The sequence below is a fragment of the Folsomia candida genome, unplaced genomic scaffold, assembly GCF_002217175.1.
Source record: "Folsomia candida strain VU population unplaced genomic scaffold, ASM221717v1 Fcan01_Sc036, whole genome shotgun sequence".
In the NCBI taxonomy this organism is placed as follows: Eukaryota; Metazoa; Arthropoda; class Collembola; order Entomobryomorpha; family Isotomidae; genus Folsomia; species Folsomia candida.
Genome location: NW_019091228.1, coordinates 1,000,331 through 1,072,419, shown reverse-complemented (window position 1 = coordinate 1,072,419; position 72,089 = coordinate 1,000,331). Strand labels below are relative to the sequence as shown.

Below are 72,089 nucleotides of genomic sequence, written 5' to 3'. Positions count from 1 at the left end.
AGTTACGTGAAAACTTTCTCATCACAATTTCCATATCTAGACGCCCCTGGATCCCCGATTCGAATAGACGTTGAAAATATTCCGGCACCTTTGAATTACCCTCACCTTCAAATGTCCACCCGCCTAAGACAAAATTAAGTATATCCTTCCCCTTGTAAAATCATTATTTCAGATTATAATTTTAATCATGTAATCGAAAATAGTGATAACATAACTAACCTGCTTTTTGCAGCGACTTTTCAGATTTTCCCAGCCTTTTTTCAACTGAGCCCCTGTACGTTTCACTACCGAAATGTGGGAACAAAATTCCGTGCTCACACTGTCCCAAGCGTCCTTTTTCTGAGCTGTCCACACAGCGTTGGTTCGCTTGTTCTCTACCACGGCTTTAACAGACGGCTTATTCACTATTTCCAACAAAATTTCCTTCTCCTCAGAAGTAAACGGGGGTAATTTTGCAGTCTTTTTTTCAGATTCATCTTGCGAATTAGACATGATCACACTCTTCTTTCCAACCAATGAATAATAGCTTTGATAATTTACGGTGATACTAGCGTAGAGAAATGCACCAAGTTTCGTAGATGTTAAATCGTTAACACGAATTCTATTAGTAACTTTATTACTATTATTTACTTGAGAACAAGTAGGCAAATTTTATTTTGCAAGTCAAGTTGAAAGTCCCACTCAAAAATCTCGACTCAGCTCACAAATTGGAGACTCAGCTCACAAATTCTGACTGGAGGTTAATTTTCATTAAGAATACCAACTGAGTTGAGTGAAGAATCGAGACTCGCACTCACACTCAGCAAAGTGTGAGTGTAAGTGGAGATTTTTATGTCATTAGGAATGTGACCGTAAGTCTTCTTTCATATTATGTTCCATATCCAGATATCGAAATGACTCCAGTCCCCAAATCGTGGGAACCGAATGCAAATGTCTGAACAATTGCACAATATTTCCATTACTTTCTGTTTCTGTGCACTGCATTGTTGAAATATTCTTTGACACAAGACCGATAGGTTGCACGCAAAGACGTTCTTGCTTTCGACCAAGTAATAAGATCCCAAAGTTGTCTGACATGCGTTCACTTTGTAATGAGGTTTCGCGAGGATGCTTAAAGATTCTTTGCAACTCTGATTTTTGTATTGCACATATCAAAATTTTGTAGACATTTTTATGCAAAGGGGGAAAAACGTTACTGCTCTTGTACTGATAGTCGGACGCATCCATCCAAAACTTACTGTATGGTTGTCTTAAATCGAAATTTCCTGGATAATAATACTCATACACAATAAAACTGATTTTGCATTTTGAATTTCGTTTTCTAAATAAATGTGTTACAGTATTTCTTGGACTCCTAAAGATATCCAGACGAACTAGAATGAGTGGGTGAAAATCAGAGGCACTGACTGGCTGAAGCACGTAGTCGCTGATTTTGTCGTACACAATCTGTACTTGGCAGTATTCTGATCTAGCAAGAAGCTCAGGTATGTTAAGATGCTTTGAATTTTTGCATTGGATGATTTTAAATAGTTGAAGTGAAACTAGTACAGTGATGGCTTTCAAAATTCTACAACGTGAAGGGCTCATTTTGGTTAAATAACGATTTTAAATATATTTCTTATTTACATCTTTGTAAGTGTATTTTACTGTAGTAGCTGCCTTTTCAGGTTTAGTTGTCTAGGCGACAACAGTGATACATGATAACATAACTTGATAACTTACCTATTTGAATAAGTTGACTTTAACTCTTTCACGTATGCTTACGTGTGTTTCGCGTTCATTTTTGATTTGCTTGATGAAATTTGATGTATTCATAATTTATATGTGGACATTTATTCATAAGGTTTCACGATTTACCGGTCGCACTAAAATTAATAAGATATAACTTACCTGACAGAGGAGGGAGAGGTTTATGTACATAACATGAGGATATCGATTAATCCTGCGTACTTGTCTTCACGCTTCCCAGGTGAAAAATTTAATGGATTTTATGCATAAATTTGTCTGGTTTTTATGCAGAAAAATTTATACCGAAACACTTTGTGCACAAAATGTGCGTCAGTCAAAAACCTTAGTGGATGCTCTTTACAACCGAAGCTTACTGAAACACTTGAATTCACACAACTGCAAATATTGCACAAAATTTTGAAATAATTTATGCTGAAATTAGCAAAGATGCCGTATAGTATAACAGCGATGAGTAAAAATCTGCCCGAAATTTCCTCGTGATCGGGCCAAACGGTCCGATATAGATTTCCAGTCTTCTCAAACTCTCCAACTGTTTGACCCTCATTTTCGGCAGGTGCATTTCTCTCCAAAACTTTATAAAATCAGCCGACACCACGGCAAAATTTGCCATCAAGGGAGGCATTTCATGGGTCATTTCGATAGTCGCAATTAGCATGAAGATAGCTTGAAAAGTTAGCGAAATTGGCATGGACACCTTGACCAATAAATAGCACAGTGTAACGCCACACAGAAAAAATAGCAACATTCCGACCGGCATTTGAAAACAAATTTTACAACAACAATAAATTTCGCAACACCCAGGTAAACCCACTGGGTACGGGTTTTCGATTGCAAAACCCCGGTTTTTCTTACCCGGCATATAACGACAATTCTTGGCAATATGATGGTAAAAAAATTCAACACGTTCACAACTTTGTAATCCAAGTGTGTTTTTCATGTCAAATTGAACCCATTAATTATAATTTATTGTACATATTTCCAACATTAAGCTGGGTCATGCAGAGCCAAAAAAATTTAACGAGGTCAATCGACCTCCCGCCGCGACCCGAGGATAAGAAATTTGGTTGGAGGCCAATAAACATCCGCCCTCATCACCTCACATATAATGGTTTTGTTCAAATAAAAAAGTAACTGGGACCACACCCACTTGGGGGGTGGTTTTGCAATTTTAGCTAGATAGCCGTATTCCCCTTCTCGATCTGAGGAAAATAATATGTCACAACCCATACTTTCGAAGAAAATTCGAAAAATTGTCGAGGGCCACACCCACTGGGGATGGGGCATGGGACCACCTAAACATGGGTTAGGGTGTCCTGGAGGGTGAGGTATTTTTTCGACATGTAATACGATATTTAGTGCTTTTAAATTCCGCTGTAATTATTGTATGCAGTTTTTGAACTTGTGACCTTAATTTCGGGGGGGGGGTGTGGTCGAATTTCAAAAATCCGGGAATACATATTTCGCCAATTGACCGGAGGTTTTCAAAACAGCTCAAATTTTTAAAATCGGTCAAGAATTGGTACGGTAATATGAATTTAAGCATTACAGGATCGGGCAATAAGCCTCCCAGCCAAAAAATGTCCTTAATTTTAAGTCCTCGACCTTAATTATATAGTCATAGTTATTTTTTTCATTCCTGATGGTAGGGAACTATGCGGTGATACCATTTTATCACTCTAGTCGTGCATGCCGAATAAATTAGCGTGCTAACAGACAGAAAAATATGAATTTTCGATAGAGGTCAAAGTTTAGGTCAAAGAGGTCACGCATCGACTTCTTATTCAAATTGTTGTTAGACAATTTCATATGGATAATAAATATCGAAACCCCATGTCAACACGACCTTTGGTTCGCTCACAGTGCAGGGATATGTATAAACGTCCCAAAAGGCCCTTTTTGGTCCTTCAGACGTACCCTTGATATCTGGATTTTTTTAAAACGCATTTTTTGCATTGAAATACCCTAGTACACTTGTGGAAATCAAAAATTGTCGATTTAAAAATACAAATGTTTGGAGAGGCGATAGCAGAAAAAGATACTCATCAGTTCTTATTCTTTTAATTCACAAAACTTTCTAGTATAAATATGTGATCAATTTTACCCATTCAACAAATATTTTTCCATTCAAAATACATTCAATTTAAGAATTCGAAAATATTATTCTCTTATTAATTATTTATTTAAAACTTGCAAACAAGTATTGTCTGTTTCTTATCCACTTTTTCTATACGAATTCGCATTACTAGGTGGATTTCTCAATATACATATGTATTATATGTAATTCTGTATATCGTGAAAATAAATAATGACTATAATTCTTCATTCATTCGTCATGAAGTTAAAATGAATCGATATTTCTTCAATCTACCTTATTTGCTAAGAGTTTAGCAAAAATTATTCATTTATTCAAAGACTTTAACAAAGCTATTCTCTCGTCGCACACAAATTTATAATTATATTGAACACTGAATGAAGAATTTATTCATTCTGTATTGAATAAATTAATTTGATCAATAACAGATCAAACCAATCCATTCAAGTTATGTGACTACTCTTACCATTCTGCGACAGCGAGTTTTTCACTTCCCCTAAATTTTTGAGGACAAAGCAAAATTCCTCCGTTTTCAAGACGAGTGTGAAAATCGTAGTGGACACGACGGTTCCCATCGTTACACCAATGATGCACAAGGCACCGGATTGTATCGTCATCTCGCTGTCTCTTTGCGACGACAAAATTTCTCTCAAGATCTTCACAGCTACGAAAAACGTGCCTAAAATGACCACAAGTGAGAGAAAGTACCACGTGGCGAGGGGTCGCCTTTTAAGGGTGGGGAAAGGCACGCAGGTCTCCGGCTGCCACGAAACGCACTGCGGATAAACGGCTTGTGAGAGTCTGACGAATCATTGCAGGGCATCGTGCGGCGTGTGGGACGGGAAATTATCAAGTTTCAGGAAATTTTTCGTCATTGTTTTTTCAAATTTAAAAATTAGTTCTTCACCGACATTCTGAACAAAATTTATCGCCTTACTAACAGTATTTAATGTACAATAAATTCAAAAATTACGTTCATAGATATATTTTCTTGAAGAGCGAATGCATAGTATGCAACGCAGGAGTTCTAGATTTTTTTAATTTATATAAATTTGTGCTGTACACTTAGTTTAATAGCAGGACAACCTAAAGTCCGAATACTGTAACGGTGCATGCTCAGTCAGTATTTATAATTAAATACGCCAATAAGTATAATTCTGAAAATATTCATTAATCAGGATAGGAATTTGGTTTCAGCATTGTTCACAAATAATAACGCAAATTTCAGGTTTATCAATTTTGCAGTCTAAGGATAATTATCGGACAAATTATTGTGGATACTAATTTCCATTCAAATTTTTAAGTATACTATGTATGTAGCTTAAATGTATTTATGTACATATCTGCATTTAAAGTTCCAGTAAATACATGATTTGTAAAGAAATAAATCCTTGTACGGTAATTTCCCACTTGTTCTGTCTGTTTTTTTCTGCAAAACTAATTTATTTAAATCAAACCTAAAATACATAAAACTCGTTATAGATCTTTGACTTTCATATTCATTCTTTGCATTCTTACTAGACCTAATAATTAGTAATCCTGTTATTATAAGGAATATCTAAAAATCAACGAAGTTTTTAACATAAACGACAGATTATATGTTTTTATTGTACTTGGATTAATCTTTTTTTAATGGCAGGACACTTACAAAGTTAATTCAACCGAAATTTAGGACTAGTTCAAAAATATTCTGTGTCATACATTGGTATTAAATTATCGGTATTTTCATGCATATCTACATCTAACGAGTTATATAAGAATGCACAAATTTAACAATTTAAGGAAACCTTACTCTATATGTGGCAACGCCTCATGGGAATTACAACCACAAGGTAATGGAAATGCTTGGACTATTATTGTAAATAGAATCAAAATTAACATTTAACGTCATTAGATTTCAGATTATAAACCTGGTTTACATTCGAGCGCCTCTGTACATAACACTAAACATTGCGGAGTACAAATGTGGCTTACCCAGAGATACAAGACATATTCCATATCAGACATATTTAAGGATAAACATCTATTTCGTTACGTAATTCTTCCGCCTAGGTCTACGCCTCCGTTTCTTGGTTCTAAAACGTTTGCACAACTTGGAAAATACAACGCGAACAGAGATTTGTACAATTGCAGCAGAATACACAACCTTCACTCTCAAACGTTCCCTAAGTTGCTCATTGGACAGAATTTCTCCCAGAAAACCAACTCCAACCAGGATCATAATTATTCCCATGGCGTTGAAGAAGGGCGAGAGCGTGTTCCAAGAAATATAGGGCGATGCCACTTTCAGGGGTGGCCACTTGATGGCTCTTACCTTATTCAAATGTTTTTCATGCCGCCGCCACAAATTTTGAAACCCTCCCATCTCCAGACCCTTAATACTTTGTCCAATCTCAACTCTCAGCATGGTGTCCGCTATGGCAAAGTAGCCTTCGTTTAAGGCAATATCATAAATCACAAAACACTCATACTTCCCTTGCAAGATTCGATTTTGTAGGGGAAAGAAAAACTCAAGTGCCTGGAGGGTAGAACACAGGATTACATTTCTTGGTGTATGCCTGGTAATGTGGGCAGTCAAGTTATCCCAGTCGTACCTGGTAATTAAATAAATCCTAGACATTATTAAGTGTAGTTCCACGGTAAATAAAATTTAAATTGGTTGCGAAGTAAATTTATGATGATGATAATCTAAATGCAAAGCCAAATTTCGAACTTACAATGCAGTTCTACCAATGTATGCTCATATATAAATTTCGACCAAACTAGCGTCAATCAATCAGATATAATTAGTACGAAATTTTCAAATGGCATCTTCTGCCAATGGTCAACTTTAGCGGAGATATGTATTTGCGTAAAATTAGGCAAAAACGCACCCCGAAGACTATCAAAATTTTCATTTTCAAAATTTGCTGTGCAGTTTTCCCTTGATACAAATATCTCCGCTAAACCTTCGAATTGGAAGATAGTACAAGTTAAAAATCGCACACTCATTATATTTGTAATCGATTGACTCTAGTTTGGTCAAATCTATGTATGAGCATACGTTGGGAGACCTCCATTGTTAGTGAAAGATAACTAGAATACTTATACAAACACAATTTTACTATAAAATGCGTCGTAATTAGGGATGTGCCGTCATGACATGTCATTGACATATTGACATGTCATACATGTCCAATTTGTCAGGCATTTAAAATTTGTGACAAATATGACAAATATGACAAATATGACAAATTCAAAATGTCATAAATGTCCAATTTGTCCGACATTTAAATCTTTGACAAATTGGACATTTATGACCAATTGAATTTCTCAAATGAAGATGTCAGCGCAAGTGACATTTACTTTAAGCAAAATATAAAAATCTCATTTCCTTTCTCGACTCCAGCAATGTGAGATTCTAATACTGGGCAGAAGCATTTTGTAGGACTCGATTTACACAAAATTCCCCCTCAAAATGATGGAAATCACCAACAATCCAATTTTGCTTGGATTTTGATAAAATTTACATTTTTGTGATCCAAGCTACTTGTGTGATAATATCCAGTAGATATTTCAACTTTTTGAAATTTTCGAAATTTTGGGGCATTCCAGTGGAATGATTCCACAGCCGATGAATTATTTTAAAACATTCAAAATTTCATAAAAAGAAGACATCTACAGGATATGATTCAACAAATCTCTGGGATAACAACTTACAAAAATGTAAATTTTATTAACATGCGAGCAAAATTGGATTTTTTGGTAGGTTTTTGAAGTTGGTAGCTTCTAAATCTTTAGATTTCAATGCTAATTTCTAATTTCTAATTTCTAATGCTTTCATCACTATGAAGGGGAGTGGCCATCCTGCATTCAATTAGGGCTATCAAATAGTCCACATGGGAAATATTAATGCAAACATTTGGTTGCTGATGTAAACAGTTAGTTATATTCAGCATCCATACCATTGATAATATGGTAATTGGTAAAGTTAGAAAAAATTGATAAGTAATAGCATAGGTAAATTAATTGAATCAGTTAATTAAGTACACTTGTCTCGATTACTTTTGTTGCTGTATCCATATTTTGAAGATTACAACTCTTGCCTTAAAACATCTTACTCTATGAACTCCACGGATTAATTTTTTTTAATTTCCTAGCTTAATTAATCAAATTAAATCAATTTATGTACGAACATTTAGTTTCTTGACAATCAGGCATTCCAAAAGACTCAATTCCACATTCTTACATAAATGGGGAATATTGAGACAAAATGTCATATTTGTCCAATTTGTCTCATATTTGTCCAATTTGTCCAATTTGTCCGTCATATTTGTCATAAATGTCCGACATATTGAAATCGTGACAAATTGGACGGTCAAATTGACAAATATGACATATATTCGCTTGACACGGACAAGCTCCATCCTTAGTCGTAATACTACTGTTTAGTTACATATCAATTCTTACCCTGCAACAATTGTTTTATGTTCCGGAAAAGCAGGTAACGACTTCTGCAAAAATTCGTCTTTCAATCGACGCAGGATTGAAACCGTATTAGTGACATTCTCCGACTCGTATACAAGTATATAATCCTTGGCAAAAAGCTCACTCAGTGTGCGTAATGGCTCATAACGTGGTGGTATAACCAGATTTGCCGTCAAGTACAATTCATACTGTGCAAGTAGCATAAAACTTGTGAAGAGCAAGGACACAAATATCCACATTGAGAGATACCTACTGTTTGACGCTTGTCTCACGAACATCGTAGAAATTGCTAATAACACCTCTTCCACGTTCTTTATTAACTCAAATTTCACCGAACTTTTACTCAAATCTTTAAAAAATTGTACGACTAATAGAACCACGACGAGTACGAAGTTGCTTATCCACATCTCTCGGGTAAACGGTGATACCCAGACGGCCAAATCTGAATTTTTTGACCAAACATTAAAATTACAGTATATCGCGTGACGCCCTATATAGCGAAACAAATACAACGCATTCATGACATAATAATGATATTGTCCACTTGACTTTGCACTTAGGCTTAAATAACCCCACGGATGTCTTTGCCATTCCCGGACACTAGCAAACGTGACATTTAAAATGGAGCTAATTGTTGGATACATAATCTCTTCATTGGTACAGTTTTTCCCACTTTGCGCAATGTAGTATTGCCCTTTGCCACAAATCCTACCTGGCTCAAATTCTCTCTCAGCTATTGCCAGAATTTTAAGGTCTTTTCTCCACCTGTGCAGCTGGAATGTCATTAATGTTATCATTCTAATCTGGGGAGTGTACCTCACCCGAACAATAGGGTCATAGCAGATCAAGCAAAGAAAGGACCATTCCATTTCTAGCGGAAGAAAAGAATGTGACTCCTCCAGATTTATTTTTAATTGAACGACGAAAGTTCTGAAGGGCACGATTAACATGAACCAATGTCTAGACTCGGTAATGTCTTGCGGGGGAAGTTGAGAGATCAAAATAAATGTGGAATGTGCCAAACCTCTGTGGGTTTCGCGGGTTAGATATAAATACTGCATGCGAAATAGGATATCTTCCCTGCCGAATTTGACGAACACTGTGATCGTGCAAGTCTCATAGAATTTAAAGTCAAGTACCATTTTCTCGTCGTGGATGGAAAAGTTGGAAAACTTGGGTCGCTCACTGACCGTGTAGAGTAGATTGGTAGGATTGTTGACGTGGATGAGATGCTCGGTTAGATCGATGTATGCTAAAGAATTGCTCAATCGTACGAGTTTGATGACACAGTTGCCAAAGTGTCCAAAATTACCGGAAGGTAGGATATCAGTGCCGAGCACTGATAACACAGTCGTTAGCAGGGGTAATACGAGACAGTGTTTCAAAAACATTTTAGAATTTAAGGTATTTTATCGCTTACTATATCGGATTTCGTTATGTATCTATTTACTAGGCTGTTTATTAAAGTGTTAAGCTTATATTCTATCGTCCTTACAATATTTCCATTATTATATTACGGAAATGTTCTCCAAGAACCCGAATACTTTTGTACTTAATGGTTTTAAACATCTTGCTCAAAAACTTATTTTGCTCCGAATTTGTTAGTATAATTAAAAATAAGTATATAATTCCTCGACCGATCTGCTGGCAAGGATGATCAAACTTTTTCTGCAAAATTAATCTTGACAAATATGATTTATAGCGTATGAACTCTTATTTGCTGTCAGTAACCTGTGCTGTAATGCCGAATACTTAACTTATATAAATATCACGATACGTGAGTGACAAGCTGGCTATTAATTTGCAGCAGGAAATGGGTCTTACAGCCTGGTGGAAAATTTATCATATTTGAATTATTCACGTGCATACATACATACATATTTCGCTGAGTAATCATTGCTTATGTATTGAAATTTTGTGTTCGTATGAAACATATATGTACTTATTAGCTCCGAAGGAATTGTAATTATCTGTATTTATTTCCATAAAATGATACCATGTAGTCAAGCATAGGTCCTCGTATTTTAAGAAAAATGATTACGCAAATGTAATAAATTTAGGTGGAAATAATTGAGCTTGATACGAAACCTAAGAAGCAATTCATAACTTTATTTAGTGTGCAGCATTACGTATCGAAATATTCACATATATATTTTGTCAAAGCAATTTTTCAAACAAAATGGTGACACGTGGATACTTATAGCACTGCGAAAATTAGTTTTTACTTATGTATTAGCCATTGCTTGACTAGCACGAATAATAATTCCATACATACTTATATACTTCTAGCTGCTTACACGATTAACAATTTACATTTGTGGTGCTTATCACAAGACTACACGTTATTCTACCCTGAGTTTCCTAACGAGACGACCATACGAGCTACATCTCATAAGACGTTAGCAGGATGCTAAATTCCCGCTTCATCCCACATTATCAAGCCAGAGGCTGAGGCAGAAGGATACTTCAATATGAACCACTCTATGCAGAAATGCAGCTTGATGTCCTAATTACGACTCAACAAATTTAGTATTAAAATTGGACAATACTACATCCAACTCAACTTAAATTGCCCACTATGCAGCGAAGCCTGTTTGGTCGAGCACCTTATGTCTTCCTGTACCTCTTTAAAATCTGAACGTGGTGCATTAATCTATCCATTTTATATCCTAATTATAACCAAATTGCATTCACCGATATGCAACTTTATGCTGCTTCTTTTCTATGACTTACTGTGATAAAGTATTGAATAACTTATTTCTTTTTTGGCACAAAGTGGCCAAATATTTTGACCTATGTTCTGACCAATGACTAACTTTATTTATTTTTACGATTATGACTAGCTTCAGAGAAACCGGTACATGTTGTTGACGGTACTGTCGCAAAACCAAAAACGCTGTTACACGTGTCTAATGGAATCAAAAATTAGACTACACGTGTTCGAGGGTTTTATCTCAAGGTGCCCCAAAATTTTCATTTCGCCCCAAATGCTTGGAACGGTGATTGTGACGCTGCTAGTATAGTGAATTCCTTCAAACATGGCATACAATCCTCATTTGTGATTCGCATCAGCGTTCCAGAGAATTAGTCGCCTAGGTTGAAATTGATAATGCCAATTACCGGACATTTTTGACATATTTTTTGATTTTTTTGAAGTATTTTCGAAATTTATGTAATGGTAACTTTCTACCTTCGTTTCTCTACAGAAACCGTATTTTCCGCTTCGAATGCCGTTTCAATGAACCTCCTAGCTCAAATATTAAGGGTACTTTGTACGTAGGTCGATATTGATAGAATTTTCCACGAAGTACACATAATTCTGATTTTCTCCATTAATGATTGTTCGATTTACCCAAATTTTTGATATGTACTACCTATTTAGTAGGGTTGCCGCGGGTAACGGGTCGGGTACCCGTTACCCGCATACCCGCACGATTCTTGCGGGTACCCGTTATCTGCGGGTAGCTAGAGCTACCCGCACGGGTAACGGGTAGTTCAGTTTTTATTTAATTTTCGTCATAACTCAGTTCACAAAGTGTGAAGAGGTGATCTTTGCCAAATCCTTATTGAAAAACTGGTTCTTTAGATCTGCAACTCTCACTATCTCCTTTTCGTAGTTGTGTTAGTGATCAATGATCACTATGTCAAAAAGGCAACTCTTATAATTCTTACAACTCTTACCACCCAATAACCGGTTAGACATATAAGTAGACTAAATAGGTATACGTATGGTATATAAGTAAGAACAAGAGTGACCATCGACAGCGAGTCGACTGCCTGTATCTTGATACGTGCAATAAAACCTGTCCTGACTTTGTCTCACCAAATCTCACCTTGCCTCCAAGACGCAATTTATTTCCATGTACAACAACGACGACGATCGTCTCATCTGCCTCACCACCACCATCAATGCAGTGAACCCCCCCCCCACATAAACGGAACTTCACAAAAGAAAGTTAGCAGCAAGTTGGTCCATTTGCCAGCAAAAGCGTCAATTTATTATTTTTCCATTTCAAAATTTGTCATTTGCCAGTAACAAGCGTTTACAGCGAACGTCTCTTTTCGGACGCCATAGAAGCTTATGCCAGCCTCAAATACATTTCATGTCCAGAAAATGCGGAGAAATTATTGTTTCGCAAGTATAATTTGCCTAAAATATCAATAATAATTTGACTTGTATTTGTGTGTATTTACGTAAGATTGACGAGCTTTTAATTTGTGCGTTGAAGATGAAAAACCTGAATCTGATTTAAAGCAAAAAATTTATTTGTAGGCAATATTTTTTAATGAAAACTTAATTTAAATCAAAAATTTGAAAAAATCAAACTAAGGAGTGGAGCTTCACCACCTGCCCTTCACAGATCTTGATGCCCTTTGGAGATCTGGTAGGGTCCCATGAGTGTACTAAAACCCTGAAGTGGTTTGACTCCATGGCCACATTTGCGCCTGCCACACCCACTCAAATGTGTAAAAAACACGAAAAAAACCCTGTTTTCATATACTTTAAATGTCACCAAAAATCCAATTTGGGTCGGATTTTGATAAAATTTACATTTTTGTGATGCCAGATACTTGTGTGATCATATCCAGTAGATATCTCAACTTTTTTGAAATTTTGAATTTTTTCGAATAATTCATCAGCTCGAAAATTTTGAAAATTTCAAAAAAGTTGAGATTGCAATTGGATATTATCAGACAAGAATCTGGGATCACAAAAATGCGAATTTTATCAAAATCCGAGCAAAATTGTATTTTTGGTGGATTTTTGAAGTTGGTAACTTTTGTGGTTTTCATCACTTTGAGTGGGTGTGGCGGGCTCAAATGTGGCCATGGATTCAAACCACTTCAGGGTTTTAGTACACTCATAGGACCCTACCACACATCCATAGGACATCGAGATCTGTGAAGGGCAGGTGGTGAAGCTCTCCTCCTAAGAACTGGACCTTTTTCAAGCTATACCAAGATTGCCCAGCGAGTATATCAAAATGTCAGGCCAAAAATTAGGAGTCGTCTGATACTTATCTTTCGGTTGAATGATCCCTTCAAAGAAAAATATGGCGGCAACGTTTAATTTTTAAGTAAATGTTCCGTATCTTTTCCTCGACTGGAAGAAAACCATGGTGGACTTTGAACTCTGTCCACCAATAGTTTCCTTTAAACGAGTCATTCAACGTAGAAATTAGTGTCGTATAACTCCTATTTCTTGGCTTAATTTTTTGATATACATAAATCCGTATAGCCTGAAAAACCATCTAATGTAAGCCAAAAATTTTGGTTTCAAACATAACGAGTGATATCTATGTACGGCCAAATTATGGCATCATAGCATCATCTTATAGTAGATATCAACCTAATTTGGGTTACCCAAATGAACAAATAATTGATCAAATCAAATTTATTCTGAAGTTTGGTTAGTTTTTAACCTAATTCTCATAACGGGTAGCGGGTAACGGGTACCCGCACGGGTACCCGTGCGGGTACGGGTAGTAGTGCTGCGGGTAGCGGGTCGGGTAACGGGTAGCATTTTCGCTACCCGCGGCAACCCTACTATTTAGTAGCCGAATAATCGTTAATTGCAAAAACGGTCGAAATTGACGTGTTTTAACTTATTTTCAAGGGGTGGGGGGAGTTGTCGGGAGGTCAAGTCTCACGTACCCCCATAAGTGGGGTATCGTTGGAAAGGTCTCGATGACAGGATTCAGAATATATATACTTTGTGGGGTCTGGGACCACCCCCTGACGGTTTAGAGACGGAGGTATATTATTGAGTTTTCTTCCGTCTATTGCTGTGTTAGCTTTCAATCTGCTCCTGTGTTAACGTCTGCATCCGTGGAAAACCAAAATTCAATAATCGTATGAATACGATTATTAAGATTATGTAACCATTCCTAAATGTGCAAAGGCTGTTGGCTATGATGCGATAAATCAATTCCTATTGCTCTTATTACCTGGTAAAATATTATTACCAAATTTGTTACCGAGAAATCATTAGCTGCGTGACTTTATCGGATTATTAAGAGTGTAGAGGTAGCTTAAAGGATAATGGCTTAATGTTGAGCAGTTTAGAGGTGGTTACTAACACTAATACTAATTTTAAATTGTTCTCACTAAAAAAATACGTGGACCGGTATTTTTGCGTTTTCCTGAATGGGAATGTTTACACACGTGGCGGAATTAAAAAAAAAAAATCGGCCAAAATCTGAATTTTTAAAAACCCTGCAACTTTTCTAATGTTGACCCGATTTCAAAAATTAAATACAATACTTTTAAATTGTCGGTGACAATTGTAACGACTTGATGACAAATTTTAAATTTGTCATCAAGTTGTTACAATTGTCGTGGTTGTAAATTTGAAATTTATAACCACGGCGGTAGAGTCACATACGTTTACTTTTTCGTTATAATCGTAACCCCATTTCTAAGAGCGTATTAAAGGTTTAACATATCGTAAGCCAATTTTTACGATGGTCGGGTATAATGTGGTGGTGACTATGGTCCATTTGGAAAAGGTAGAACATCGGCCATTGTCGCTGGGGGGTCAACGATAACATCCTGTCGTTCGGATGGGGTGCATCATAAAAATTATGTGTAATGGCGATCTTGAATTTCGAAAATCACGGCGCTAGGAAATGTTTTTCTACTTTAATTGGTTGCCCTTGTCGTTTGACCACTCCCACTTTGAGGTTGTAATGAGGGGGTGCGGCCAGATAATCGCTGGATATGATGACCTGACTATCCGCCAAGAATTGTACCCAGATCTTTCGAAACCCGGCGTAGAATTTCGAAATTCGATACAAAAGCGGCACTTCATTTTTTTGACCTGGTGACCTGGATAACCGGTGGGTGGGGTCAAATTTCAAAAATTTGAAAATATATATTTCGCGCAAGGGTCCATCAACAACTGACCGAGCAATTAATTTCGAAACTTCACATGTTATTACTTATGGAGAGGTCGGCCATTTAGCCTCCCGAGAATTCCCTTGCTCTACCTTTTCCAAATGAACGATAATCTTCGTGCTGGTTGAAAGCACGCGGTCAGTGCCGTGATACATACAAAAGGTCTGATTTTTTATAGGAGACAATTAATTAACATTAAAGGCTCTCTATTTAATGTCCACACCATAGATATATTTTTTGTACAGTAACTTAAATTCTTGCATTAATTTTAGAGGGCAAGGACAATTACATGAGCGAATTACTACATACTAGTGTAGATGCCCGTCAATCGACGGACAAAAAAGGCTTGTCCATTGGCCCTTGACCCCAAGCAGAGGATTAAAACATTAGTGAAGTGAAGTTAGCCTCCTTTTCCCCTAGCTTTGGAGCAGAGGGGGAAAAGGAGGCTAACTTTTCAACTATGTTACCCCCACAGTCGCCTTTTTAACCCTGAAGATGAGTGTCACGATAGGAGAAGTTTGGAGTTTGGAGTATAATCCTAGTCGGATCCTTCCCACTCGTTTTGCGTAATGCTTTGACCTATCTCGAAACCTCACATCGACCATGTTTGTGTCGGAGGGGAGGAGTCGATATCAGGATTACGCATTCTCCGATGTTTCACATATTGTTGTCTTCGGCGGATAGTATTTTTTAATTAAAGCGATATACTTGTTGTGCTCTATGGGCCAGAGGCCTAAAAGAGTGGTGGAATAAATCAATCAAATCAATTAAAGCGATAAACATGATATTTAATCAGATACAATAATTAATTCAAATTTTACGAAATGTATTACATTGTAAGACCATAACAATTCTAGAACTATGTATTATGTGACATTACTTAATCTTTCCCACATAATTAATTCATATCATTCTGCATAGAATTATACCGCTAAACACTTTGGATAAATATTCTAACAACATTCCCAATTTTCAAAGCTGCCGATAAAAATCAAAAATACAAAATTTTACGCAACTCAAAGACAACGATCAACACGGAGGAACTAATTAAGACGCCACATAATATAAACAGGGTTAAAATTGCACCATCCAACCGAACTGGGTCGTCTTCACGTTTCGGAATTGTATACTCTGAATTACGCGAATATTTTCTCATTGATATTTCCAAATCCAGACGCTCCTGAATCCCAGATTCAAATAGATACTGAAAATACTGAGGAACTTTCGAGTTACCTTCACCTTCGAATGTCCATCCGACTAAGGCAAAATTTAGGATATCCTTTCCCTTGTAAAACTTTCTCCAAAAATATTGCTTTGTCATATCATGAAACCTAAATCCCATGTCAAAAGCTTCAACAACAAGGACAGATTTTTCACACTTGGCAACCTCATTTATAATTGCTGCATTTGTTTGTGGCATATTGTTATGCCTTTTGTTCCCCGGAAATGAGGAATTAAAGTTTGCTGGGGAAAACGTATTATACCCTTGACTCAAGAGAAGGATCACAATATCATCAATCGAAATGCTTTCCGTCAATGGCTCTGGAGGTAAGCGTAATTGAGAAGAAGATGCAAATATCTCGAAGTGCAAAAGTTTTATTTTCATGAATGTAACCATAATTAACTGTAGGAACTGAAAGGGTGGGTCGAGATTTGGTGCGGATAATATTTTGTAACACATTGGGGAATCAGAAAGGTCAAGGGATTGGATACGAGATAAGTTTGCTGTGTTCATAATCCAATCCGTTAAATCAGCCTGTTGCTTGTATAAGTTAAGTATTTTTTTATCTTTGCATATCAAATCTTGAAACGTTTCAGGGATATTTGTCCTTGGAAGCGGGGAATTTAAATTGGAGATCATTAATCCATTGTAGCAATTCGTTAGTACTACTGACATCAGAATCCAACCCCCAGCCACCATGCGGAAAAATTCTTGTTTTTCTAAGCGCATAGGGACAAATCCAGCTTCTTCGAAAATAATTGCCAAAACAAATGACCAAGAACAACAAGGTCCGGGGGAATTAATATTTTTGTACTTTTCATACAAACTGAGGACAATTATAACAATAACAGCGGAACCAACAAACATTCCCCAAAGTAAAGGTTGGAAAGGAGCTAGATAAAATTCAAACGATATGAATGCCTCAGAGTGACAAGTAATAAATTGATAGCCGTGAAATTTAAATATGACATGTCGCGGGATTGTGTCCCACTCTGTCAACGCATCATCCATTCGGGAAAACCCCAATCTTGCCCCGTAACTGAAATGCAAAAAATTGAAATGATAATGCAGACTTGCGTTGGCTTGATGAAACACTGACTGAAAAAGATGTTGATAAACAGATAAGTTCTTAATTCGATTAAAAGGGTTAGAATAGAAGGTTAGTTTATTTATATCTAACAAGGGACACTCACGACCTGTCGTTTGAGTCCAGGGTACCCACTATCACAACCAAGAATTGTGCAGTGGGTCGTGTCCACAATTGAATTTGGCGCTTGAATATTCGCAGGAGTCTCACATTGCCCCATATTTATTTTAGTTACCGGCCAACGCCACCTAGCGGAACTTTGAGCAACCATTTTGCATTTTTCGGCGCTAGGGGGCGTTCTTCGCCGAAAGTACAAAAACGTTCTCAAAACGTTGCCTACACCAGAACAACCAGTGGCGCCCCGAATTGGACGAGACTTGAAATTCTCACCCGTGGAGTATTTACGTGACCTCTAAGCTCGGCACATTCCTTAAAATTGTTACTCAACCTGGGACCTACACATTAGAGTTGTAACTTAACCTTTGACCTACGCCCTTAGAGTTGTAACTTGACGGTGACATGGAAGGCGCTTCTACCTTATGAAATAAAGCCTCATGTTTGCCTAGAGCCCGCAAAGCGGGCTACGGAGACTAGTGTTTTTTAGAATCTACTAGGACCCCAGATGAAGGATTCATTCATATTTCCGTGTAAAACTCATATTTGGCGCCAAGGCGTGGCGCCAAACTTAAAAATTTGCATTTTCGACCAATTTCAAACCCCCATAACTTTTGCAGCTTATGTCGGATTTTCAAAATTTTATGCTTAAAATGATCACAAAAGTCGACATTTTTGAGAAAAAAATAAAAATAAAAAATTTCTAATTTTTGAGATATTTTTAGCATTTTTTCGACGAACCTCCATTTGTAAGAAAATTACGAAATTTTGCGAAAAGTTAAAAACTATAATTTTGGGAAAAATTGCATGGAATACGAAAGTTGAACTCCTTGTCAGGATTTTTGCCAAAAATTTTTAAAATCCGTCCAGGATTTCAAAAGTTATGGCGGCTTCAAAAATAAAAACACTCAAATTCAGCGAATTTGGCGCCACGGCACGACGCCAAATATGAGTTTTACACGGAAATATGAATGAATCCTTCATCTTGGGTCCCAGTAGATTCTAAAAAACATAGTGGGTACCCTGGACTCAAACGAGAGGTCGTGAGTGTCCCTTGTAAGTCCAAATCGTTTCTTTGTTCAAAATCCATGTGTCTAAATGAATCCAATCTCCAAAGGATGGGAACGGCGTGCAAATCTCTGAACAATTGTACAATATTTCCGTTCTCTGTTTGCTTGCACTGCATCGTCGAAATATTTTTTGACGTGTTACCGATAGGTTGCACGCAAAGACTGGAGGTTTTCTTTCTAGTAAGGAACAAGATCCCAAAGTTGTCCAACATCGGGTTACCTTGTGATAAGATTTGGTGAGGATCTTTCAAGATCTTTTGCAATTTAGATTTTTGCACTGCAGATACCAGAATTTTGTAGACATTTTTATGCAACTGAGGAAGATTACTTGTCTTGTAATGATAGTCTGAAGCCTCCATGCAGAATTTACTGTATGGCTGTCTCAAAGTTAAATTTCCAGGATAATAATATTCAAACAAGTTAAAACTGATTTTACATTCGGCATCTCGAATCCTACGTAAATCTTTGCATTTTGAATTTTGGATTCTAAGTAATTCTTTTACAGTTTTTCTTGGACGGCTAAATAAATTATTCACACAAATTAGAGTTATTGGGTAGAAATTTGAGGCACTGATAGGTTGAAGCATTTCGTCGTCGATTTTATCAAACACAATTTGTACTTGGCAATATTCTGATGTCGAAAGTATCTCAAATAAACTAATACCCTGAAAACTTTTGGATCCGATGATTTTAAATAGGTGAAGCGAAATGAGTACTGTGATGGTTTTGAAACTTCTACCACGTGCAGGGCTCATTTTGGCCAAATATCGTTTTCGATATATTTTCCTAAAGTTCCTCTCTTCTTAAATTTGTGTAGTTTCTGGGTGACACCAGTAACAAAATGGAGTATCGCTTGGTGAATTATGTGTATATTTGTATCAGTAGAATTATAAGGGATATTCATACGTATGTATGTATATAGACTTTCATTTCGTGTTTATTGTTCGTTAGCTTGATGAACTTTTTTGTGATTTAGATTCCCCTGTTCATTTGCTCAAGCTTTCACGATCCTTCTCTTGCACTTAGAATAATTAGGTACAACCCGTGGCCATAGGATTCGTGGAACACGTGCGGTACTCAACATGGGTAGATGATACATTACATATAACCCGGGGAAGAGTGTCCCTCTGTCCCCGCAGCTATAACCTTAGCAATTTGGTACAACATACAGGGCGGTTTAAATGTCAGGTTACAATGTAAAAATTTTCAATGGGAAAAATTCGAAATTTTTCCGAAATTTTTCCTCTGAAATTCAATATTTAAAAAATTTTGTCATCAGTGTTCGATTCGTTTTGATATAAATTAATAGAAAATCTCAATCCCAAATCCGTAAGTAATGGAAATTCACTTGCAGAAAAGTGGGAAACTTTGTTTCTCAGTATCTCGTCGAAAAATCTTTGATTGCTAATTTGTTAGTGTTTTTAAGAAAAAGTAACTCCTTGGGTGTTCAGCTTCAAAGGGTGATTCTGTTTTTCTTCTAAGTAAATTCAGCTTTACAAATGTAATTTACAGCCTACTTTTATTTCCTGTCTATACATACATAACCTGTCCTGCAATGTCGAACAATTTACTTATATAAATACAACACTTATACATATGGCAAGCTATCCAATTGTGACAGGAAATAAGCTTTCGAGATTGATAGAAAAATTAATTATTCAAGGTTGAATTATTTAGGTACATAAATATTTACGGGGTACTAACGCTTATATAAATTCTGTTTTCGTGCCAAGCAAACTTATTGGCTTCGCAGAAATGGTAGTTATAAAGTAATGCCATATGTACATATTGTCAAACAGCATAACGCAAAAGTCTGCGTGTGTCCAGAATTCGATATTTAATTAAACAAGACAATTTGCATATTTATACATACATTTTTACGAACATATATATGTAGGAACCTATATATCTCGATTTAATAAGGATGTTTATATGGATAGCTTCAGCTACTTTATGTGAAGGCTTTGTCATTACGTCTGTATGTCCTCAACTCGATCTATGTAGTACTAATCCAACGTTAAATTATTTATTTATCTACGTATGTTGAGCTACACCTGCTTAGTAACTGGATAACAACGTCTCATAAACTGCCGCATGCAGGTTTAAACTCTGAATTCACTAAACTCGTTTTTCTCTCCTGCTCCTGCTTTTTGCAGACGACATCGTTCTGATCGCGAATACAGCGGACCAACTACAGCTAAAAATCAACATCCTTTCAAAATCATTTAAAGAAATGGGGCTAACGGTCAACATCGGCAAAACAAAAGTAGTAGCTTTCTCAAAGAGGAAAATGAAAACGAACCCAAAAATCCTATGGAATGGAGAAGAGTTGGAAGTAGTCGATACATACACTTACCTGGGTGTTATATTCCACAGAAATGGTCACTTTTCTACAGCTAAATCACATTTTACTTCCAAAGCCGCAGCAGCGTCAGCCATAGTGATTGGAATTTGTCAACGCGGAAAAATCCCCCCCAATTGCAACACATAAAAAACTCCAACAATCACTCATCAACTCAGTTTTTCTCTACTGCTCCCCGATTTGGGGACTATCATTAGAAGAAGACCAGCTTGAGCAACCGCAATGTCAATTTTGGAAGCGTCTCCTGCGCCTACCAAAGTCCACCCCAGGATATGTTGTCAGATTGGAGATCGGAAGTCAACATACATCCCTCCTAATGGTGAAAGCAACTCTGCGCCTTATTTGCAAAATACTCCAAGAAGACGACAACACACTACTTGCACAATGTTTAAAGTGGCAGTTGAGATGGGAACCCAGAATCTCATCAGCAAAACGAAGCTGGGCAAAACAACTAAAAAAATGGCTTAACCTAACCGAAGACGGTTACCTACTCTCGCAACCCTACGATCAACTCAAAAATGTGTTTCCGGAACAGACGCAACTCATAATCGGCAAACTGACTACATTCCTTCTCAACAAGGACACACTTCTAATGACCGACTCGGCCTGGACACCAGACTACTCAAAAATCAAAACCCACGCCACCACAGAAAAATATTTGCTACAAGACCCTGCCCTTCCAGCGGCCCAGACTTTAGCACAAACTAGAGTCAATCTTCACCGAATAGTATACAAAGATAAGGTAGCCCCCCTCCAAGATAGGGCGGCTTGCCCTTGGTGCTCTCTCGGAAAATCAAGCCTTAACCACTATCTATTCGAATGCAACTCACTCATCGACCCCAGAAAATCTCTACAAAGCAACTTGTCCCCAAACTCACACTCCCAAGATTTCACCCACTTGTACAACAATAACAATAATAACTCAAATTTTTGTAACGCAATTTTCGCCTTCTGGTCAACAGCTTTCAGCAAACTCCCAAAACAAAGTCCTCAACTACCACAAAGCATATAAAAATTCGCAATATGTAATTATTAATGTATGACTATGCAATCTGACGATAATATTTTATTAAGAAGTAAATCTTCCAATTCAACCCGTGCCAAATGGTGCCACGCTTCTCGAGGCAGGCCAGGTTTTATCCCACGGGTTTCCCTGTGCCCACGGGATATTTGTTCTCGTTTTGTCTTATGAAGCAATATTGTATTGATGAGGGCTCATGGCCATATCAAATGCTAATAAATTGAATTGAATATAAAAATTGAAAAAAATTGAATGTGAAGGCTTTGTCCTTACGTCTGTATGTCCTCAACTCGATCTATGTAGTACTAATCCAACGTTAAATTATTTATTTATCTACGTATGTTAGTACTAAAATTGTTGACGTATCACAACATGAAACTAATCCTAAGTTTAGTAGAAATTAAACACATTTCAATAAGTAGATACCTATTTATGTATCTCCCTCAAGACTATTGCGTTGGTTGATTTGCTACTTTAGTCAACTAGAACAATTAACAATCATTTCCGTGTTAAACACGGTTCTGCGCCCAACTTCCATGCACAGGGTTGCCATCCTAAAATTTTTTGTGTAACAAATCGACAGGTTGTTTTTGTTTTATTTTGGTGGAGTGTTTTTTTTACTTTTGTTAGAAATAATTTCTGCAGAAATTAGTAAACTAGTGAAAATGAGTATCATATAAATTGCAGTGTAAATAACACATTTTTCTGTTTTTCTTGATCATTTATTTACATTTTTGAAATAAGCCACGCTACCATTTAATATAATTTTTGAATTTAAAAAAATCTTTACATGATTAAAAATAAATTGACTGGTCCGGGATAGAGATTTTTATTCTATAAATACATAGAAGTTGAATGTGCAAAACAAATAAAAAAAACACTACATAAAATTTATTAAGTAGCTTCAGCTACTTTATGTGAAGACTTTGTCTGTCTGTCTGTCTGTCTGTCTGTCTGTCTGTCTGTCTGTCTGTCCGTCTGTCTGTCAGCAGGATAACGGGAGAACGGATAAAGATAATCGAAATCGGTTTTCGCCATCATACATAATACCCCAGGGGGAGGATATTATCAACTTTTGGGTGCAACCGGACCACACCCACGGTCGCCAGGGGGTGTGGTCGGGGCAAAATGAGATTTTTAGTGCAATTGAATCTATGGATGAAATGGAGTGAAATTTTGAGTTCCCCCGTTGTGCCACACCCCCCGGGCGCCAGGGGGTGTGGTCGGGGCAAAATGAGATTTTTGAAAAAATTGAATGCATAGATGAAATACAGTAGAATAAAGTGCTCCCGAGTTGTGCCACACCCCCTTATCACTAGGGGGTGTGGTCGGGGCAAAATGAGATTTTTGAAAAAATTGAATGTATAGATGAAATACAGTAAAATCAAGTGTTCCCGCGATGTCGTGGGAGTGCTTGGAGTGAAGTAGTCTGAAGCTACTTCCGTATGCGCGTTTGCGACGGTTTATTTATAAAAAAACAAACAATTGCGGAACCCTAAACTTACCCTTAATTTGTTTGAACTCTCATTTTAACAATGTGACCTCAATTTATCCATTGTTCTAGACTTGGTCGATCCATTGTTTTCTCGTTTTGCTTGCCAGACGCTTCCTCCTTCTGGTCAAACTCTTACCCAAAATTATTTTTCATCTCATTTTTCCCCAATAAAAGAATAAAAATGCGACCCCTGCTTTTCACCTGTCTTCTCCTCCTCGTCGCCGACGTATTCGCCCAATTCGACATGCCCGTCATGGACGCCGATGGCATTCCACCCGAACAAATGCAGGAGGCGAATGAAGACGCGCAGAAAAATTTGGATAAATTGGGTATCAAGTCGGCCGACGCACCCTGCATGTGTAAAGGCAATGGAAAGGCGGCTTACGTAAGTGGGGTCAATTTAAGGGTGACGGGAGGAGAAATATTGTTTGAAATTCCTGCGAAGATTTGGGGGAGAGAATGAGAATAAAGAAGTGAACTAACTCCACTAACTTTCGTGTGGGCGTGAATTCAAATGTAAGCCATATTACATATTTGCTTAAATTGCAAATTATAGATTTGTACTTTAATAACTAACCTCCCAGAAGAAAATTTAAAATTCCTGGGGACATTATTGTTCAAAAATGAATGTCAATAACCTCCTAATTTAATTTGGAACGCGGTTAATCAGGAAAATTAGGGCGCGCCTCAATTTAACTTGGACCCGACAGCGCGGCCAAGCAGTTAAGAGAGTCTAAATTCTGCCATATTCTACCCAGGTTTTACTTATTTGCAGTAGTGCGGACATCTCTTGAACCAGCAGTACGGAACCCCCAACTGTTTCGACGACTATGTCTACGTCTGCCTAGGCGAAGCAGGGACTGACTCCATCGCACGACCGAAAGCTCCCTGCAAGCATAAATGTCTCACCGGACCACCGGGAACCGACAGTGCGGGATGCGGTCACTAGTTGGCAGCATCTCCCGGATTCAATTGGACATTAGTATTTTTTAAATAAATATGTACTTCGAGGCGGTTCCGTAATTCATTCCGGACGGAGAACAACATGTCATTTATTGTCATATTTACACCCCCTCATGCAACGCATAAACATTTGTTCAAAAAAACTTTTTTCATTCATAGTTCTGTCAACCCGATTTCTACTGCAAGATTTACATTCGGTCATGTATGCAAATTAAGAGACGCATTTCATTTAATAAGGGAGCAAGTTTAATAAATTAAGAGGTTGCTTTCCATTTATCACCATAGGTTGCACAAATATTGAGAGGATCGTCTCCAGTATTTTGAAAAGAGTTTATATTACCTCGGACAACAACAGGATGTACATCCATACCCTCGTCCATCATATTTATCTAACTCAGCGTAATTCAGGATGCAAGTAATTTCTTAACAAAACTTTTTATCAAATTAAGCAATTACTTATATATACATACTTACATATTCATATTTACATACATACATTAAAACAAAAAAAGTAGGATGTACCCACGCACACAATTTAATACTGTAGTCTCAATAAGTATTGGCACGTTGAGAATTTACATGCTTACAACAATTACCCATTATGTGGAGACGTGCGTATAATCTTTCACCGATGATTTACCCCCTCTTAAATTGTTTACGTAGAAAAGAACATGAACGGAAAACGAGAAATGTTTGGTCGACACTAAATCTAGCCAATCGTTCACCTTGCGTAGTACTACTTCTTTGCAATTTTGGAAAGCTGTTATGGTTCCGCAGGTATTGCTGTCTTGGGATTGAAATTTCCACCGGATGGTTTTAAAATTATTCCGGTTCGTAAATATGGCAACACTTTTATACGGATGTACATACATCATTCATAAATACAAAGAATTACTTCTCAATCTCACCTCCGTACAGTCGTATATGTACGTATACCTTATTTTATTTCACACTGGCTTCTTTAAGATCATAAATACTGAGTGTGTCACTTTTTTTAAGACTGCCAATTTTTCTAAAATAAATATAAAAGATGTTAGCATATTTTATAAAAAATCCAATTTTCAGAGAACTCATGTTCCGAACGATATTAAAGGACAAAATCTCCCCTCTATTATATACCATATCATTGCTTATAGTACTTTTCTTACACTTCGCGCCAACAGAGTGTAGTTCTGTTCATGTCCACAACGCTCAACCGCGAAGTCGTCAAATAGAAATTACGCATTACTTAGCCCCATTTGAAAATTGCAACAACATTATTGTTGTCTCGCGAAATATTCAAAACCTAAAATCACACAGAGCACCCATTATCCTCTTCACCACGCCTTATTCCGACCTCCTAAGATTTCCCGTCCTTCGAAGAAATGTTTCCCACTATTGTTCCGCCTCATTTCGTATAATGCCCAACCCTAACAATCCCAAAGCAACGGTGGACTGGAACCACGGAATAAAAACGTCCTTCGGTTTACAGTACTTCATTCTGGTTACAAATTCGAAATCGACATTTCAGCAATTCATAGAAAAATTAGGGGCTGACTTCTACCATTATAAGAGGAAAGAAATTATGATAATTGACGTCACCCTAGACGTAAATGGGGTGACTATTTGGCCCGCAAGTGCCGACCACGTGACATTTTATTATCACAATATGTACCATCATGAAGGAATAAGTGTGTCAGGAAATCCGTCCAGATGCTGGATTCAAGTACAGTGTGAGGGGCACGATTGCTTCGACGAGTTACAAATTATAGGAGAAACTGTGTCACAACTTAACAAGTATTTTTGGGAAATTAACAACCGAGCAATTGCCAGTGCGCGATGGTCTAATGAGAAGAAGCCACTCCATAAGAAAAGCCCGACTGAAGGTTACTTTTTAACAGATTTAATCGAATCGAAGGAATTTTGGTTACCTCATGATTTCAACCGATATTCCGATTTAAACATTACCCCATTCTACTACTTCCCGACATTAAATAAATTTTTTACCAGTCACAGTCGTCCATTCGAATTTGTAATCGAGCAAGTCCAGACGGAAAGATTCTTGTCGTGCTACAAAGTAAAGCCTGACTCATTTATTCTAGCCGCACTTACAGACCCGTTCGACATTTCGTCATGGATTTGCATTGTGTTGAGTCTCATGCTTACAAGTACAATTTTAACTGCATTGCTAGCAACCCCTACAATGGATGGGGTTATATTTATGATCGGAATATTTCTAGAGAACTCAGTAATGGATCGTTTGATCAAAGTTAAGACAAGATTTCACATCACTGTGGGGCTACGTTTATTAGTTGGGGTGTGCGTCCTTCTAACTGGAACGGTGTTAGTTAACTGGTACAAAACATTATTCACGATGGAAATGATTGTACCAGCTTGGCAAACTTCACCATGGGAGACGCTCTTTGAGATTCAGGTGATCATGCCGTTCAACCTCGTCGGAATACCTGGCGTGCAACCACCCCGGATAAGCTACCTGGTTTTCTTTGCCACTATACGGCATATATTCTTCCCATTCAGCTACGAAATTGAGTAGGTTTTTCTACTTATTTAGTAGGCAACAACCAGGCTGGTCAGGATTTGCGCCATTTAAGAATATGCTGTTAGGGTATGTATCTATCTAGAATAAGTCCAGCTTGTTTTACGGTAAGTTAAAGCACCCCATAGCGCAAAATACTGGACAGTTGACTAAGCCAATTCTAAACTAGTGTTCCATATTTGTGATCCAAATGAACCTAATCATTTTCACGATTATTTTCATTTAGCCAGTTTAGAGAGGTGGAAACGGGTCAATCCGGTGTCAAAAAAATGGCAACACGCGTAGAAAACACCTTTAACGTGGGTATTGGCATAAAGCCCACCTTCAACGTAACAAACTATACAGCATACGTTTTGAAAATGGAGAACATCTCGTACCACACCATGTTGCCGATTTCGCCCTTCAAGCCAATTCAATACGAGGAGACGGACAGATTTATGGATACAGTATCGGCCTGCCAGAAAATCGCGTATCTCGACACGTAGGAAAATATTGACGCGTTGCTACCCTTTGTTAATGATAATCTCAACCAGAAGAAGTACTTGACGGGGAACGAGCCCCTCTTCTCGGTAACCCGAGGCTGGAGCAACTTACCAATTAGAGGGAATTACGCTCAGAGACGGATCAAGAGCATGATCTCGTCAGGAATTTATTCCCATCTTGAGGCCTGGTTTAGATCGGGTAAACCAAACAAACTATTTCACTACTATGCCAATTGGACACGTCCAAAGTTTACTCGTGTGTCGCAGCTTGACTCTAGCTCCAAGATTATGGCGGGTTTCTATATTTGCGGAGTTTGCATGGGAAGTAGTCTAGTTTGTTTTGCGGTTGAAATAATTATAACCAAATGGGGCGTGGTTAGAGGGTCAAGCATAGTACGCAGGTTTGAAGTTGTCAAATAATAAATTGAATTTTGTGAATTTCTAAATCCTGTGAGTAACCGCACCATTTATGTAAAAATTGGTGACAATTTTTTTAAAGCTTTTTCGAATGAACTAATGTTGAACAAATAGTTATTGCTTTTATAGAGATGAATAATTTTATTCATATTTCATACTATGCCTAACACATGGGGCGCACTATGAAACATATCTGACTAAAGGAAACTTTAAAATTAAATGAATAAAAAATGAATAATATATAAATACGTGAATAATTAATATTTGTTATCTAATTGTAAATAAGTGAGTAATTAATGCACATTTTTCTAGTTTGTGAATTAAATGAATATAATTCCTGCGTTAATTCATGCAATTGCACGAATAAATATTTTTCTAACAGCTGAATACCCACATCATTTAAATACATATGATAGATCTAAAATTTCGTCTAAATATGCATCTTCCATAGCGAATATGAATATACGACTAATGAATTTCCCTTCAATTGAATGAAAACGACTGATTCTGAATGTTAACCTTCAGTCAAAAATCTGACTGACTTAACTATTTTGAATGAAAATCAATTTTTCCAACTCGTCCCCACAATTTAAAGATCAACTCAAAAAACTAAAATTCATTTCAGAAAGTTTATTTTCAAATTTCAAAAGGTGGAATTAAAATTATAATTTATACTCGTAATAAATACAACGATTGAAATATTTATATTTATTTCGTCAAAATTCATCTAATCTCGTAATATAATTTCAAAATTTTGAAAATCTCTAATAGTAGAGGATGTCCCAGTGATTGCTCTCTCGGGCGTAAATGTTTCCAGCGGCGGATTGGTATTGCGGGGCCCCATCGCCGGGTCGGTTTCCAATGAAGGTGTACGTGTTCGTGATCCAGTTGTTGACGCACGTGTTCAAAGAAATGTCAACTTTGTATCCGTTCCAGTGGGAATAAGTTCCCGAGGCGTGGCCAGTCTGGGAAATTTTTAGAAACAATTTTAGCTTAGTTAGGATTACAACTTTACTTTCTTGAGTGTTACAATTTTTACCAAAAACCCTCAATTTTTCTTTCCATAATTTTTCTCACTTACATAATTCCTAGTAATTCCAATTTTTCTTACAAAATGACAAATTTTTCTACTTAATATCTAATTTTTCCCTATCTCGCCCACCTTTGTTTTGACTAAATCACAACTTTTCCTAAATTTGTCAACTTTAATTTAATTCCCAATTTTTCCAAATGTATTACAATTTTTTCCACCTGTTCTTACATAAATTACCAGGTATTTAAGATATATAAGAACATGTATTTTTTTAGTTCCAAATTTTTTTGTCCAGTTATTGAAATAAATGAAAGTCCCATTAATTTGTAACTTTGGGCTAAATGCTTTCCTCTTATTCCCAATTTTCGCCACAATTTTAAGGTAAAATTTTCACCATTTACCTCAGTTCCTCCCGTGATTGTGACGGCGCATCCGGACGCGGACTTGAACGTCGTAATTCCCCCGGATCCAGTGTCGATCGTGTTGATGTTGACGTTCTCAAGGGACGTGCAGGTCGGGTTGTTCCGGTCACTGCAACCGCCCGAGGAACTGATGCCAATTCCGGCCGCCTGGATTTTTTGCAACGCCACGGCATGCGTGTACTTAATCTGGGCGGAGGCCAGGCTATAAAAAAAAGAATTTGAAAAAATTCATATTTTTTCAATTTACAGACCAATTGTGTAAATACTGGCAACATTTTAGTGATACCAAAATTTCTCAAAATTTTGAAAACTATAACACTTTTTCAAATATTGCTTATTTAGAATTGCATGGAAGGCTTGATGCTAAAAAGGTTTTCGGATATTTTTCCCCTCAAATTCGGTAATTTTCCCAATACCGACCAATGTTAAAAAGAGGATTAAAAAAACTTAAACATTGAAGACTTCTTGAAATAAATATATACCTTTTATGGGAAATAATGACCATTTTAATTGATTGCTTGACATAAAGTGTGAATTAGCAATTTTATGAATAAAAAATCACTTTAACCTATTGAGTACTATGATTTAAAAAAATAATGCCAATTTTTAAAGATAAGCAATTAATTCCTTTCTTACGTATTTTAGTTTTATTTATATACGCACCTGGCACACCCCACAAGGCAGACGAGGATCAGAAGGGACTTCATTTTCGATTAGTGGTATGTGGTTCACGTCGTCGTCAACTGGGCCGAACTGGTTCACTGTTACCAAGGCGACGCAAATTTATACCAGTCCATTCGATTAGATAATTGGTTGTTCAATCAAGCAAAGTCTTCCCTAATCTGGCCCAATGACAGGTGAGCGATGAGTGATGACACAGCCAAATTTTTCTACCTGGCTTATTCTCCTCGTGTTTTCTGTTCGTTCGTCTGTTCGTTCGTCCAGTTATTGACATATGCACTTAAGTAAATTTGGACAAGATGACTCTTAAAAATGTTGTGGTAAATGCACCTTAAATTCTAGGTGATGTATGTATGTAACTGGACTACACAAAACTCAGAACAACCTACTCTTGATAATGGGTAGAGTTTCATAATTCTGAATTTAGTTGCTTATCAATATGGAATTAAGAGTACATTTACTTTCTAAAACTGTACCGTTATTTCCAAGAGTGCAGTGTTAAATCTTATACTGGTACGTCGTGAAAATGTGTATACATTAGGATAATTTCAGTATTAAAACGGAACCCTGCATACAAAGGATGTCGGGTAGAGCAATGTGTATCTAAATTTTCTTAAATATAAGTACAATTCCCCGTCTCGGGCTTAGCGAATTCGTAGATCCGAACATCATGCATAAATACGTCGGAATATGTACAAATTGAGTAATCCCCGAGTAAAACGAGCATCAAACATACTGTTATATAACGGATAATGCAAACGATTTTATTGAGGCCATGGTTGGGCGGGAATTTGAGATGCATGCCTTACACAATAGTTTGTAACTAAATAAAGTTTTGGTAATATGTACATATTTATTACCCGACTGAAATTATAGAAAGTTTTTACTTAAATATTTTTATTCAAACCGACCATTCAACGGAAAATTAAGTGTCACGTGATTCCTAATTTTTTACTTGATTTCCTGATATAACTCGCTACACAATCCCGATCTATCGAGCTTCAAAAAGGGTTCCATTGTGGGTAACTCATGACTCCGCTGAGTTTATTCGAATTAATTTTACCGTTTGGCTCGATTATAGCTCGTGAACAGCACTACATACTTCAGAGTTATCAAAAATGCCCACCTATTCCTTCGCAACTGCGCTGCACCTGAGTATGCAAGCGGACAAAAGTCAACCATCATCCAACAGCTCAGAAGATATTATCTCTCCCCGTGATATCACTTAATTAATTTTCCATCCAATTCATCCATCACACTGCTTGTCAGATAATTTGTCCCAAAATAAATAAATTTCCACTTGCATAAATTCCTGCGTGTGTAGACCCGTTAAGTAATTATTCCATCTTATGTACACAATTAAATGCAAGATTATTTATTTATGAACAAGGTTAAAATTGATGAACAAGTTGTTCAGAACAACTCAACAATAAAGGGTTTCTAAACCCAATTTCTATCCTCTTGGGTATGTATTAAATTTGCGCATAAAGTACCAAAAATGTACAATTATGTACATATATCTAAAAATAAGTTAATTACAAACTTTAACTGTAAAAAGAAAAAAACACAATTTTATGAAGAATCTATCGTTTTTATTGGAACTGTTAAAAATGTGGTGAAGTCACACATATCGGTATTGATTTGGTAATAACTTCCTCCCGACTTGGTACCAACAGCGGTAAATTTTTTATTATCACAAAGTTATTAAAAAGGCAGTGCACTTTTTTACTGGAGTATAAACATTTACTCCAGTCAGTCACGCTTTAATACCAGTTTTCTAAGAGTGTACAACGTGTATATTTTTGTGGCTTTATTCAAGAGAAAGATGAGCCCAATTGCATCATTGATTAAAAATTAAAACATCATTCCTAGAAAATTTTACAATAAAAATATCTCCACATTTACATAAATATGTAGATAGATAAATACTGATAGTTGGTACATATAATATTGAAGTCAGAGAGCATTTAATTTTCAAAATAGTAACATTATTTTTAAGAGTGTACTTAAAAAAATCATTCCAACTCATCCATCCAAACTTACAAACTGGTTCTACACCTCGCTCGCCTTAATGACCACTAATCTCGCTTCTGTTTCGCACCCTGCAACTTTGTCCCGAATCTGACCCACCGTTAAATACCCGGAGTATGAAGCGTTTTGAACCTCGAGTTCCGCCCGAGCCCGACAATTCACCGGAGCCACGCAGTTTTCTAAGTCCTCGACAACTTGATCAAGCACGTCCAGATTTTCTTTCAAAGTAGTGGCAAATTTTTCAGAAATATTACGAATTTCGAGAAGCGTAGAATTCCTGTCGAGTTGCATGTCGTGCAGCATACTATTCGCAAACCTGTTCAAAACAAATATTTTCATTCAAAAGTCAATCATCCCGAAGATTTTCATTCTGATGCTGTCGTTCACGCATTTTATTCGACTTATTAAACATAGGGTGAAAATGGATGAGTGAAAAATCCTTTCATTCACAGTCATTCAATTGAAATGGAAGAATCTTTCACTTAAGTATCATCCAAACTTAAGTAACGTCCATATATTACGTCATCATTTTTATGTGAGGGTGATTTATGTAGGTAGGTCTTCCCCATGTTAAACTTCCCTATCCCTTAATATATACATACATACGTTGGGTGGGTGGGTGGATGCTAAAATCGAGAATTTTCTTTGACGTAATATATGGATGGCCCCTTAGTTTGGCTCAAATATATTACGTCATGGAAAAGAACTCTACGTGGATGGCTTTGGTGTTACTCGTGTTAAACTTAACATGACTAGGATAGGGAAGGGGTGGCTGGGTGGTATTAAAATAAGCGTCTTTTTTGATGACGTAATATATGAACATTCCCCATAATCTGAATTGGTCTTCGAAAAAAAATCATTATTTTATAATATCGCTATTAGTATATCTTACATAATTCTTTACGTATTCATCTGATTTCGTAATACCAATCAACTGTTCTGGCTGACAACCCTTTAATTATTTTGTAACATATTCAAATTCCGCAATGACTTTAGTTATACATACACAGATATATGTAAATTTGTATGGCTTATCTTATCTCCCAAAATTAAATGCTTACGTTCACATGTACATTTGACGATAGTAAGGATAGATTCTGGTATAAAATTCAATCCATTCTGTCAAAACTAATTAGTCAACCTTCTGGCCGACCTTTGTTACCATGTTGCTTCGACTAATTTATATCACTGCCTTCTTCAACATTGCGCTGGGCTACGTGCAGGAGCTGTCATTATTTACAGAAATTGGCTTAGAAGGAAATGAGTTCATCTTCCGAAGTAAGGAGCCCGATATTACGGCATATTCGGCCTTGTTGCGGGATGTAAAGTCGTTATGCTACAAAGGACAGTACGTATTTTTAAATAAAAAAATTATTTTTAATGTCGTGTTGTCAATTTCATATTTGTTATTGCAATAAGAAGACATTTTTCTGAATTGATATAAAAACCAAATGGACAAGGAATGAAAGGAAAATTTTAATTGGTAATTTTTGGTAAATTTTTGGTATGTTATGACATGCGATGCCTACCGATAAAGTGTATCCTGTCGATTAAATGGGGGCCATCCATATATTAAGTCATCAAAAATTTTCGATTTTACATAGCACCCAGCCATCCAGCGTAAGAATTAAGGAATAGGGAATTTTTTACATAGGAAAGATATTCAGACCAATACCATCCACCCACTAAACTAATTACGTAATATATGGACGTTCCCATACCCAAACTGCACTATCTTGCAAATTCCCGTCATCGATACATGACTTAACCCATGTATGTATGTACTGTCCCGTTTGCTCGGACTCTTAAAACGAGGACAGAGTTTTACAAGGGAACTGGCCAAGGTGTACAGCTGCTCCTCCCCTGCTGGTTACATTAGCCGAATCAGCCGAATTATTTTATTTTGGCGTAGAAGTCATACGAAATTGAAAAATTTGAACGCCAAAATAAAAATAAGTGATTTAAAATAATAAACGAGACAGTATTTAAAACCTATTTGGTTTTGTAGTTGGAAAGGTTATAGTGCAACGAACTATACAAGTGATCTTACATTCACATACACTTCCGTTTCTGGAACGCAAGTTTGCCTAAATAGAACAATTCCTGAAACCCTGTCTTTCCGACATCACGGACCCTCGGACCCAACAGCACCAAGTGTTTCAATTTACAGCGGAGTACCAGGTAACGCACATGGCGGGATGGAGCGAACTTTTACTGGATTAGCGGCCAACAATTTTGACTTTGTTCCAACTGCCCTGATTCTTACGGGAAGATCGAGTTGGACTGGATTTTTCAATAATGATTTTTCCGGAAACTCGACATGTTACTCAACCGCAGAGTTGATTGGATGGGTTTATATGTACGGAAATGTGGTCAGGTCCATAGTCCAAGGATGTAATCCGATTCATGAAAGCGATTATTTTGATGTTGATAAGTCTTTGTGAACATGTTTAAGTTGTCGAATTGTGTAATATTTAGATTAAAATTATTATGTATTAAACCATGGTAATAAATGTTATCTTGCTATTTGAATAAATTTAAAATGATACTAATTTCCCTATAATACATGTACCTAAATTACAATCAAAATTACAATCAAAGTAACAATCAAAATAGAGGTTGGTCTATCTGCATATTAGCATAAATAATTACAACATATAAATTAGATGCCATTTAATTTTTAAAAGAGCAACATTATTTTTAAGAGTGCAAATACTTAATTTCATTCATCTAAACTTGCAAACTGATTCTCCACCTCGCTCGCCTGTAGGGAATTTAAAACCGGACCCTTTTCTGAAAACCGGTTTTCGGTTTTTCCGGTTTTCCGCCCACCAAAACCGGTGAAAAACCGGTTTTTCACCGTTTTTCCAGAATAATATTTTGTGCACTAGACGGGTAGAAAAATTGAGTCTATAGGTATCGGAGGTTTAAAAGCCCTAGCCTTAAAAACAATTGCCTAACTGAAAGATTCATGAAAAAGTCAAAATAATTCAAAAATTCATCTTCTCTAATTCTTTGAGGAAATATATCCTAAATTAATGGATTATCAATTAACGTAATATGAAGATGCAAATTAATTGTAAAAATGTAACAGAAGCCTTGTTTTATTCTAAAGATTATACGAAAGCATAATCTACTAGGATCTGTAATCCAGAAGAAAATACTACATTCGTAGGAAATGATATAAAAAAATAGACATCAGTCATCAATGTCATTTTTCAGATTTTAACCCAAGGTTGCAAGGTTGCGCATTTTTGATGATGCCTAGAACAACCTTACTGTAAAATTTGCGCTAGATTTCCTCCGGAGAAATTTTTATCGAATTATCGACAAGATAAACATTTTCTTAAATGTACAAGTCGGACCGCAGTTGCCCGCACATATATATATATATATACATATGTGAATGACTTTTCAAAATAGACATTCATACAATTTTCAATAAAAATTTAAAGCTGTTAAAATGCTAAAACTTCCTAGATTTTCCACGTGTAACCATACTTACGATGTTCGACGCTTATTCGAAAATATAATTTATGTAAATGGCAATTTGAAGTTTCGAGTGTTAATTTATGAATGAAATACGGAATCACTAAGAGCTTATAAAGTGGTTATTACAGTGGGATACGAACCCACGACCCCTCGTTAATAATTTATTTAGTTTTTCAAATTCATTGCTTTTCATTTTGATGATTCTTTTTGCAACTTTTTAAATTGCGTAAAATCCAAAGAACTAGCAAAATTCTGTTAAAAATTGTCAAATAGTTTTTCAAAATAGTTACAGGCCTTATTTTTAAGCATGAATGTTATCAATTCTGTTTAAAAAGCGTCAAAATCGAAAACTAAACGTTTTGACGTTGAAAAATTTTAAATTTTGGCGAAAATTCGGTTTTTAGAATTTGTAAAACCGGTTTTCGGTTTGACCGAAAACCGGGTTTTCTCCGGTTTTTCCGGTTTTGAAAAACCGGTGTTGAATCCCCTAGTCTGTTTCCGAGTTTGCGAGTTTGTCCCGAATCCGACCCACCGTTAAATACCCGGAGTATGAGATGCTATCCGAAGCTTTTTGAACCTTGAGTTCCGCCCGAGCCCGACAATTCTCCAGAGCCTCGCAGTTTTCCAAGTATTCCGCAACTTGATCCATCACGCCCAGATTTTCTTTCAAAGTGGAGGCAAATTCTTCAGAAATTTTTTGAATTTCGAGGAGCGTAGAATTCCTGACGAGTCGCATGTCGTGCAGCATATTGTCGGCAAGCCTGTTCGAAACAAATATATTCATTCATTTTCTTTAAAATTAATTTCTCTCGACTAAATTCTTACTTCGCCCAATACGTTAAACATAGAGTGAATAAAAAATGAATGGAGTGATTTTCAATGAAAAATTCCGTCATTTAATTTTAATGATAATTTATCATGACACGAAATGAAATTCATTTTCATTCATGACTACTCAAATGAATGAAGACGAACAGGTTAGATTTTCCACGAACTTTGTCATGTTTCGCATCGTGGCGTTATAGCTCTCGGACAACTCGCCACTTCTTTTCTTCGCGTCCTCCTCCACGGTCTCGAGCATGGTGTGGATGCTTTTCTCGAGTTTGGGGTAGCTGGAGGTGGAAAAAAGATGAGCCTTGTATGTGACCGCGTCCACGTCCATGATAGCAAACCGAGCTGTATTAACTGCGGAGAAAAAAAACGGGATTAGGGAACGTCCATATTTTACGTCATGATTTTACTAGGTGGCTGGTTCTGGTCATTCTCATGGTAAAATTCTCTATCCCTCAACGTATTCGTTGAGTGGGTTGCTAAAATCGGGAATTTTCTTTGACGTAATATATGGATGACCTTCTAGCTCGGGTCGTAGGGAACGTCCATGTATTACTTCATGGAAAAGTTGCGTGGATGGCGCGGATGTATCTTACTCGTGCTAAGCTTATTAATTATTTTACATAATTACTTACGAAGAGTCATGTTCAAAGCTGCGATAAAGTATGCCAATTTCACTTCGGTTACTTCGGCGGGAGCTAGGAAATTTATGAATATTGTGCATTAGTGCATTAATTATAAATTAAATATTTACATACATAGTTATTATACATATGTATTGATATTGTAGTGCACTCCTAAGAATAATGTTAAACTTATGAAAAGTAAATGCACTCTGGATTCTAAATTACAAATAACTAATCCAGAGTAACGTATTTCACTCTTAATAACCCGGTAAAGTCCCGCAGGTAATGATTTCTCGGTGATAAATTTAGTAATAATAGTTTACCACGTAGTAAAAATTCGTTACCATGATGTTAAAACTTTATTACCAAGCCATTACGACGTTACAACTTATCATTACCACTTTGGTAGAGTCATATATTTGTGCTTATCGGTAATGTTTATTACCAGATTATTTACAGTGTATGGATTTAGAATTCAAACTGCGGTTACTTTTCAGAATAGTATTATTTTTAAGATTGTACATAGCATTTAAAGGGCATCCCATATGTAAAGTGCAGATGGAAAAACCGCCCTCATTTTGTTGTAATTCAATTTTGTTCGAAGAAACTAAATTTACACAAAAGCTTAGGATCTGTATGTGTTAGTTTTATCGTTAAACCAATTTCCTATCCCATTGTAACTTAGAGATATTAGGTTCTTCCGAGCTCCGCCGAAGGGTCGTTTTCACGGTTTTTCCTAAATGTCCTTTGCGATTTTGCTCCAACCTTTCGAAATCTACGAACGATTGCAAACTTTTTCTCTCGTTTAGAACATTGTCTTCGACAATTGGCCCAGAAGTTCTCGATACCACGTGTTTGAGGTACATTATTAACGTTGTTTGGTTTTTGTGTATCGCATCCAATGTTTTCGGGGGAATGAATAACCAAGGTTTTCTTTTGAAACATTGTCTTTGGCTTTAGTCTATCTTCGCATTTTGCATCTACTGGAGTAGTTGCTTGAAAATATGTACGATCGGGAACATTATCAGGGTCAGTGGTCACTTAGATTTCATCATAAATAACCACGAGTTTGCTCAACCCTTTTTTGGAAATTTTTCTGCATGCTGTTTTAGCTTGATGGTGCTGGGTCCATACATTTTTCTTTGCCGATTGCTTTACACACTCTTTCATGCCTAAGACGTGAAGTTTAATTCGACGTATCGTTGAGTTCGATATGTTTTGTGTTGTGGATACGGCAATCATGGAATTGCGGGACGCTTCTTTAAGAACATCCTAATTTTCTCGACATTTCATTTCGTTGACTGGATAACCGCCTGACCTGATATTTTTTTGCAATTCATGTCACCGGCAAGCTCACATCTTGTAATTATTAGGTCGACAACGAATCTACGTTTTTCTTGCCTGGCGAAGTAATCAATCGTCTTTTTCTAATCACACCGATATGAATTTTCGTGCGAGTGAAAATCGACACTTCCAAATTTTTGGATTCCGGCTCGTGTAATGCATTGACAAGATTTTTTGATGAAATCTGAAATCAGTTGTCTTAATCTACATGACACTACCTAAAATATGACTTATCTCTGATCAATTTTTTTCCGCCCGTACCCTTAAAATCAATGGTTGACCGAGCTGCACCTTACTTTTGGGATGCCCTTTAAAGATATTTTTTCTGACCTGCTTGACCTCTCGAGGTCTGGGCGACGAGAAGAACGACAAAGGTTACGAGAAGCTTCATCTTGTTCTTGATAAAAATGTTTCCTTGTACGGAAGTCACTTTTTTATCATATTTACGATACGTGTTGCCTCTCGGAATGGTCGTGTTACACTGGTTTGTTGACGGGATACTTTCACATGCAGACAAACATAAATGCGACCCTTTTACAGGTAAAACCCCAGGACAGCTTTAAGGCTTCCTGGGACTCAGGCACAAAAATAATTTCTTAAGGATGATGTTTAGGGCCAATTTTTGGAATGAATGGAAAATGGATGTGTAATTCTGCGGAGAAACCTATCCGCCACATATTTGCCGATCCGTTTTCTATTCTCTACAAAAATGGGCCCTTAACAACATTTTTTTAGAAAATCACTATCCCCGGCACGGTTAAGCCCATGAAAATAAGCCCTTTTCACGGAAATGTTAAAGTATGAGGAGGTTGAAAAAGGATTAAAAATAAAAATATTTAACGTGGCCACGAACACTCTTCGGAATCGGGTTACGATTATAACCATAAAGCAAACGTATATAACTCTACCGCCGTGGTTATGAATTTGTCACCAGCTGGTTATAAATTTATCAACTCTGTTGACAATTTAATACCAAGTCGGTGACACTTTATAATGAGTCGGTGACAATTGTAACCACATTGACTTCCGCCCGAGCCCAACTCACCGGAGCCACGCAGTTTTCCAAGTCTTTCGCAACTTCATAAATTACGTGCAGACTTTCATTTAAACTGGAGGGAAATTCTTCCGAAATGTTACGAATTTCCAGAAGCGCCGTGTTCTTGACGAGGTGCGTGTCGTGCAGCACATCGTCGGTGAACCTGTTCACAACAAATATTTTCATTCAAAAGTCGGTCAGAATTTGTCCTTCAAAATTGCCGGTTCAAGATGTTCACCCACATTCAGTCATTTTTTTGCAAGTTCATTTATTTCATTAGACTTCATTATTCATATACATAATTCATATCATTTCATTAGACTTCATTATTCATATACATAATTCATATCATTTCATTAGACTTCATTATTCATATAATTCATATCATTTCATTAGACTTCATTATTCATATAATTCATATCATTTCATTAGACTTCATTATTCATATGATTCATATCATTTCATTAGACTTCACTTCACACGGTATGCATAGGGTGAAAAATGAATGGAGTGATAAATCCTTTCAGTCATTTGAAATGACAAGATGGTTCATTTATTATAATTCAAACGACAGGAAATTCATTGTTGTTCAGTTTCATGCAATATCATGATCACCCAAATGAATGAAGGTGAGCAGGTAAATACATACGATTGTTACGAACTTGGTCAAATTTTGCATCATGGCGTTATAGCTGTCCGACAAGGAGCCATGTCTCTTCTTCGCGTCTTCCTGCACGGCTGCGAGCAATTTGTGGACGAGTTTGGCGGAGGAATAGGTGGACAAACGAAACAAAAAATCGAAACTTTCTGCGGCAGAGGTCACCTCCTTGACCGCCTTTGTGGCAGCATTAACTGCGGAGCAAAAATGGGATTAAGGGAACCATCATATATTACGTCGTCGAAAATGTGGGTGGTTTTGGTAAGCTTATTTAACATGAGAAGGATACACTCTTAGAAATGGGGTTACAATTATAACCAAAAAGTAAACATATGTATGTATATGACTCTACCACCGTGGTTATGAATTTGTCACCAACTAGTTATAAATTTATTAGCTCTGATGATAATTGAATACCAAGTCGGTAAAACTTTATAATTAGTCGGTGACAATTGTAACCACTCGATGACAAATTTATAACCACGGCATTAGTGTCACCTATTTACGTTTACATACTTTTAGGTTATAATCGTAACCCCATTTCTAAGAGTGTATGTAAGGGGTGCGTGATGTTAAAATTAGAGTTTTTTGATGACCTAATATACATAGGTACGTATGGGCATTCCCAAAAATTTAACCTTTTTTTAAAAAAATAAATTTCTTTACATAATTACATATTTACATACCCAGGGTCGTGTTTAATTCTGCGATGAAGTCTTCCACCTTCACGTTAGGCATGGCGACTGTGAAAAGTATGAAAATTATGATTCATTAAGTATGAGTTACGTAATTACATACACTGTAAATAATCTGGTAATAAACATTACCGAAAAGCACAAGTATTTGACACTACCAAAGTGGTAGTGATAAGATGTACCGCAAGGCAATGGCTTGGGAACAAAGTTTTACCATCATGGTAACGAATTTTTACTACCTGGTAAAATATTATTCCCAAATTGATTACCAAGAAATCATTACCTGCCTGACTTTACCGGATTATTAAGAGTATTTAATCTTCTCATGCCCTCTTAAAAAATAATGTTACCCTTTTGAGCCATAAAAAATTTTCTCTAGATTCTAAATTGAGTAAAACATTCTAAATCCAGAGTAACGTTAAGTTGATAAAGAGAAAAGTTTAGATAACTACTCAAACGGGTAACATTATTTAATTTTAAAAGATATTCATTCCTGACCTGCCTGACATCCCGGGAGCGGGTGAAATTGGGCGGCTAGGAAAATCCCCAATGTAACGAGGAGCTTCATCTCGTCTGCGAAAATGTACGGAATTTGGTGGATCGTTTACTAGTTGTTTCCCCGCTTGGTTGTGCTAAACTGGTTGAATGACAGTGTATGTATGAAGCTAAAAATATGACCGATTTGCTGCCTAACTGCCTAGCCAAAAGAAGGCAAAAGAAGTATGTATGAAAAGGTCGAAAATTCAAGGTTCAAAGTAAAAATAACCTGGCCACGCAGGGTTGTTTTCAAATATCGAGACTACTGAATGGGGCTGCATTTCCAACCTTTCCATTTACACTGTAAAAAATCCGGTAATAAATTCTTAATACTGGATATTACCGCCTGTGTGGTAAGATTAGGTATTACCAGCAGCGGTGCAGTAGTATGGTAACGCTCTATTACCATATCTTCCACCAAGTGCCGCCTGGTAACTTGAGAGTCTTATTTTGTGCACCACCGCGGCAAGGCAGTATTTAATATCATGCCAAAATAGGGATGTTGCTGCGTAGTAATGGTAGTATATACCAGCACGGTAGTCATATGTATATGTTTACCGCGTGGTAATAAAATTTCTTAGAGTTTATGTATCAAACCAGTCGCAGCATTGGCATATTTTAACCAGCATGAAACAACACCAATATATTTTCACGGGATATTCATTGGCATTTATTATTCTTGAATATTTACAGCCAAATTATTACTTGCTTATGATATTTTGCTTTCCACTCTTAACGTGACAAAATTGTAAGTGTGGAAAATGTTTAAAAATCTTAACCTTAAAAGTAAAATTTCTTTACTGGTATTGATCTTTAAGTGTTTTCAGCTCCTTTGTAAACAGTCAGTTTTCGAATTTGTTTTTGTTTAAGAATTGATACTTAAATACGGAATAATGGAGACCGTGAAGTGATTAAGCGTATATCTTAGGCATGCAATTAACGCGTCTCATAAATATCGATGAAACGTCTCATAAAAACTATATGAAATGTCTACATAAAAATGTCTCCTAATATTATTTTGCTAGTCTCATATAAATTTATAACTAACTCTTAAAAAGTTTGATAAAAAACAGCTTTTATTTCATATTTTTATCTGATTTTCTCTGATTTTATCAGATTAGGTCCGAAAACTGTCCGAAATTCGTTAGTGATTGATTCTGCTGCATCTGCTATTAGAATTCTGGGAGAATAATTACGTATGGCTTGTGGATACAAATACTCCAAACCACTCAAAATTTTTTTCGAGGTCAAACTCGGAATTAATTACGTATGGCTCATCCATGCTCCGTATTTGTTAGCCTCTGCTTGTTGACCTCCTAATGATATTATTTTCTGCCCTTCCATTTTGCGCATTGATGCCAAATAGCTTACAACTTGAGACTTTTTTTACAATTAAATCCTCTGCCGTTGTCCCATAGGGATTCAGAAGGACGTTTTGAATCCCTATGAGTTGTCAGATTCAACCAGAAGTACTTGGGACGTCATTTTAATTAAAACATTTAAAAATGCGAGGAAAACTAGTAATATCTCGGTACAAACCATGAGTATTTTGTGTGTATCGTGTGATTGGCCTGCAATCAGGCATCGTATATGGCACTTTAAAAAAGGAAAAAGATAAGAAATGGTTTAGAAAGAATTATCCAATTATGAGACGAATGTAAATACTAATGAGACATTTTTTTGTATTAAGAGACGTTTTCCATGTAGGCAACTCGAATATTATTTATGAGACAGTTTACCTATATTTAAGAGTCGGTAAAATTTAATGCCTTAACGTAATAGCCAGCTTTGCTTAAGCTGCGAAACATATTTTATGAACTTTCCCTTCGCTTAAATGATCAGTTTTTGAATGAAATAAAGGTTTCATGAAATTTCTCGACTCTGAAATAAAGTTTTGATACGGTCCGCTCGATTTAAGTGCACACATGTATCCGAGATGGGTCAAATTTCAGTTACCAGTTTTCACAATTAATCTGAATATGCACTAACTAGAGTTGTTAAAAAAATATTTCTTCATACAAGATTAATTTAATTTAAAAATTTCAGAAACAAATATCAATTCATTATTCATTCAATCAACATTTATGTCAGGGTATTCCGACCTGGGTTTTACTGGGTTGGTTTTATTGGGTTTTATTGGGTTTTAATGGGTTGTAAATGAATAAAACCCACTGGGTTTTACCATGTTAAGTGGGTTTTATTAGGGTTTTAATGGGTTTTATTGGGTTTTAATTGAGTTTTACCTTAGAACTACATTCTAAAAGTTAAACACATCTCCTATACGTTAGAAGACGCTATCTCAATTCACTAAAGCAGTTTTTTTCATTACTATTCTAATAGATGAAAATCTGGAACACATCAACAATTGATTCCATCCTTTAGCATCACAGATTTGAAGTGTTATAAAACATAAATAATTTCTGAATAAATACAAATTCCGAATTATTTTTGTTAAGTTTATTACTTAAAACTAATAAAACCCATTTAAACCCTGTAAAACCCATTAAAACCCATTAAAACCCAAATAAAACCCAATTAACATGGTAAAACCAATTAAAACCCATGGGTTTTATAATTTTTGATTAAAACCCTGGGTTTTTCCGAACCCTGATTTATGTATAAATATATCAGGTATTTATTACGGTGAGCACATAGCGTGTGACTACATAAATCCCTGACAAATTTAGTGAGGTATAGTAAAGTGATGCAAAGTTCCGTGGGTCTAATTGTAAGTTTGGTCGCATCTTACGACAAATGAATAAGAAAACCGATCGTATTTAAATTTGCCAGCATTTTTGTCATATCTACGTTGTGTGCCCACCGAAATAATTTTGACCTACCTCTAAATCCCATTATCAAATATGACTATAAATATGTAAATAGTTTCTAAATTGATCGTAAAATCTCTATTTACAGCTGTCTTCTAATTACAGACCGTCGTCTCCAAATATATGTAGCTGGGTCTAGAGACCAAGATTTCGAAATTTTAGCCGGGTGTGTGTAACTCAATTTTACATTTTAGCCCCGGTAATAAGAAGTCGAGTATTTACGGTGTATGTAAATATTTGGACAAGTGTTTTAAAACTGAAATGAGTTTGGCTGGTGGATTGTCAAATTGTAGAATTTTTCAAAATAATTGCAATTCCCGCGTTACGTTAAATGACGTCAAAGCTTAGAATTTTTTCAATGTAAATAATTGCAGGGTTAAACTTTATGGAAGTGCAGCTCAAACACTTGCCCGGTTTCGAATTTATTGACGATGGATACTTTTCGAGAAAACATTAATTTTTTAAGTTAAGTTGTTAGAAATCCCGGTCGGGAAGGCTTAGATAAGTTGGGGTGTCTTGCGAATCTTCATTTCGGCAGTTTTCAAGGAATAATCCTCACCCTTCCAAGGGAACCACATCACTCCAATCCAACCTTTTTCCAGGGTGCTCGAATTATGATATATCGAGTTCAGATCGGCCTATGAAGAATACAAGTAAATTCTGCTCAAGAAACTGGCACTGGTTTAATGGATAGTGATGAATTTACGCACAAAAGCGCAAGTCTTATACCACCAGCCACCGCGGTGCTGCTGGGCACAATTAATGTGTCCGTATCCATCGTTGTCATTGTCAGTTGTACTGAACTGGTAGCCATTATGATAATCTACGGCATCGCCTGCAAAATACAGAATGTAAGTAAGACGTAACTAATGTATGTATATGGGAAGGATGTGTTCGGGTTTGTGTACATAATTTTATATGTACATATATGCAGGCGAATAATTATCTGACCAGCCTAGAAAAGATTCCCATTTTTGACACCTTCTCATATTTTGAGCACCTAAATTGGCTACAGAATGTTTTGGACCCCAGAAGGAGGGGTCACACCAATAAATGATGACATATTTCGTTGCCCAATTATTTTAATCCATTACTAATTATTATTAATCTATTATTAATTCATATTTTATGGCATCTATTTAAGATTTTTGCACGCTTTCTTGCTGGAGCACTAAATCTTCAGTACGTTCTTTTGTTATAATGACCAGAAACGTTTAGCCCATAAAAATATACACTCTAAGAAATTCGGTAACTAAGTTATTACCAGGCGGAGTATATATGTGACTCTACTGCATGGTAATTAATTTACTATTGGATGGTATAAAATTAGTTACCAACTGGTAATGTTTTCAAATTTCGCCACCGGGATTATTACCGGTTTGGTAACAAAATGTCAACCACTTAATAATAAATAAATTACGATGCGGTAGAGTCACATAGATACTCCGCCTGGTAATAACTTAGTTACCGGATTTCTTAGAGTGTACGACTGAAAACTCAAGTAACGAAGGGGTGAAATCCGTGTGTGCTAATTAAAAATAATTTATCAAAAAAATTGCTCGAATTTCCAAAAACACTCGATGCGAGCTGTAGAGAAACAAAATATGAATCTGATCTTGTTCTCCAACCGTTTAGTTTTATGTTGGTGGTGATTAACTTCACTGTCATAGCAACCCGACATGGTTACATATGTCCCGTCACGCTGGCCCTTCTGAAATTGGGTCAGCGGGCACCTGCAATTTTAATAACCCAGGAACACCTCATATCAAGCCGTATATGGGACCTGCTGACAAATTTTCGAAAAGGGCAGGCCACAATTCCTCGGCAAACATTACTACTGGTATTGAACCTTCTTCTCTTTGGTATGCAAATCCAGAATTTTTGAATATTCTACGAGCAGAAAATCAATCACCTGCCGTTCCAGTGTACCCAGCAACTTTTAGTCTGTACTTATCTTGGGTACCCGCGACTTGGAAGACGTTATACATCGCGTACTTCTTCTCTCCAGCCCAGTCTTTTAGATCCACCAGCAACTGTGTATATCCCTCCTCTGTGAGGTCGTGGATAGTTTTCAAGCCTGGTTTACGATTAAACACGAATTTGAATAATTTTACACAATTTGCATAATTAAATTGGTGTAACCTAGCCAAAAATCCCCTTCAAGGCTGCCAAACCCATTCTCGTAGTCAATCCAACTTCTTTCGAAATTGGTCCTGTCCATCCCTGGAGGGGTTGGGGTTCCTCTTCGCTGAATTATGATCCACTCCTTGTCGCAGGTTAACTATTTGCAAAGATGTTTGTTGGAAAATATTCACTAACCTCGCAAGTACATAGCATACAAAACAAAAATTCAACACAAGTACAAGATATAATCAATAAATTACTTGTTGATTCCGAAATATTGAATTAGTAAGGCTGCTGTCATTGCCGCAGGACTTCACTGGTTCCTTGTAAAAGTCCGACAAAGTCTGGCAAATGTTTGTATCATAAAGTGTTATATTTCTTGAAATTGAACAACTTCAGCTAGCTGTTGTTAAGGTCGTTGCCCTCTTAAGTACATTGTTGATATGGTACTTCAAACTTTCAACCTCCGTCAAGATGGTAACTACCCCTTCAGATAAGTTGGAACTTGTGTTCCTTATCTCCTCCAAAGTTGTGATCTGGTCCCTTTGAAGGGTTAAAAGTTGCTCCATAAATTTGCAGCTCTCGTTAAATGAAGACTGGAAAATATGAACAGCCATCACTTACTGCGTTGAAGTTTCACTACGCAAAAACTACTAGTACATCAAATTAAAATTCAGATTTGCAAATCAGATGCTCTAAAATTTAAGCGATAGCAATATAATTGTTTCCAGTATTAGACTATGTTTCTAGATCTAAGGTCGATTAACATAAACTGGAATAAATTTTATTAAATACAAAATTACGGCCACCTTTCGAACTTCGCATGCTAGTATGTGCGACCGGTAATCAGCTTCGTCTGGAACCTGAAATATTGAAGAGTTATTTGCAATTAAACTTCTGGGGACCCCAATTAGATACAAACTTGTAACTTCTTCTAGTTGCAAGAGTTACAAATATCCATTTAAGTCACACCCAAATATGTCGTCATAAAAACACCGAATTTCACGCCCGCACATTCCCTTAATCGTACCGAGTTTAACAATAGCAGAATAGTTAACATCGTGATACTAAAGCGACAATGTACATGTCCGACATGTTTCGCACGGACCTTCTTGAAACCAGCACTAAAATATCAAAGAACTAAACACAAACAACAATTGGTGTGACACTTGAGCACTTCTGTCGAATTTGCAAAATGGCGAAGGTTTTAAGTTGGCAAAAAATCTTATTTTCACCATGCAAAACTATTCGGAGTTCACCTCTCCACTATCCATTCTGCGCTTCTTTTCACCAGGTCATCAGTTTTCACCTTTCCTGCAAAACTTAATTTGTTAATTTCCCAACCAACTTCTCATTAGGTTTTTTATCTTTGGCTTTTAAACAATTTTTTAACACTTTCTAATATCTGAAATGAATTTAACTAACTCCTTATCAGTGGAAATTATTTTCAAAACTGCATTAGAACAGTGGATTCAATTTTTAAAATTTCTTTCTTTCACGTATCCTCTATTCTCAACCAATTTAAAATTTAAAAAAATAATTTCCACTTGTCGTCACAGAGTCACAGATGAAAAATCGGGCTAGAACTTGGTTGGGAAATTAATAAAATCAATTTTGAAAGAAAGACGGAAACCGATGACCTTATGAAGAGAAGTGCAGGAAAAAATCGGAAAGCGGAAAGGTTAACTCCATATAAGTAGTTTCGCATGGTGAAAATACGATTTTTTGCCTCCTTAAAACCTTCGCCATTTTGCGAATTCTGCAGAAGTGCTCAAGTGTCACACTAATTGTTGTTTGTGCCTAGTTCTTTGCTATCATAGTGCTGGTTTCAAGAAGATCCGTGCGAAACATGGCTGATACATGCATTTTGAGTATTAATGTGAATTAACAATTTACGCACGTCCATTGATCTCCGGCCTCTATGGTTTTTAGTTTCGTCCTTGTGATTGCTGCCTTCCTCCTTGCCGGACCTGACCAGATTTTTAATCTGAATTTTCAGACTTTCTAAATGCTGGGTAAATCTAGCCTCCATAGCGGCAAGGTCATCCTTCGTAGGCATGTTTGACAACTGTACGGTTAACTGGGTAACGAACGAAATTATGTTATCTTGAGTAAAAAAAATTTGAAATTTAAATTTAAAATTTGAAATCGAAAATTATAAATAAATTCTCACGCGTTCCAAAATATTATTAACGTTGCTTCGAAACAGTTCTTCCCCACTAGGAACCGCTCCTTCCACCTGAAACAATGAAACACGTGTCCAGTCAAAACGGTGAGCACGGAAGGGTTGTGTTAATGCGCATGCGACTTGATAAAATTTTGCGATCGTAATTAATAAATAAAATGAAGCTGGAAAACCGAATATGGTTTTGAATTTTAATATATAATTCGCCTATTTGTGTTTTTTTTACTTAAAAAATTCATGAAATAAATCTTATTTTATTCGTTATTTATTCAACTCACCAGGTTACACGATTTTAGCCAACCTCCTAAAAATATTAGGAGGATAAAATACGACGCAGACTCCATCATTGAGAAATTAGTAATGTCCAACTGGAAAAAATTTATCTCGTATTTATGGCTTACTTAATTGACAAAGGCTGGTTTAAGTCTTACTTGGAAATGTTGTGTAGATCCGGTCTGCTTGGAAATTAATCCTTGCACACTAAATAATCATACCTTACTTTAATAATAATTTTTATTGACAGCATAATATGTTCGTATTCAGATCTGGCGTAAATAAATATCTCTGAACATAGCAGTTTACTCTAATATTTAGATTATGAAATCGCGTATATTATTACATTGTAAATATTCTGGTAATGAACTAATTACCGAAAAGCACAAGTATATAATTCTACCAAAGTGGTAATGATAACTTATACCGTGTGGTAATGGCTTGGTGATAAAGTTTTACCGAGCGATTGGTAGCGAATTTTGGTAGCGAATTTTTACTACCTGGTAAAATATAATTACCAAATTTATTAACGAGAAATCATTACCCGCGTGACTTTACCGGATTATTAAGAGTGTTGGTATGTATGCATGCCTCAGAGAAGTATTTCGAGTGGTGCGTCACTCGAGTTGACCAGTTGTGCATGGAATCGTATCCCGTGTAGAAAGATAAATCTTATTACTTCTCCGCATAAATATGTATGAACAAGGTCACTGCAAAATGTATACTGACAATGGAGGTCTCCCAACGTATGCTCACAGATTTGGACCAAACTAGCGTCACTCGCTCATAAATATAATTAGTATGAAATTAGCAAATGGTAGTATGTGCCAATGCTCAAATTTAGCTTAGATATTTGCGTAAAAAGAGGAGAAAACGCACCCTCAAGGCTAGCAAATTCTTTATTTCCCAAATTTACTGCGCATTTTTCCCACTTTGGATGCAAATATCTCCGCCAAACCTGCGCATTGGCAGACAGTTACATTTGCAAATTTCATACTAATTATATTTGCGATCGATTGACGCTAGTTTGGTCCAAATCTGTGAGCATACGTTGGGAGTGTCTGATTGATTGACGTTTTTATTAAGTTGATAAATGCATAAGTTGATACATAAATCAAAGTTCTTGGTAATATAATAAATATGCTGGAATACAGGCTAAGGTATGTACCTTATGCACTTTTAATGCAAATGACTAATTTCTCTTATGACTTATGTAACTTTACGTCCAATTCATTCCAGAATTTTTTGTTGATAAACATGTGCAGAATATTTTTGCATGTAAGATTAACATATTTATATGAATGCTTATATAGAAATAAATATGAAATAAAAATTTATGAAATAAATCCTCATTATTATTATAAGTAAATTACTTTAATGTACATATTTATACCACTTGGGTAGGGTCATATATGTATGAATACCGATTGGTACTATTGTAATACCGTATTTCTAAGAATCATACCAAGCATCATACCAAAGTTTATATAACGCGTTTGAACGTTCATTTTCGTTCATATTCAATATTTAGAAATTATTAAGGTTGAGGCACCATGTCGTCAGAAAACAAAGGTGGGGCTGGAGGTGGAGGAGGCGATCAAAAGGAGCGGAAGAGAAAGGAGTCGATCGTTGACTTGGCGAAATATTTGGAGAAGAACGTGCGAGTCAAGTTCGCCGGGGGGAGAGAAGCCGCCGGAGTGCTGAAGGGTTTCGACCCCCTACTCAACCTCGTGCTAGACGACACCGTGGAATTCCTTAGGGATCCGGACGACCCCATGAAATTAACCGAGGACAGGAGATCTTTAGGGTTGGTCGTGTGCCGTGGGACTTCTGTCGTCCTAATATGTCCTTCCGAAGGGATGGAACAAATAACAAATCCCTTTGTACAAGAAAACGCTTAAGGGATCTCTTTAATGTGACTACCACTTGTTTATTTATACCCGTATTTTTAATACGTAAAGTATAAATAATTATTAATTTATATAGAATTTCTTGTTTTCTATTTCCCATTTATCCTTAAATGAATAAATGGGTGATCATATCATAGTGATAATGATTGATGATGACCTATTAAGATATAGGTAGTAAGAAACTGAAGTGATGATGGTATGAGTTACATGATTTTTGTTAATCTACATTTACTTATAAACAGTGGAGAAGCTTGTAATAATAAATTCAGAGTTTATATGATACATTAACTTATTTCTAAGAGAGTATTAGTAAAGCAAGTAAAGTGTATATTAGATACATACTTACTCAATGGAAATACATATTTATTTAACTTTTGCGAAATTATTTTTCATTGGGCGAGATGTCCATCCCAAAAATTTGCCAGTGTACATAATGTCTTACTAAAATGTGCATTTTTTTAAATAAAGACGTCACCTGTGTTTGGCACATGAGTTTTTTTTTCGCTGGTAACAAATCCTCTTTTTAATCAGACTCAAGAATAGAACTAAGGATAAATACAGGGTGGTTTATGTAAATGTCAGGTTACTATGAAAAATTTGCCAATGGGGAAAATTTGCAAATCTCCATTAGTTACCGAAATGTTGCCTGTGAAATTCAATATTTTAAGAATTTTGTCATCAGGATTTTGTCATTTTTTTATAAAAATTAATAAAAATCTCAATTTCAAATCCGTAACCACTGGAAATTTACGAATTTTTTTAATTGAAAAAGTTTCCATTTTAACCTGACATTTATACATATGTACCACCCTGTATATTTAGTACCCCGAGGAGGTTATTTATCTGAACGTTATTTATAGTGTTATCTAAAATGTGATAAGAAATTTAAAAAAATGATAATCTAAAAAGATTGATATGCTGAAGAGAAATAAAAAGTACTTACATATGTAAAAACAATAATGTGCCAAATGACACAACCTAAAAATCTGAACAGGATGTGAAGAACATTAAGACTATTTTATTTTTTATTAAAACAAAGCGTAGGTCTTTTAATAAAGAATTAATTAATGCCTTGATAGATATTTAATTGCTACATAGTTTGATTTCAGTTGTTGCGCAAGGATGACGTATGAAATTTATAATTGAAAATGAAATTTTTTGGTAAATCTGGAAAAAGCTTGTAAATTAAATGGATTAGGATTTTGCGACTCCTCGATTATTACCCAGGCAGGTTAGGTTGGCAATTCTGGAAATATAAATTTAATTAACAATGTGGCGTAATGAATATTTTGCATTTATATACATATGTATATCCTGAATGACGACAACTGGGAAATTTTTAGCATGTCAATTCTCAACATAGTTTTCCAAGTTTGCTAAAATTTGTCAAAATTTTGTGCTGGAATTTTTTTGTTAAAAGCGATTCGCTCGACATGTTTAATCAGCATGCTTGTTTCGTTAAGTTACCTACTACTGCCATAAGTTTTGACCACTAAACAAATTAATGTAGCGGACTCAGTTTAGTGAATTTTAAAAAACGAACGATATCATGAGAAAGCCTATTAAATTCCCTACAAAATATACCGGGCACTTTCCAAAATTTCCTCCTTTCGAAGCTACAATAGCCCAAAGTCTAGATATCCACATCTCACTCGCGGTACGCACTCATTCCAAGGAATATTAGTCTCATTTCTAAGCGACAGATTTTTTCTCGGATTCCAAACTTGTGTGGTGTTTAGCACATGTATCTAGCTTCAGTTTGGACCACATATCGTATTCCAGAAGGTTGAGGTTCGGCGACAGTGCATTTTATTCTTGATCCGAAATGGAGTAAGAAATTTTGGAATTTTACCCCATTTTTACTATTTTGGCCTTATCAGCAGGTCCTGAGCCCTGCTCGAATACTTAGCAGCTATTTTTTAATAGAGTGTGGTCCAGTGGTTCTTCCATTCGCTCGATAACTTCAAAAAATACTTTTTGACAAGAAATTTCACCCCCAGAGGAAGACAATTCACTTTTTTGACCAAATCCAATCTACGCCGAATAAAAAAATCACAGAATCTGGATAGTGGGTCCGACTAATATTTTAAAAAAATTTATGAATAATATGGACTGGTGGGGTGTGGACAAAGTGCTTTTGCTAATTTTATATGACCTCTATTGTGAAAGTTTACTTATCTTTGAAAAATATTTATTTCCATTTTTCAAGCGCGTACCGCATGATCAGTGCGCGGCTTTCAAGGGTCCTATTTTTACTTGGCGTGAAGTTAGCAAGTGTTTCTTTTCACATCTTAAAAACATAAGTCCAAGGTCGAGTTTAGGGGCCTGGGACGTAGTTTTACTTGGACCGTTCATTTGTAGGGACATTTTTCTTAGGATCCGGCGTGAATTCAGCCGAGTTCAGGTTTTGTGCGCCTTCGTGATTTTGTGTGACCTTTTTGACCGTTCCCTTCAACTCGGTTTTCGGTTATCAACACTGCCAATGTTAGTGGATCATTTTATGGTATGGTCGACCATCTTGCAATTAGTTCCGATTTTTAATGATCTATTGAAAAATGCCGAATTTTTATGTTTGCAAAAATGTTTCTGAAAAATTGCAACACGTCGATTTGTCCGATCTGTCATTTTAGCACCTTGTATCACAAAAAATTTCGGAAGATGGTTTCTGATAGACAATTGCATGGGGAATTCAATAAAAAATAGTACAACTGGCTAAAGTAACTGCTACTGATGTTTTTTGCGCGTGGAATGCTTGAGACAGAATATATGGCAGTAGTAGGTATTTCGCATATGATATTTTCCATTGAGCAGAGTCACGCCGACAACTGCTAAATTTTTAGCATGCCAATATAATTTGCCAATTCTTGCAACCATTTCGCACAACTTTGGTCTGAGATTTTTGTGTAATAGGCAGGGATTGTCAAATTGCATTTTTTTTCTAAATACACCTCAGAGCCCAAAATACATTTGTGTTTTCAAAATACTTCGGTAATTTGTTGTCAAAATACATTTGTATTTTCAAAATACTTTTATTATTATTTGCAAAATACAAAATACAGTATTTAAATACTTTTTGAAATACAAATGCTGCACGTTTTATACATTTAGTAGATCCAAATAATTTATCATGCTTCTTTACATTAGTTAATCTGATTTACTAATTTTAAAAAACAAGGTAAGCAAAATTATATAAATTGCCTAGAACAAAGGAGGAGCCCTATCTTAAATACATGAGACGAATGAATGAATGAATAATGAATGAATAATTCACATTTATTTTCGAAAGGAATGAATTTTGGAAGCAGGAAAAAAATTTGAATAGGTTTGTTTCTAAGAGTGTACATCCTCCAAACTTTCAAACTGATTGTCCACCTCACTCGCTTTAATCGCTACTAATCTCCCGTCTGTTTCAGATCTTGCAAATTTATCCCGAATCTGTCCTACCACTTGATACGCCGCGAATGACATGCTATCCTCCGCTTGTTGCACCTTGACTTCCGCGCGTGCGCGACAATTCACCGGTGCTCGACAATTTTCCAAATCCTTCGCGATTTGATCAATCACGCCCAAACTTTCCTTCACATTGGAGACAAAATCTTCCGAAATTTTGTGAATCTCGAGGAATGTCGTGTTCTTGACGAGTTGAATTTCGTTCAGCAAATTGTCTACGAACCTGTTCAAAATAAATATTTCTCATTCATTCAAAAGTCAGTCATCACGATTTCTGAGTAAAGATATTAATTCACATTTAGTCATTTTCTTTGAAATTCATTTCGTTTCGTTTCACTTCACTTCATTCTTTCTTCGCCCCATAAATTCATACGGTAAGCATCGTGAGAAAAATGAATGGAGTGAAAAATATTTTCATTCATGTCATTCATTTGAAAATTATTCATTTACTATCATTCAAATGACAGGAAATTTATTTTTATTCGCTGCTGTTATAATCACACAAATGAATGAAGGTGAACAGGTATGTATGTATGGTTGTCGACGAACTTACATTGTCATGTTTTGCATCGTGGCGTTATAGCTGTCCTCACCGCCAAATTTATTCTTCCCTTCCTCTTTAATAGTGTCGAGCAAGGCATGCGTGCCCGTCTGGAGGTTGGAGAAGAAGAGGTTGGACACAAATTCGGCATTACGTACGCCACTGGTTACTTCCATGATGGAATTCTGAACCGCTATTTCTGCGGAACAAAAAACGAAATTGTAAACTAACAATGCGCATGGCAGGCATTTTTCTCGCAGATCTTCTTAAAAACCATGGCTAATCGTAAGAAATCAAAGAATTTAGGGGCCGTCCATAAGTTATGTAACGCGATAGGGTGCGGGGGTCTATGTAGGGATATCGTGTCTATGTTCCGTAAATTAATTTAATGTGGCCAGTTTTCCAGAATTCGCGGATTTACATATGTAAAAAGATTTTAACTTGATGAAATAGGCACATTTCAACAATGGAGATATTAATTTTGTAAACTTTCACATTTTTCCATTTTTTCCAAATTAAAACTTTGTTAAATCCGTCAATTTGGCAAAAGTTCGAAAGTATATACCACACTAAATTGCTATTGTTTGTGTGGAATTAGGTGACCTCTTAGTCTTGGTTTTAAGAATATCTGAGAGAAACATGTCTAACATGGGCTTTCTTAATTTGTCCCCAAGATCCAGCTCGGTCTAGGAAAAATTAATTCTTTTACTTACCCAGAGTCTTGTTCAATCCTGCAATAAAGTCGGCAGTTGTCTCCTCAACCTCCGCGGCCTCTGAGAAATCTGTGACACCTGTGAAATTCACAGTGTGAATTATGTAAACCTTGATCGAGTCGTGTACTCTTAAAAGTAATGTAAACATTTTGAAACGTGTAAAGACATTGTACTCTGAATTTTTATTAAGTAAACTATACCACACAAATCCAGGGAAACGTTAACTAGACAAAGAGTAAGGGAACATCCATATATTTCGTCATCAACGTGGTTAAAAGTCGCAAATTTTACGTATCATGAGTGGGACAGGGAACGGGTGGTCTAAACATGTGCGTTTTTTGATAACATTATACATAAGATATTTTGATAACATAATAAACAAATAAATATTTACATAATAAATAATTATATATATGGACCTTCCCCCAATTTTACTCTGAATTTAGTATACATAGTTTACTTCAAATAGAATTCATAGCGCATTTGCTTTTCAAATTGGTCACATTATTTTTAAGAGTGAAATATATTTGTGTGCACTCCTGACCTGCTTGGCATCTCGGGACGAGGTGAAATTGGGCGACGAGGAGTAAGGCCAATGTTACGAGGAGCTTCATCTCATGGAGAAAATGTTTCCTTGGTTTCACGGAATTTGGTGGGATTCGTATTTTTGTCAAAAACCTCAAAAATTTTAAATTGGTTAAAAATATTAATTGGTTGCTATCAGGTGTAATTATGAATTTTATTAAAAAATCAATAGTACGGAAGAACTTAATACTTACGCACAATGAACCAAGCAAGTCACGCAGTGCTTTTGGCAGCGGTACCACTTCGACTGACGGTAAAGGTTAATAATGTTATCGCCTTTTATAAATAATTTGGCAGTCTCCACAATATTAAAAATAATTTAGCCCTTTTTAGAAATGAATGTACTCTGAATTCTGTATTAAGTACCCTTCCAGAGTGACGTTAAGTTAGTGAAGAGTAAAGTTTACTCTGGGTTTATTATAGTTTAAGAGGCCATGAATATATTACGTCGTCAAAAATTCTCGATTTGAGTACCCACCCACCATTAAGGGATAGTTAATTTTAACACAGGAAGATAGGAAAACCTAAACTACCCATTTCATAAAAAGATAACGTAATACATAGACGTTCCCTTACTTAAGATGGAACTCGGAATGGATTCACTTTTCGAAAGGGGACGGCGTGGGTCGTAAAATGTTGTATTGTTGCCTTTTGAAGTTGCTACTTATGTATTATCATTGTTGCTACTCTGTTTAATTGACAGTTGACCCTGTACTTTCCAAGATATATTTAGATCAGGGTTTTCCAAACAAAAATAAGGAGATATGTAAGTATCTATGTATATACATACATACGTGTAAGTACAGTTCTTTTAAAATATTGCGACGACTGAATGGAGCCTCATTTCCAACTTTTCAATTCACAGGATCACTTACGTTGAAGTAAGTTCTACCCAAAACAATCTGTCACTTGTCTGTTCTTTCAGCATGATTCCTCCTGCATGAAAGGCTTTCACTGTGCACATAAGTACGTATAGAATATATATTTTTCAAAATTTTTTGCGAACGTTTGTATGTAACTGAATTAGTTCTGAAATAAATTCCTGAAACTGAAATAAATTCCTGCATTGTGTGTGAACAAATATACATACATACATATATATTTCAACGTTTGTCATACATATGCATATGTATATAAAAGTATAAATATTAGTACCCGATTAATAATTTCAACATGGACTAATTAATTCCATTACTTATTTATAAATTCTACTACACTCTAAGAAATGGGATTACGATTATCACCAAAAAGTAAACGTATGTGACTCTACCGCAGTGGTAATAAATTTGTCATCGACTGGTTGGTTACAATTGTCACCGACTAACTATAAGGTTTCACCGACTTGGTATTAAATTGATACCATAGCTAATAAATTTATTACCCGATGGTGACAAATTAATAACTACGGTGGTAGAGTCATAAACGTTTACATTATTGTAATAATCGTAACCCTATTTCTAACCTGACATTTAAACCACCCTGTACATATGTAAACGTAAAAATATTAGTACTCAATTATGCAGTAATTTTAACATGGACTAATTAATTCCATTCCTTATAAATTGTACTATTTGTGGTATTTAAAATCGAAATAACACCTGTCGTTGGAAATTATGATGTTCAAATTGACGTCAAAATTAACCTAATTGAATATATTTTTCGAATTAAGTAAACATTCTAGAATAAAATGTTTTGTTACTGGTGATGTAATATTCATTTTTAATCTGTGAGTTTACACAGCTGGTGCTTTAAATTTGAATTAAACCAAGCCAGCTATCCAACTACTAAGGACATATCATATTTAATAGAACTATATTTCCATGCACAAATGACTATATAGAACATCTGGTTAAATAATATTACAACTGGTACAGCAAACCACTCTTAAAAATAATGTTAACATTTCCAAAAGTCTATAAACGCACTTTTAATTCCAAATTTAGTAAACTAAACTAAATCCAGAGTTATGTTGACCTGATAAAGAGCAAAGTTTACTTTGGATTAAGTTTACTTTATTTACAATTCAGAGTATATTCAGAGACACGCGTCACACCTAAAGTTTGTTTAAGTACTCGAAATTTTCATTACGTAAATATTCTTTACAAAATCTGTGAATCAAGTGCTTTCTAACAATTGGATTTATGCAAACCATATTTTTGATGGAGTTGAGTCGTCATATATAAAGCGTGGCATTCGTAGATACGGAATCAAATTCAATCTATCAATCACTAAACCAAATTTCAAAAAGTTTCTGAGAAAATTAGCCCCCAAATAATTTTTGCAATGCCGAATTTCTTAGCAAAAATTTGCATCGTTTTGACCACGATGGTGATCCTTTCGTCCTGTCAGACGCCGCCAGTAATGAACTGTGGATCAGCCGGGGCGCCCTGGTCCGCCACGTGGGCGCCATATTGGCAATGTTTCAATCAATATATGGCCGCTTCGGCTGCATTTTGTCGCCAATATGGGACAACTAAGTGAGTGAAATTTTATTTAATTTAAGCTACACGCTAAAAAATTAAGTTGGTGGTAACCGCTGTTTCTTTAGGTCAATCGAGACACAAAAAATCTGAGAAGTTATCTGGAATTTATATGTATATAAAATCCCAGAAACATTAGTTTAAATGTAAAAAAATGAAGGATTTTTGTCTCTATTTTTTGTCTCCCGAACTTCCGGTTTTGCTTAACAGTACTCCTTAGCTATTTACATATGTTGTTAAATATGATAACAAATTTGTTACTACTGGGTAACAAACTATGATCATGGTTACTAAACTCACATATTTATGTATCACTTCCGGCTCATAATTAATGTTACCAACCATATCAAAACCTGCTTAAATAACAATAACACGATTATTTTATAATTCTAATTATTTATGCTACAGGGCTGACGGGAGTTGTGTCTACGGTGGGGCCAACGGTGTCAACAGCAACGGTGGAAGTATCATAATTAACGGACAGTCTTACCAAGGATGAGAACTGCGGATGGGACCATTTTTGCTTGAATGGACACTCTTAAAAATTATATTAACCTTTCTGAAAAGTAAAATTGCACTCTGAATTCTAAATTTAGTTAGTTACTACACCCAAAGTAAACTTTGTCATATTACCATTATTCTTGATTTCGTATACGTTATTTAATTTAGAATTTAAAATCCGATTTATTTTCAAAAGCACAACATTATTTCTAAGAGTGTAGCTGCCTTAAACCTTGCTCACTATTTATGTATGTGCATATTTTTGCAGAGATATGCACATGTACATGCATAATTTGGTAAAACCCAGTAAATAAAATCTATTGCATATCAGTGTTTCTTTCTACACGCATAATATTATTTTTATCCATGTATATTCAATATACATAGTGGGGTCATAAGTTCTCGTGAATGCATTTCCGGTAATAAATCCCAAAGTATTAGAGCTATCTGTTCGAAATTTTTATGGATTAACAAGGTATTAATATTGTTTAGAAATCATAACTTCTTTGTCAAGATTTCGTCCACGGGCAATTAGACCAGACATAACTCGTGACGGCCACAGGTCGATCGTGGTACGCGACAATTTTCGTGCCAAAAGTATTTCAGACTTTTCACCGTTGGCAAAAAATTTAATAGAAAAAAGGCCAGATATTTGTTGTACAGAAGTCTGACATCCGTTTAAGTATGCGGAAGTCAATACGAAGTCATCACCGTGGTGTGAATGGGAGCAAGTTGGCTGGAGAAATGAAATCTCTGTTTTTTACCGCAAAGGGTACAAGTTGAAGCCAAGAATTATTTTCAGAGTGTCCTAGAGACAAACGTTAATAACCTGAACCCTGGACCCTCCGAAAATCGCCATTGGACCTTTCAACAAGACTCTGCTCATGCGCAAGGTGCAAAATTGTCCAAAACTGGCTTCAGACGAATTTTCATGACTTTTTTTCATCCGTAGAACGGTGCTCAGTATCTGCAGACCTTAATCCCCTAAATTATGACTGGTGGTCAAAATTATAGGTACAAGTATGCTCTAAATTTCACCCAAGTGTGGAAGGGCTGAGGTCGCACTTACTGAAGATCTGGCGCTTTTCCCTCGAAATCCGTGCGTGCCGCGATCGAGCAGTTTTCGCCACGACTTATGTCTTGTGTACAAGCCCGTGGAGGAAATTGTGAAAACGAAGTTATGATTTCTAAACAAGATTAATACCTTGTTCATCCACAAAAATTTCTATCAGATAGCTCTAATACTTTGGGCTTTATCACCGGAAATGCATTCATGGGAACTTATGGTCGGACTATGTACATGGATAAAATATACTATTATGCAATATACTATATTGCATAATAGTGTATAATGTATTGTCCATAATGAACGGGAGGATGTGAAATTCGCCCTTTCCTCACATGTTTAAAGTGATGGCGTAATAGATGGACGAGCCCTAACATGAAGAAAAAATGTATGTAAGAAATGCATAAAAATGAATGAAGTGCAATTTACGCGGCAATTTTGCATTTTCAAGAAATTTCATATTTTCATTAGTAAAAAGTAAAATTATGTACACCTGATCACCTTTCACAACACACGAGTATGAAATGCGTATGAACAATGTGTGAATGGTGAAAGGTTCACTTGAAGGCGAGGTAAAAAAGGTTGCAGTATGCAACCAAGTGCTTGGCTCCCTTAAGTCACGAGTCAGTTTAAACTGCTCAGCGGTTTCGCTATGCCGTGATTTTTATAATATCAAAATACAAAAGTACAACAAACAATTTTTTGCTGGGTTGTCGGATAAGGAAATAGTAAACTTTTTAAATTGTACCCACAAAAACTTCCCTTGAATACAAAAATTCGCGACAAAATTAAACCGGTCGAATAGTGCATTGGAATATCTATGCAATGTCGAACCCACCCACATAGTCTTCACCAGTGTCAGAATTGAAGCCGTCAGCCATCCCTCGCACTACGACTGGCGTGGCTAGAATATCCAGCTTTACACCTAACTGAACTACAACAGGAGAACTGTGATGGAGACAAGGAAAACTCAATTAACTACCAAACTGGAAGCGTATCGGTAAAACGAAGACCGTTTGCTCGAAGTGATTCGGGTGAGGTTTTTGATAAACTAAAAATCCTGCAACGATAACTATATTTTTTTGTTTTATTTTGTTATTTTATTTATTTAGACCGGCGGAGCCGAGTTGGGGATGGTGTGGGACTCTAATTTAATGCTTGTACTTATGACTGTTGAGAGAGAATTGTGAGTCGAAAGTTGTTTGGGTGTTTTACAAAAAAAAATAAAATTTTATCGAGGTGTACTAATGACCTAAACATTTTCAGGCCGCCGCCGCCACCCTTACCCGTAATGATAGATGTGTTCTTTCACATTCCTCTTCCGCCCTATCCAACCCTACAACATTCTTAGCCTATTTAAACTTACTAAATACCACATTTCTTTGCTCTGTCGCAATACATGTACTTTCACTAGGTTCCATCGACAGAGGAGGGAGATCACCTGGCCGAAGCTGGAACTCTGCTCCGTTTGAAACACTTGTTTCAGCTTCATGACATAGTTCGACTTTGCATTTCAATGATTAGGCGTGGAAGATGACGACGGCAATTCATATTTTGTCGCGTCACAACCACAGTCTCTGCCTGGAGATAACAAGGAGTAGCTTGTGATCAATTGATTGATATTCTTAAAGCGAATTGAGGTAGTGTAAGGATAGAGGATAAATGCACATAGACGATACAAAAGGATACATGAATGGTAGTGGAAGGATTTTAAAGAGTTTCATGAACTGTTGAGATTATTGTTAGACCATTCAGAATTGTATATATGAATGATTTTGAATTTGACGAGCAATTATCTTATCAGATATCTAAGATTCGACTCCCCACCTGGCATCGGATGGCAACCGCTGCAAAAGTATTTTGCGTTTTCTTTGAATTTTTGATTTTTTAATTTCGTTTTCGTTTTGGCGAGCATGTGGAGCGCTTCTTAAAAACCTAATCTTTCTAAAATTGTCAAAAATTTACCAGTATTTGTAAATAAAATTAAAAATAAATAAAATTTAAATAAAATTAAGTAAATAAAATTTGTCATTGACAAAATCAACTATTTATTGAAGGTACAATTTTGATTACATGACGCGTCGATATCATCCAATTACATCGTCACTTTTAAATTTATTCCCGATGATTCATTTTTCGTGCAACTAGATTATTAACTCGTGCAAAGTAAAGGTGAGTTGCAAAAATTCCACCCGACATCAGATACGTCATTTTTGAAATATTTCGTGATGAAAGCTTAATAAATAAATTTTAAACAACAAACTTGAGTAAAGTTACTTACTAAAGTATTATAAAAGGAAGCGTTAAAAACCATTCGTTAGTACGATAAATTGTGGCTGCTGTCTGACCTGCTGTCTGTCTGTGTCTGCTGTCTGTGGCTGCTGGGTGGTCCCAGACCACACAAAGTATATATATTTCTAATCCTCCTGCCAAGACCTTTGCAACGATACCCCACTTATGGGGTTATGTGAGACTTGGCCTATTGACCTTTCCCGATAGTGCACACAATTTGGTGACCTTGGAAAAATTTGAAAATTTATGACGAATATGAAGATACAAGCCATTCAGATCAATTTGAACCAGATATGAAGAAAATTTATCCAGAATTGAAGAAATGGGAGCTGTTCCAGAATAGTGATGAATTAGTCAACCTTGTCAGTTGACCTCATGTCATTTTCAGGTCATGGAGTATGAATAGCGCCTAGCGCTTCCGAACGTCCCTAAAGCATGCCCGGGGGATTGTTCATGCGAAGTTTGCCCGCTGTGGGCCTTTTGGTTGATTCACAACGAAAGGAGAAAGTTGACACGTTTTGTCAAAAAAGGTAGTGCTTTCGCCCATGCAATTACACGTAAGGGGTCATGGAAATTTCAAAAACCGACCAAATCGAATAGTTAATTCCCGGTGAACAGGTTTTTGAGCTCAAACACCGGAAAATAAAATATGACGTTTTTTACCGCCGATAGCTCATGGAAATCGTCTATTTGGGTACGAATGTTTTTTTTATTTTTGTCAACCTATAGACGAGGACGACGAGAATCTAACTGGCAGAGTAAAGAGCGATGAGAAAACTACAAAAATGGAAGGCCAAGTAATGGATAAGGGTACTAATATATTAACTAATCATATCTAAATTTCACCGGGCTTCTTCGTCATGTATGTGTGTAGGTATATAAGTAAAGTTTGTCTTTATGCACATCCAGTTGATGATACAGATGAACGTGATTTCACATTAAGCGATGATAAATCAGGTGAAAGGAATATCCTTCATAGAAACGCATCCAACGAAGGTGTGTAGTGATTTATAATGCTTGAGAATGTTCAGCTTGCTACACGTCTCCATAAATATAGGTTTTTGTCAACCCTATATTGGCGGCACTCTACCCAACACGTTGCCAAATGTTGGATATAAATCGATAGCCGCTTCAACGTCTGTGACGGGTCATTACTCCAGTCCACGGGTAAAGCTGGAATACACACGTGAGTTTCATCATAATTCCGCCGTTCCTATTGACCTGGAGAGACTTTTTAGCGGACATGACGACTCAGGATTTCGGATGAGAGTCCAATGGAGGTGTCGAATGGCGTTGGACAAAATGGCTATGAGAACGGTAAAATAATGTTACATAATGTCAATGAGTGTCCAAGTATGCCAACAACAATACTGTTATGCAGAGATGAATCGACAAATAGAGTCACAAGTATTCATTGTTGTCGTGCCAACTGTAGAAAGCAATCTCAGCAATGAGAAAATTCATCCACAACAGGCGTTTTATGTAAGTGAAACCCTTATTTTAAATTAGCCAGGAATGAATACGTTTAATATATATATATATGAATATATATATATATATATACCTTTAGAAAAAAGACCTGGCTGGTCAAAAAATTTAAAAAATGCAGAAAGCTTGAAAAAGATATATATCTGCACACTTATCCATTATTTGAACTTGGTAAGAAATTGTTGCATCCCCAAATAGTGTATTATAACAACTTAAAATGCAAAATACAAAAACCGTCGTAGGGGTGCGACGATCCTCTTATTCTACGTGAGCAGGCGGCAGGGCGACAACGTGACCTTGCCTAGGCAGACACACAAATGTGTCTCTTATAAAATCTTCTCTCGAGATATTGTTTTCACTAAATTTATCAGGGAGCGCAGTTGAAAGAGTGTTGTATCCAAGCAAGCTAAGTTGGTTTTAAATATTAAATGAAATTGTCCTGTCTACTAGTTTGTTTTTAGAAATTTTAACAAGATCTCCAATTTTTAGATGAAGCTATTGACGCCTAATGCATCCAGTTCGGACCCATTTGACAAACCAGGTGACGATATAATTTATCAGATTTAAATGGGGAACACAAATAGTACCGTAAAACCTAGCAAAGAAAAGGTTGTGGCCTTAAAGACATCTTCCTGGCTTAAATCTTGAATGTTCTCAAATTCCATGTTGACCTGGAGTGACTATCTGTGATGAGGTGGACTAGGTAAATACGAATGAGAAAGGTTGACTGGCTTCCAGTCTTTACACTTGAAAGAGAATTTCCAGCCATGAAGTGGTTCCGTAGCCAGGAAAATGCAAACATCCCGCAAAATATTTTTGATACGTCTTATCATAATAGCAAAGTTTTGTATGAAGTCTCCCCTGTCGACACTTACTAACATCTAAATCTTATCAGGCTTGCTGAATCAACTTGTCTTCACCCCCCAGCCACACTCCATCAAAAATAAAGAAGACACACAACACCTACTTACATCAACATCAGCAAGCCCCTGACTGGGGCGCCAGAGGCAGATTACAAATCTGAGTTATTATTAATTCTTAGATTTGATATCTGCCTTCGGTCTTAATTGCATTCGACTTTAAGGAATTCAACCGGCCAACGCGTTAATAACAAAATAACTAGTGAATTATTATATTTAAAAAAATGATCATCAGAATCATAGCCTTCAAAATTAATGGAATCGTAAGCAAGTAAAATATTTGGCCATTTTCACAAAAAAATTCAAGTCGTGATTCAAATGCATTTTTAGACTTTACTCTACAGGAGTGTGCAGGGAGAACATAAAAATTTGGGAAATTTGAGATTTTATCTCAATTTCCCACTCACGCAGATCTGTTCACCAACCCGTTGCTTTTTCCATTCACCTTGGTTCAATCGACAAAAATTATGCAATATTTATACCACTTGTTTTGGCGGCCAAACTTATCGTAAATTATAACGTCGCTACTCCACATGTACTGCTGGAACGTGCTGAGAAAATTCTATAATAATCTTGCTGATAAGTTTGCCTACCATAAATCCATCGGTGGCTGGTGGAATTTAAGTCAATAAAGCTAATAAACTAATTTTATTTTCACAGGAACGCTGGTTGTGCGGCCGTTTCGCACAATTATGCAAGGAACTCGACAGAAGGTTATCTTGATGTAGGCTTATTTAACCTGGTGAGACTTTGCGATGCACGTTGGATATGAAACACTTATTCCCTGCATTTCTTTTAAAAATCCATGTAAGAGCTTTCTCAAACTGCTACCTACATATTCAAAAGTATCCTCAAGTGAGAGCAACAGAGAATATATATACCTGTATGAATATATATATATTCATATATATACATTAAGCGTACTATTTTCTGGCTAATTTAAAATAAGGGTTTCACTTACATAAAAGGCCTGTTGTGGATGAATTTTCTCATTGCTGAGATTGCTTTCTACAGTTGGCACGACAACAATGAATACTTGTGACTCTATTTGTCGATTCGTCTCTGCATAACAGTATATATATACATATACATATATACATATACATATACATACATACATATACATATATAAAGATATATAAATATATAGCGAGAGTATATATGTAGAGATAGATAGACTATTCAAATCAGTAGATGGAGGTCTACCGAGTTTGGCCAAGGATGCCCAATAGCCCCTTCGACAACGATTCGCTAGACTTTGAGCGGCTTGTGGATGATGAGATATATCTGACTTTTAAATATTAAAACATGGTCAAATCACTATTTTGCAACGTTTTTGTGAACTTTCATTGTTGACAGGTGGGTAACAAACTGGATGCCTCGATTTGAGGATGAAGAAGAAACTTCGCAAAACTAGTTTAAACTGATGCCATCAGTTTCAATTTTTGTATCCTACATATGGAACCCTTTTTGGTATAATGGCGTACATTCATTTTTGTCAAGCGATACGAATGTTTTGATCCAGATTTTGGAAAATTTTAATGAGACTTTATATTTATTACGATACAATCATCCATCCAAATTCTTATAAAGTGTATTCGCATCGGATCCACACCAAATTTGTAACGATGCACATGAGTATGTCCTCTGGTGTGACCCATCACGTAAAATGTAAGAGTTTAATAATTGTAAAAAATTAGAAAATGAGTATATATATAAGCTTAATAATATATTTTTTAATTTCTTTAGATTTCCCTCCTACAAAGAAAATAGGGAAATGTGAAGTTTTTAATTATTAAATATTTTTCAGTTATTTGAAATTTATGTACCAAATTTTGAATTGGCTTGAAGGAAGACATTTTTATTTAAATGCTGTTAGAAATTTAATCTGAAAATGGGAAAAAATTCCTGGATAAGGAAATTGTATTACTGAGGAGTAAGGTTTTGAGGGTTGTGCTGGTCCCTTGCCGAAGGTGAGGTTAATGACTGCCTTATTTCAGTATAGATTAGTTTTTATGCGTGGATGGTCAGTAAGACCGCCAGTTTCTTAAGGGAAGGACAATGCCTGGAATGAACCCTGAAATGATTCGGTATTGCAAAGTTTTTGTGAACTTTCATTGTTGACAGTTGGGTCACAAACTGGATGCCTCTATATGAGGATGAAGAAGAAGAAACTCAGCAAAATTAGTTGAAACTGATTGATTGATTGATTTATTTCAATGAGACATCCCATTTCTGGGTTATTACGCCTCAAGATGGTGTTAACAGCAACGGCGGAGCTATCATAATAAACGGACAGACTTACGAAGGATAATAATATTGCTGATGGGAGCATTTTAGCTTGAATATGCACTCTTAAAAATAATGTTACTCTTTTGAACGGTAAATACACTCTGACTTCTAAATGAAGTAAGATATGCATATTTCATAAATCCAGAGTAAGGTTACCTTGATAAAGAGTAGCTTTTACTCTGTATTTCATGAAATAGATTAATATTTTAAATTTTTCCCACGGTTTACATATGTGTGAAGATATTTACATATTTAAGAATGAATGTAGAAGCGTTCATATGTACATAAGTTAGTAAAATCCAATAAATAAAGCACATATATTGCAAATCAGTGTTACTTTTTTTTATTATTTTTATTAATGCATGGGGCATAATATCAACAAACAAATGTGCTTACAAAATGCAAAACGCATGAAAATGAATGAATGCAATTCACTCAAGGAATTCCACATGTTTACAAAATTTTATGTTTTATTAAGCTGTAGGGTAATAAAATATAAAATTGACATGTCAAGAGGAAAGTACCTAGGATTCAGTTACCTATGCAAAATTTTTACATAAAGTGAAAGATAAATTTACCAAGGGAGCAATAAGGCAAATGGGAAATAAAATGAGCAAATATTGAATAATAATGAAGAAATTCTAAATGATGGATAAATCCAGGAAAGAATCCATCAGTTTTCCAAATTTTTATAGTGAATAAATTTTACATTTATTTTTTTTAAAGCACATGTTTCATCATTACCTACTTTCTTATATATTCTTAGTCTTAGATATGCAATGCGATTTTGTCAAGTGCCATACTCCGATTTAGTTCAAATTTTAAAATCATGAAGTTCAAGTCAATAAAAGTAAGGTTTCTTGGCGATGATAAAAATTTGCCAAAATATTTGAAATATTTATTTATTTCTTGCAATCAGACAGTCCTCTTCTTCTCCGTTGAGGGGCACCAATTTTAAGTCCTCTTCGTCACCCCCCATTAGTCGTTCTTCTCGTCGGCGGTCCCTCAATTTCTTCCAGCCACAAGCAGCAAACCCAATGATGACGATAATTACCACGACCCAGCAGAAAATCGCAACTGCAATGGATAATTACACTCTTAGGAATCTGGCATAGTGATGGGGAACGTGCATATATTGCGTCAGTGAAATGGTGGGGTAGGTTTGTGTCGCCTATCTTACTCGTGTTAAGTTTAGCATGAGTAGGATAGGGAAAGGGTGGGCAAGTAGTCGTAAAATAGGCGTTTTTTCATTACGTAATATATGCACGTTCCCATGCAGGCATTGATTTCTCGGTACTAAAATTACTACCGTTTGGTGCTTAAGACCTAAGCCTTAGGTATTAAAATTAAATCTGCAAAATCTAAAATTTGTAACAGATTTGGTAAATTTTTAGTTCCGAGTTATTACTACACGGTATTACTTACTATCAAGAACACGTTCGTATTTAGACACATGAACATATTAATACCGCTTGGTATTATTTTATTACTGGATTTCTAAGAGTGTACATATGCAAACGGATAAAAATTGTCTTACCCATTTTTCCAATATTTTGTTCCTCATGATCCCCTTGCTGTGGACAATCTTTTATTAGTGCGATAACCCTTTTAAAAAATACGTTAGGAGGATGTGACGTCGAGAAACACGTGACACTCTTATTTTGCATAATGCCAAAATAATTTCGCAAAATTGAAAGACAAGCAACGCAGTCCATGATGGTGATGCTGATTGAAATGGTTACATAAATATGCTCGCCTGCACTTGGGCAATTGCCCTGAGTTTTAGGTAGGTACTTAGAGGCAACGTCCAAATATTACGTCATCAAAAAAGGCAAATTTTTTAAACAATTTCCTATTCTAATCATGTTATGCTGACAAAAATAAGTCATGCGACCCGAAACTAGCCACCCACCTTTTTACTGACGCAATGGATGCACATCCCCTAAATTAGGTAGTCCTTAACCAACAACAAGGAGGTAATTAAAAGCTGCATATTTGATAAACATTTCTTACTAAAAATGCATGCATACCTTTTCCACACCGTTCCCACACATACACCGCATGCCTAAAAATAACGTAACTTACACTTACATATTTTGCTTATGCATGAATTTTTTGCAGGCTATTTATTCGTTACAAAAGAGTCCGTAGGTGGTCATAGTTCATTGACAGATTTCTCAACTGCCTAAAAAATAAGTGATGCTTCCCATGAATTCAATCTACAAAGTAATATCTATTCAAAAACTTGTTAAAAAAATTTCAATTAAAATATTCCTCCCTGAAAATTGTAAAGTTACTGTTCACATTCATTTATTCATTCATTGTACGATGAATTCTTGAATTATGAGCGAAATATTTTTCACTATTCATTTTTCACAGCTTATGAGTACGTGGAAAAATCCAAGGCGAATTGGTGATGAAATGAAAAAAAATGAATAATACTTAATATATATTTTCAAATTTTTAAGAAATTAATAATTTTAAATTGAATGAATTTTTAATGCAGAAACAAAATTTGAGCCGGCATGCAACGAAAAGTTTGTTATGTAATTGCTGGGATTCATTAAGCAGTCCCTTCTTCTCCATCGAATGGGACCAACTGATCATCTTCGTCGTCACGGCTGATTCGCTGTTTTTCGCCTTGTTGTCGTCGTCGTGTTCTCAATTTACCCCAAACACCAACAGCAACTAAAGGGATGATGATCATGACCAAGAGCAGAACAACACCTGCAATCAGACCTGTTCTTATTTATTCATATATAAAGAATAAATTATGCATTCGTTATTCAGTAAATATATTGAGCGAATATTTTTTTTACAAATTTTAGGAATGATCCAATGTTGCATATATATTTATTCATTTCATATTCATGAATGAATAATTTTGAGTCATTATTCATTTCTCAGGCCACGTTGGGCATATTGATAAATCCATGACATCAAACGAATTTGGAATAAAGTTAATATAAAATGAGTAATAAATAAATATTTTCAAAAATTTTGAATGAAGGAGTAATGAATAATCTATTTTTCCAATTTTTAAATTAAACCGAAATTTTTTCAACAAGTTTGTGCTTATGTAACCCGCACGTCTTTGAACCTGGGTAAAAATTGCCTTACCAATTATTCCAAAATTTCCCTCCCCATAATCTGGTTGTTGAAGCGGTGGACAATCTTTTTTGTATGCGATAACCCTTCTAAAAAATATGTCAGGGGGACGAAAGGTCGGGAAGCACATGACAGTTGAATTTTGCATAATTCCAAAATAATATCGCAAATTGGAAAGGCACGAAATACAGTCCATGGTGAATGCCCGGTCTCGATTGCATTTAGGAAATGAAGACAAGATAAAGACAAAACTATAAAATAAGTAGGTCACTTTGTTTTGTAAACATGCCAAAATTTAGGTACTTTTGATCGTCGCTTCTTCATTCAACGCATTCATACGGAACATGCATAATATTGCATTTTATTATTTTACTCGAAATATACAGGGTGGTTTAAATGTCGGGTTGGAATGGGAAAAATTTGGGAAATCTCCATTAGTTACCGAAATTTTGCCTCTGAAATTCAATATTTTAAGAAACTTGTCATCAGTGTTCCATAAATTTTGATAAAAATTAATAAAAATCTCAATCCTAAATCCGTAACTAATGGAAATTTACGAATTTTTCCCATTGAAAACTTTTCCATCACAACCTGACATTTAAACCACCCTGTACATATGTAAACGTAAAAATATTAGTACTCAATTATGCAGTAATTTTAACATGGACTAATTAATTCCATTCCTTATAAATTGTACTATTTGTGGTGTTTAAAACCGAAATGATATGCGTCGATGCAAATTATAATGTTCAGATTGACGTCAAAATTAACCTTCCTAATTTAATATATTTTTCGAATTAAGTAAACATTCTAAATAAAATGTTTTGTTACAGATGATGTAGATACTGCGCTAATTTTTAATCTGGAGGTTTGCACAGCTGGTGCTTCAAATATTTATTAAACCAAGCCTCCCAATTACTAAAGACTTATTATATTTTATAAAGCTATTTTGGTATAGATAAATGACTAAAACATCTGTTTAAATAATACAACTCAACACATTTAAAAATAAGTTTACCATTTTTAAAAAGTCTATAAACGCAGTCTAAACCTCAAATTTAGTAAACTATACTAAATCCAGAGTAACATACGTTAACTTGATAAGGAGCTAAATTAGCTCTAGATCAAGTATATAAATGTAAAAAAATTAATAATTTACAATTCAAAGTGTATTTACTCTTAAAAAATAGCATTATTTTTAAGGGTATGATACAGATACACGCGTCACACCAAAAATTTGTTTAAGTACTCGAAATTTTCAGTATGTAAATATTCTTGCCAAAATCTGTGAATCAAGTGATTTCTAACAATTGAATTTATGTAAACCATGCTTTTTGGGATTGGGTCGTCCTATATAAAGTGCATCATTTGCAGATATGGAAATCAATCCAATCTATTCCAAATTTCGACAGTTAGCAATTTCTGAGAAAATTTTGTTCCCAAAGAAATTATTTTTGAAATGGCGAATTTCTTGGTAAAATTGTGCATCGTTTTCACCACGATGGCGGTCCTTTCGTCTGGACAGACGCCGCCAGTCATGAACTGTGGATCAGCCGGAGCACCGTGGTCCGCCACGTGGGCGCCATACTGGCAATGTTTCAATCAATATATGGCCGCTTCGGCTGCATTTTGTCGCCAATATGGGACAACTAGGTGAGTGAAATTTTGCTCAATTTGAGATGCACTCTTAAAAATGTTGTTTGGGTGGTAACCACTGTTCGGATTCATAAGTAGAAACACAAAAAATCTGAGAAGCTATCTGGACTTTGTATATAAAATCTTACAAACATTAGTTTAAATGTAGAAAAATTTGAGGACTTTTGTCTCTATTTTTTAATACACGGTAGGTTTACATGAATCTACTGCCAAGTTAGTATTTAAAATAAAATCTACACAAATTGCTCATAAAAATTTTACTTGTTTGCATTTTTTTAAGTTTATGAGTATTTTTTTACATTGAGTTTTTCCAATTT

The 72,089-nt window shown here is 35.9% G+C and overlaps 7 protein-coding genes across 7 annotated transcripts; 2 read left to right on the top strand and 5 right to left on the bottom strand.

The window, feature by feature from the left end:
- Positions 1–28,659: 28,659 nt before the first annotated feature.
- Positions 28,660–30,242, bottom strand: LOC110860957. Its single transcript, XM_022110077.2, has 3 exons — positions 30,093–30,242; positions 29,409–29,631; positions 28,660–28,939 (listed from the first exon to the last, which is right to left on the bottom strand). Exons 1-3 carry the CDS (start codon positions 30,134–30,136, stop codon positions 28,739–28,741), a joined length of 468 nt encoding a protein of 155 aa, XP_021965769.1. The 5' UTR covers positions 30,137–30,242; the 3' UTR covers positions 28,660–28,738.
- A 3,029-nt stretch (positions 30,243–33,271) lies between these two features.
- LOC110860963 lies at positions 33,272–34,704 on the top strand. Its single transcript, XM_022110085.2, has 2 exons — positions 33,272–33,489; positions 34,150–34,704. The coding sequence occupies exons 1-2, from the start codon at positions 33,305–33,307 to the stop codon at positions 34,583–34,585; spliced, it is 621 nt and encodes a 206-aa protein (XP_021965777.1). The 5' UTR covers positions 33,272–33,304; the 3' UTR covers positions 34,586–34,704.
- A 1,191-nt stretch (positions 34,705–35,895) lies between these two features.
- On the bottom strand, positions 35,896–38,898 carry LOC118439457. Its single transcript, XM_035860777.1, has 4 exons — positions 38,765–38,898; positions 37,100–37,162; positions 36,629–36,818; positions 35,896–36,394 (listed from the first exon to the last, which is right to left on the bottom strand). Exons 1-4 carry the CDS (start codon positions 38,823–38,825, stop codon positions 36,121–36,123), a joined length of 588 nt encoding a protein of 195 aa, XP_035716670.1. The 5' UTR covers positions 38,826–38,898; the 3' UTR covers positions 35,896–36,120.
- Positions 38,899–40,000: 1,102 nt separating this feature from the next.
- LOC118439453 lies at positions 40,001–41,474 on the bottom strand. The gene is made up of 3 exons (XM_035860764.1): positions 41,322–41,474; positions 40,815–40,871; positions 40,001–40,322 (listed from the first exon to the last, which is right to left on the bottom strand). Exons 1-3 carry the CDS (start codon positions 41,389–41,391, stop codon positions 40,066–40,068), a joined length of 384 nt encoding a protein of 127 aa, XP_035716657.1. The 5' UTR covers positions 41,392–41,474; the 3' UTR covers positions 40,001–40,065.
- Positions 41,475–44,564: 3,090 nt separating this feature from the next.
- Positions 44,565–48,875, bottom strand: LOC110860970 (angiopoietin-related protein 7). The gene is made up of 10 exons (XM_022110092.2): positions 48,776–48,875; positions 48,486–48,551; positions 48,213–48,392; positions 47,122–47,175; positions 46,747–46,908; positions 46,573–46,656; positions 46,331–46,469; positions 46,101–46,265; positions 44,899–45,023; positions 44,565–44,826 (listed from the first exon to the last, which is right to left on the bottom strand). Exons 1-10 carry the CDS (start codon positions 48,842–48,844, stop codon positions 44,686–44,688), a joined length of 1,185 nt encoding a protein of 394 aa, XP_021965784.2. The 5' UTR covers positions 48,845–48,875; the 3' UTR covers positions 44,565–44,685.
- Positions 48,876–50,266: 1,391 nt separating this feature from the next.
- LOC110860965 (U6 snRNA-associated Sm-like protein LSm7) lies at positions 50,267–50,671 on the top strand. Its single transcript, XM_022110087.2, has one exon. The coding sequence runs from the start codon at positions 50,324–50,326 to the stop codon at positions 50,669–50,671; it is 348 nt and encodes a 115-aa protein (XP_021965779.1). The 5' UTR covers positions 50,267–50,323.
- Positions 50,672–53,747: 3,076 nt separating this feature from the next.
- Positions 53,748–56,419, bottom strand: LOC110860941. The gene is made up of 5 exons (XM_022110055.2): positions 56,164–56,419; positions 55,929–56,062; positions 55,385–55,462; positions 54,684–54,870; positions 53,748–54,353 (listed from the first exon to the last, which is right to left on the bottom strand). Exons 2-5 carry the CDS (start codon positions 55,996–55,998, stop codon positions 54,011–54,013), a joined length of 678 nt encoding a protein of 225 aa, XP_021965747.1. The 5' UTR covers positions 55,999–56,062; positions 56,164–56,419; the 3' UTR covers positions 53,748–54,010.
- Between the last annotated feature and the right edge of the window lie 15,670 nt (positions 56,420–72,089).

Coding starts and splice junctions, on each gene's coding strand:
- LOC110860957 (XM_022110077.2), bottom strand. CDS start 30,136: ATGAAGTCCCTTCTGATCCTCGTCTGCCTTGTGGGGTGTGCCAG. Junction 29,632..30,092: donor TGCCTTGTGGGGTGTGCCAG/GTGCGTATATAA, acceptor TTTTTTTTATAG/CCTGGCCTCCGCCCAGATTA. Junction 28,940..29,408: donor CAATCACGGGAGGAACTGAG/GTAAATGGTGAA, acceptor AAAATTTCCCAG/ACTGGCCACGCCTCGGGAAC.
- LOC110860963 (XM_022110085.2), top strand. CDS start 33,305: ATGTTGCTTCGACTAATTTATATCACTGCCTTCTTCAACATTGCGCTG. Junction 33,490..34,149: donor TCGTTATGCTACAAAGGACA/GTACGTATTTTT, acceptor TTGGTTTTGTAG/TTGGAAAGGTTATAGTGCAA.
- LOC118439457 (XM_035860777.1), bottom strand. CDS start 38,825: ATGAAGCTTCTCGTAACCTTTGTCGTTCTTCTCGTCGCCCAGACCTCG. Junction 36,819..37,099: donor AGCTTTGAACATGACTCTTC/GTAAGTAATTAT, acceptor TTTTCTCCGCAG/TTAATACAGCTCGGTTTGCT. Junction 36,395..36,628: donor ACGATGCGAAACATGACAAA/GTTCGTGGAAAA, acceptor TGTTTCGAACAG/GCTTGCCGACAATATGCTGC.
- LOC118439453 (XM_035860764.1), bottom strand. CDS start 41,391: ATGAAGCTCCTCGTTACATTGGGGATTTTCCTAGCCGCCCAATTTCAC. Junction 40,872..41,321: donor GCTCCCGGGATGTCAGGCAG/GTCAGGAATGAA, acceptor TACTTTTCACAG/TCGCCATGCCTAACGTGAAG. Junction 40,323..40,814: donor AGAATTAAACACGACCCTGG/GTATGTAAATAT, acceptor TTTGCTCCGCAG/TTAATGCTGCCACAAAGGCG.
- LOC110860970 (XM_022110092.2), bottom strand. CDS start 48,844: ATGATGGAGTCTGCGTCGTATTTTATCCTCCTAATATTTTTAGGAGGT. Junction 46,657..46,746: donor TGAAGTACCATATCAACAAT/GTACTTAAGAGG, acceptor AACATTTGCCAG/ACTTTGTCGGACTTTTACAA. Junction 46,470..46,572: donor CAATATTTCGGAATCAACAA/GTAATTTATTGA, acceptor CTTTGCAAATAG/TTAACCTGCGACAAGGAGTG.
- LOC110860965 (XM_022110087.2), top strand. CDS start 50,324: ATGTCGTCAGAAAACAAAGGTGGGGCTGGAGGTGGAGGAGGCGATCAA.
- LOC110860941 (XM_022110055.2), bottom strand. CDS start 55,998: ATGAAGCTCCTCGTAACATTGGCCTTACTCCTCGTCGCCCAATTTCAC. Junction 55,463..55,928: donor CGTCCCGAGATGCCAAGCAG/GTCAGGAGTGCA, acceptor TGAATTTCACAG/GTGTCACAGATTTCTCAGAG. Junction 54,871..55,384: donor AGGATTGAACAAGACTCTGG/GTAAGTAAAAGA, acceptor TTTGTTCCGCAG/AAATAGCGGTTCAGAATTCC.